Source organism: Rhyacophila brunnea, unplaced genomic scaffold (genome assembly GCF_057557595.1).
Source record: "Rhyacophila brunnea isolate RB1 unplaced genomic scaffold, BYU_Rbru_1.0 scaffold_8, whole genome shotgun sequence".
In the NCBI taxonomy this organism is placed as follows: Eukaryota; Metazoa; Arthropoda; class Insecta; order Trichoptera; family Rhyacophilidae; genus Rhyacophila; species Rhyacophila brunnea.
Window position 1 is genome coordinate 26446572 of NW_028233350.1, and position 61630 is coordinate 26508201.

Genomic DNA, 61630 nt, shown 5'->3' on the forward strand with positions numbered 1-61630 from the left:
GAGATAAAGATGATGAAATTACAGACACGTCTTCTATATTACTTAATCATACACACCACAGTAGTCATTTGAGTATGAGCTGTAAAGATTAAAAAAAAAAAAATTAAAGTGAGCAGAAGACATGCGGTAGAAGTGAAACTTCAGAGTTGATTTATTGCACATCCAACACAAATAAGCCAAAAAATCAAAGAAGCCCAATTAATGAACCTATGGGTAATTAGTGTTCTGTAAAATATGTCACCATTGCTATGGCATCAAACACGTTCGGCAGTTAACCGAAAGAACATTTGAGTACAGATCGATATGTTGGTGGTTCGAGCCCACCCGGAAACGCTCGTTGAGTTGGCTGCGACGCTTTTTCATTACACATGAGCTGATTTCACCGTACCACACTTTAAAAATAGCAATAAAAATGTAAAAACACAAACCATAGAATTAGTAAATGGCACTCTGGTTCTTAATAGTTGTGTGACAACATCTAAGATGCGTTGATGCAGTCGAGGAAATCGGAGCATTTCCTGTTGCACTTCAGTGCCGCAGTGCTGGACAATGCGCTGCATTTCTTCGTGTACCTGTCCAACAACATTATAAATTACATACCGTTTTCCAATAAGATGTACAGTAAAACCTCATTAATACGAATTCCACAGGACCGAAAATCGAAAAAAAATTCGAAATATGAAATGTATGGGGGAAAAATATTTCAATTTTCAAAATTCATTTATAATATTATATTTATAACATTTTTAATCATTTTTTTTGATTTTCATTAATTTCATTTAAGATCATAGATGTGCCCAAGAAATTTCCGATTCCGTGTGTGTTAATGGGTCATAAAATGTCAGGATTATTTATATTACCTTCTTAAAATAAGTAATTTATGATGTTTTATGAAAAATCTGTCACAATTTTCAATGACTGGCTCATGAAGTAGTGTACTTTATTACGATTTATTGAATATTTTTGTATGCTAGAACTCTGATCATTTCAAGGGACTTTTTTTGCGAAAATTTTGAATTACGGCGAATTTCAAATTATCCATGCAATTAACGAGGTATAATGAATTATGTACCTTTAGTATGCCTTTAATAAATATCATACTGTCTATATTAGAATAGCAATATTACTAATAGAGATGAATACACAGATAAAAAAAATATAACCGACAATTATTGGCAACCATAAAGATGGAATTTTAAACTATATGTGCAAAAATTAATTCTTTCAAATTGATATTGTTCATTTATACGAAAATGCTATTCTTAAAATAATCAAGATAATCCAGAATATTTCATTTTTATAAAAAGACGACATACCAGTTCAACGCAACGTAGAGATGGATCTTCCAGACGTCTGATCTGCCTCTTCACGAGCAATTCAAAGGAGACTTCAGGAACAAATAATGCAGGACGTGGACCAGTCGCATTGCGAATGGCAGTCAAAATATCCATTTTCGTGAGACCTGAAACAAACACAATAGTATACAATATTACGGATAACGAGAAAAAATATTATAACACGACTAGTAAGATATTTAACACCAGCTGGTATAGGCGGAATCAAAAATTTTAATCAACATAATGCATTGCGATCCAGATCATCGGCATTTGTGATATCCTCTTCGTCTTCCCATCCCCAAAATAGGATTGGCGTGGATGGCTAACAACCGATCCTTATAAAAATTCTATACAGTTACCTCCATATTGTTGGGGTCCATATGCTCTGTCTGGAGCGGATATGGTGGGGGGGAAAAAAGAAAAAAATATATCAGTGCTTAAACATACTTTCAACTTATCTCGGTATACGAAATAAAAGTATTTTTCTTCTACTTATATTGTGATATATACATTTAATTCAATAATTAAAATGAATTTCTTACCGACTAATGGATGTATGGAGTCTAGAGTACGGCCAAAGGTCTCATGAAAGATGTAGCATATCCTGGCACCTCCGCAAAGTTCTGTTGTTTCAATATTTCTTGCAGTACCTTCAATAGTTGAGCAATATGCGCTCGCGAATTTTGTGATGATTTGCAAAAGGGTTTGTGACTTGTCAGAGACATCTTCTCCATACGAATTGAGAAGAGATTGAAATTGTGATACCATTACATTTACTCTAACCTAAAAATGGAAAATGACGTTACTACATAATATTACAATATATCCGCAGACACAAAATAAGTTTTGGTCTCTTCCATCAATATTTTAACTCATTTAGTGCTAACACCGCGACGATCAACGTTGATGAAAGATGGAAATCTCCCACAGGAGACTACCTCAAAGGGCGGACCGAACCATCATATTTCCCAAAATACCACAGCCTACGTCCACTCTTCGCGGTGATCGCAACCCTCGGCCGAGCGGAACCCGTCTCCTTGAAATTCAAATTCGTCAAAATCCCGCCAAAACAGACGCGGTCTATCAAAAACGGCCGCTCGCGCCTCCACTAGTCAATCCGTCGGTAAAACAGGGAGCTTCCCGGCCGACGGATAAAACAGGACGCCGCGAATCTGGCAGTTGGATCTGGATGGGCGCGAAAGCTCTCTCTTGCCTGATACGTCGACCAGCCAGCATCTCTCTGACATCAACCGCCGAACCAACAGCATCAACCGCAAAATCTCTTCTCGCCTTCGCTCGCCTCGGACGCGAAGCCAAGCCAGCATTCCGGACAGCCCGCCAAAAAGACCACATCTGACATCGGCAGCACGCCAAGCCGCAAGCCCCGACCCTACCTCCCATCGGACAGCGAGCATCGCCTCGGATGCGAAGCCCCAGCAGCCAAGCCCGCGACACCACGTTGCAGCCCGCCAATTACCAACCGACCGCCAACGACGACAATAACCTGTATCTGTAACGACTACCCTGCAATTCGATGAAATAAACCAGCCTTGACCAAATACCCCGTGCGTTTCTGTCCCCCACCCCCGCTTTGACCTTGACGTTATCACGGCCTGCCATCTCCGCTTCAGAGCGCGCAGAAGGCCGGTGATAACGTGTTATGCAAATATGGTAATTAAAAGTTCAGCAGTGATTGAGTTAATATTCTGGGTATTTATAAATTATCATTCCAATGAAGAAAATCGGGAAGTAAATTAGTAAAGTAATACAGACCAATTTATCATTAAAAAATTACCCTACATCAATGCACAATATTAAATAGAAGGTTTTAATACGCCTTTTCATTAAATATATTATGTATTTACCAGTGGCAAGAGGTGGAGGTAGGCTGTTAAGATTCAACATAAATAGTGCATACTAAACTTTGTTAGTTATACTTATTTGTTTTTACATTGGTATTTACAATCCATTTAACTAAAATAGATTTTACTAAAAAATTAGATAAATGGCATGACATGACGTGTACTGAGGCGGCTTTCATGGTGCAGTGCGTTAGGCGCCTTGCCTTTCATCCGGGAGCTCCGGGTTTGATCCGGTGAGGTCACAATATATTTATTTGATTTTTCTCAAAGCCATGGTGTTTGTGATTGTTTCACTTCTATACACTACTGTTGTAGCGTTATACAGAATATAATACAAAGTATATATTTTTATTATAGTCTGTCATGTTAAACAGATCAATGTAATTATACATACATTGCAAAGTCATGATTCAGTGCCTAATCTAATTGCAATCAAGATATCAGCAATTTTTTATACAAGATAAATGCATGCCTAATAATAATCAAGTTGTTATTGATAAGTGTTACACGAAATACATAGATTTACACAATACTAGTAGATACAGATAACATGTGATAGTAAAATATGCAATAAAAATGCAACAAAAATGCAATACATACCTTGAGATCAGGTAGACAGTCACGAATATGATGCATTAATAATCTATTGAGTGTTTTGGCTAGGTATGGTGTTCCATTTCTACTAGCGATTGTAGGATATTTCCTTTGGAGAAAAGAAGCCTCGTCTTTTAGCGCATCCTAAAACAGATAATTATTTGAGACATTAACACAAGAAAAGAAATACGAATACGTCAATAAGGCAAACTATAAAATATTCCTTATAAAATGACGTACATATAAGCCATTTACATTTAAGTAATAAAATGGCCAAGCGGTAGTGTATCGGTTTAAAATGTGGTGGTAGCCCGAGTTCGAATCCCGAGTCTGGTAAAAATTTACATGTTGTTTTTATCAATGTTGATACCAGATGAAGGTCTCCCACGGGAGACCACCTTAAAGGGACTGACCCAAAAACCACAACCTGCCGCAGCCTACTTCCACTCAAAATCAAAAAAACACCACAGCCTACTTACACCCGGAAAGTCGGAAGCACCACAGCCTGCATCCATCCTTCATAGCGCTCGCAACCCTCAGCCAGGAACAGCCTACCTCCATCAAATTTTGCCAAACTTTCAAATTCGTCCGCGCACCCACCAAAACAGACGCGAAACTGTCAAAAAACGGCCGCCGTTAGAGGGAGAGCCAAGCAGAAAAACAGAGAGGTCCGACAACCCAGAGACCGACACTGGAAAACGAAGCAGCCGTTTCCTGCTTCTCGCTCCGACTGTCAACCTGGAAGGTCTACACGGCGCGAGCCCTTGCCGATAAGCATGGCTGACTCCCTGACGGGAATTCAGCCCGCGAGATATTCGTAAAAAAATATCCGCATGGTTTTTTTGCTGCATCTCACATCCAAACAAGTCGCAATGACCTACAACCAGCGATGCCGCATCTGCAGCCCACCACGACACCATAACCTGTAGCCAACCACGCCGCCAGCCAGCGAAACCGCGTCGGCAGCCCGCCAACACCGTTTATGTCTACAACCCGCCTAATCGACAGTTCTTCATAGCATCTTGAATATAATAAACACCTGTCAAGCCACAACGTGCGTTTCTATTCCACCCCGATTCTTGGCCTGTTTGTGATACGGCCTTCACCATCCTCTTGGACAGAGAAAGACCGGTGTCAATGTGCAATGAGCAAGTGGCTAACATCCATTTCTCGTATAAACAGAATCTGTTTAATACAACCTCCACACTGTGAAGACCCATATGATTTTTTTAGGATCTAACATGGTCGTTCATAGAATACCAGAGAAGTTACCAGCAAGGCGGACTATGTAGACATCCACTGAAGGTTAAAGAAAACTTAAACCGCTGATACTGAGGCAGCTAGATTACATACTAGTTGGGGGAGAAAATTTCTGGAGGTCAAGACCATGGCCCCCCCACATCGTGAAGCGGGGCCCCCAGTCCAAGATCGTTAGCGGGCCCCCCTACATATAGCTTAGGTTAACGGCAGTGTGATGCTTTACAGCAGTGTTTCCCAAATGTTGTTCCGCGAGGTGAAAATTACTATTCAGCGTATTTTTGAGTACCTACCTACATCTACTCGAAGTATTTAATATGGACAAACTATAATCAAATTTGTATTCCACAACCATATAAGTATTTTAAACTTTTAATAATCTCGAAGTAAACTTTTTTTACTATTAGAGCAAATTTTGGACGCACTATAGTACGCGGACCAAAATTATAGTACAAATACTATAATTATATGGTTGGCAATACTGCACCAGACCAGTGTGTTGCTATCATTGTGAGTGGTCCCAAAAATTATAGTATTTTGTTCAAAAATAAAATAGTAGGTACCAACTCATTATTTTAGGTTGAAAATGTATAGGTTTTTTTTCTGTCACAAAAAAGTAGGAAATGGGGAATTTCGTCCTTTACGAAATTATAGTACTTCACACCAAATTATGAAACGAAAATATCGTAATTTTGGTATTTTTGGTGTATTTTTTTTATTGTAGAAATGAAATCTTAAGGAAAAAAAACTTTATCGGATATTCAAAAATATAGTATTTTGGGAGTACTATACTATTTTTATATCGGACATAGTATGCGCACCAAAATTATAGTACAAATACTATAATTATTATACTACAGCTGGCTACACTGCCAGATAATATGTCAGAGACTTCCTGACTGACAGGGATATGATATCACTCACAATAAGTTTATTATTATAAATAATTTATTTGTGTTAATTATTTATATAATGAATCTTTTTTGTTCAGTTAATTTTCTTTGTCGGCATGTATTATCTCATATCAAAACAAACACCTGCAAGCCGACAAATGTCATAAACTCATAAACACCACCCGCAAAGTAATTGCTTTATGTCGCTTATTGCGTTTTTATTGTTTTTGCAATTTGAACTTTAAACTAACGCAATCAATGTACTTATTAATGTATTGTATTTCAGCAAAAAAGACAAGAGTGCGCATAGACAGCGATAAAGATTGTAAATCACAAGAGCCGAATATGTCAGTATGATGAAAGGAATAATTGTGCTGTGCCTAATAAAATAATTAATTTTAGCTGCATGACAGAATACAGATCAAAATTTTATAAAGTATCTTTTTGTTTTCTGTACATCTCATTTAGCTGGTCGCCACACCGGGCACCCTAAGCCCAGGCCCCCAGGCTAGAGTCCTATCACCCCCCCCCCCTTGTAGGGACCTTGGTCAAGACCCCCAAGGGTTGTAGGGTTAAGGATGAATAATAGAATCAATCTAAAGTATTTTGGTTCAATAACAGCGGTTTGCGATAAAACAATGAAACTGTAAAACTGGCTTAATTTCATGTATTTCTTATATTCCTGTAAATGAGGAGTCGAAATTTGAACGTTAAAGGAACAGACCAACAGAAGACTAAATATATATGGCTATATCGGCATGTGGTGAGGATTTCCTGGGCCGATCATATCACTAATGAGAAGGCTTTAAGATGAGCCAATACACCAAGAGAGCTTATAGTTACCATCAAACGCAAAAAAAAATCAGCACAGGTAGTCATCTTCAATTATTATACTACTATAATCCTAAACCATTAATTATATTTCTCAGGTTCATAATTTTGTACATACTCGCATGTATAATAAATAATACTACATTGCAAGAATTCTAAATAATTATTATTACCGTAATGGATTTGTTGTCTATGATATCTTGTTGAGATCGGTTTACAACTCCAATAATTCCAAGTTTGACTGGAATCACACGGCCACAGAGAATGTCAATAGCGTCAGTACCTAAAAATTTATTTATTGAAAATAGTGACAGGTAATTTAAAGCTTGTTGACATATAAATTGTTATGAATTTTATGTAATCATCATATAAGTGTAAATCTTACCAGCATCCATAAGGTCCAACTTTGTGACAACAGCCAGCGTCCTTCTGCCGTCTGGGTCAACTTCTTTTGACATTTTAATACTTTCACTGGTAGCCATATCTGTATTGGCCGAGGTCACAGCCAGAATTATTGAATTTGGATTGGAAATGTACTTTATTATGAGATTCCGGATTTGCAACTCAATGTCTTCAGGTTGGTCGCCAACTGGTACCTGTAATAAGCAACCAGTTAATGAACCAACTATTACAACTTTGTCATGAAAAAATAAAAATGCAATCCGGATAAATTAAACCAACGGCGTGGCGATGGCCAAGCGGTTATGCGTCAGGCTTATAATGTCATCGATCCTGGGTTCGAATCACGGGTATGGCAAATTTACATGTTATTTTTCGGTGTGTGTTTGGACTCAACAGGTTAAGCAAGTGGCTACCATTAATTTCTCATAAAAACAAAAATCTGTTAATACAACCTCTACCCTGTGGAGGCCGCCCATATGATTTTCTAAGGATCGAACATGATAAAAAAATAATATTGTTCATGACATTTACACAACTGAAGCAAACAGTAATTATCTAGCTTATAATTCCATTCAAACTTATATAAAAGAAAATCACACGAATCTTTCGGCAATTTATTCATTTATTTAATAGTAAGAAAAAAACATTGTGCACATAACAAAACAGAATTCAGGACGTTCACGACATGAGATTTAAATTGAAAAAAAACTGATTCTATTCAAACAAGTTAAATAAAAATACATAATTATCTGACATAGAGCAAATATTACCCTCACACTATCGCTAAGACAACTATTAGAAAAATTGTGATAATTGATTTTCAACTCAACTAGTAGAGCAGTATGATAATTGCCTTCCTGAACAAGGGGATCAACGCAAGCATTCATCAGTGCACAATAATTTGCATCCACCAAGACCAAGTCCAACATGAGCGATTTCGCATTTATAATTTGAGAAAACTGTTCAGAGTGCATACAACTCAGGAAGTGCGTAAATTCCAAATCAACACTAGCCAATGCCGAATAAAGAAGAAAGTCACTGATGTTTGCAATTCAGCTGCCAATTGACAAATTTTCTAAATATGAAATTCAAATCTGATATTTTTCAATAGAAAAGAGTTTGAAATATAAATTTCTCCCTGCAAGCCGGGAAATGAAGTTGCAATGGTAGTTTTTCTACAGTAACCATCAAATACTATGTATGATTATTACAATAATTTAAAATTTAATAAAACTGCATACTGATCTCGAGATTACATAATTTGCCGCTTTGAACAAAGATCACAAATATATATATATATATATTATATTCAGATAAATCAGAAATATTGGTTATCTGCATAACAGATTACACAGTAGACAAAGTACATTAACGTTCTGAAACCACTGATTAATTATTCTAGATGAACGAATGCAAAAAAATATGTGAAGGACATTGAAGTCAGTATTGTGTTGAATTGGTATTCATTAAATTCAAATAAGTATACCAACTGAATAAATGATTTACCTTGGTTATTCCAGGGAGATCTACCAGTGTCAAGTCGATAACCCTGGTAGAGTAAATCTTAAGGCTGATGGGATCCGGAGATATTCCTTTATTGCTTCCCGCCATCCGATCTGTTTCTCTTTCAATTTCTCGGCGGATGTCATCAAAATTACTGTAAATTTTTTCTTTGGTGTGTAGGAACTTTCCCCATTCTCCAAGATCAACGGTTCCTTTAAAGAAATTATTCAGCCATGTTAATTAGAAAATATAGTATTCGGATAATATAGCAATTAACACAAAACCATATAAAAACTCTATTCAAACATACTAGCTAATATATCAAGCCATGAAAGAGGCATTCTATAGCTATAACCTTTTTTTATAAGTAAGTATTTAGGTAAATATTCTTAGTAAATTCCATGACTATTTGAATATTACAAGATGGTTTAATAATAGGGAACATGCGATGCATTTTATTTTAAGAAATAATTTCACGATGTAAATTAGTGAATAATAGCTTACAAAACAAATTTAGGCAAAGGGTATATATTATATCATAATTGACAAGCTCCCTACTTCACTATTAGTTAATAGTAGGTAACGGGACAAAATAATTAGGTACCCAAATTAAATAAATCATGAAGGACCGAAGGACCTACACCTCATAATTGGAGCCTATTTTTACATTGGTGATCAATTCTAATTTCTGTAGAAAATTATGCAAATGGCTGTAGTAAAATTCAAAAGAGACATCATTTCTGATTGCTCGGTAGGTGAGGTGGAGATGCACATTCGTGTGGTAAAGGAACTATGTACTTTTACCAAATAATCTTCATGATCAGTCGCGGCTCCACTAGCATCATACAACTTACTCACCTCTTCATAATTATTAAAACATCACTCAACGTATGAAATCGTTATTCATAAGGATAGAAAGTTATCTCCCTTTTTGAAAATAATACCATATACAACCCATTTGAATGAACTCACTCACAATCAGTCACTCCATAGTCACCAAAAATGTGTGGAACCCAATATATTGGGCACAGTATGGAGTACAATGTTAGTGTGTGTAAGATTTACCAAATGCCATAACAATACATCTAAAACCGTAGTCTATGTACATATGGAATAAAAATATATGGGGAGCATTCGCTACGCCCAAAACTTTATTACCCGTGTTATTCCTAACATTACTCCTAACTTCAATTCGACACACTTTCACTTTATCTAGGGCCTAATACACGAGCTGATAATTAAGATTTATAAAAAAAAATCAAAAGATATTTTAATTCTCATGTAAACTCATTATAAATTGTCTGATAATGAATAAAAATCGATATATAGTTTAAATATTATGCACACACTCTTTAAAGTCGTTGTATATTTGAATAAATTAGATGAAATTAATAAAAAAAAATATAGAGCTACTATTAGGTATACTTTTTCATAAATTAATTTTATGTGTTAATAATTAAAATGAAAAACAAGTAAGTATGTTTCATTTTAAGTATTAATACATACAATGCATTTCCACCATGAATTGACAGTGAACACCATAAAAGTAATAATGTATTAACTATAAATGATCAAGCCTTGTCACCATGTATTTTCTCTATGTAATAAACATAATATGATCTTTTTCGTTTTTGATAAGCAGAAACAACAATAAATAGATCTTATTTTTAAATAAGGTACATAACTTTTGTGTACCTCCACGGGAAGCAATTTGGGAACCGCCGGGTGCCACTGCTTATGATACAATATAATAATATGGACTATTATCATAAACATTATCGATCAGAATTCAATGTTTTGTTATTTCCAGAAACACAATTATTTTAATTAACTGAATTGACTAATTAAATTTTTTTTTTAGTAAAATAGAAATACATACTTGTCATCGTTCGTTTTTGTCAGAATAATATAGCTATTATATTTATTCCCTATTGTATTATGTCAATCGACAGCCAGTACTACCAACTGAATAAAGATATCCATTATTACGATTCTCACAGACAGACAAGCCGTATTAACTTCTTAGTGTCTTTACACATCTTCATTTCTTAGAAGTGTCACAAACACTTCATACGTGTGATCCCTGATAAGTGGTGCCACTTTTTCTCTAAGTATGTATACGTCAAATCACAATGTATGTAAATAGGAAACCCACATGTGTGGCGGGCAATTGTGACTCTTCTAAAAAACGCTAACGTTTAAGGGCTTTTACTGTACACAGTTTTGCATCAACATATTTGACAAAATTGTGATAAATATTCTATAAAAATAGAATAACCAAATATTAGAACCTTTTCAAGACTGAAATCTGACATTGAAATATAATTACAAAATTGCAATACAAATGATAATAGGATATTACAAAGTCTTTGACTTCTCAAGAATTACTGTCGTGACAGAAGTCATTTATTTACCAACAGGAAGATAAGTAAGCGGCGGCGTGTACTTATTTTATGATGCATTCCAAAGGAAAGGGTTAAATATAAAACAAAACATTCCATAAAATATATATGGTTACTGAATTTAATAGCGATAAAATTATGGCCTGATGAGTGGCATGATGTACAGCAAACATGTATTGTACCTGATTTTGTGGGAAATATACCATTTATGATGCGATGGGGTAAAGATGTACCTAGAAAAAAATAGCTTTCCTTCATACTAATCTTTGATTAACCAAATTAACTGGCATTTACATGACCACTCAATAATTAAACTTTTCAAAGAATTGAATATTTACTTGGCAACACCTAATGCATGTCATTTCTTTTTTTGAATTGACGCATTTCTTAGTATTGACTGCAATAAATAGTTAATGTCTTACATAGAATAATATGTTTTTTGTTTACATCATAAATTTTGTCAAAAATGTTTGGCTAAATTAGTTACTCAATAAAATTTCCTAAATGTGTCATATTTATGGAGAATTTCATGTGACGAATCAGATAGACAATCAGCAGATTGAGCAAAATATTCAAATAAAATTAGTTGTGAATATCTCATTAGGCGCGTGCTGACTGAGTGAGCAGCCTCGGGCATTTGCATCGCGAAAATCACTACGCAAGGCAGCTCGCAAGCCGGCTCGCAACAAAATTAAGGTCATGCGAGGCAGCCGTACGCAGCACCTTTGAGCATCGATAAACCGACAACGATTAGATCGCTTGTGGCAATGGCCGGGCGAGGCGGCACGTGCGTTTGCCTCGGGCAAATCGTGTACTGACTGAGCATATTATATTTTCTATGGCGAAACTGCCTCGCGACCACGCGAGGCTGCTCGCTCAGTCAGTACGCACCTATTGACTAGTAAATGCGCCAATTTAAATTAAAAACTTTTGATAATGCAAAAATAAGAGTCAATGTTAGTTTGGGAGAGCTTTGAAGCAAATACCATTGTTCTGAATCATCTATCGCTAGTTCAAATCGTCATCGTTCACATCGTGCATTTACTGACTTATGTTTTAGGGGTACCTACACTTACAAAGATATTGTAATGCACCATAAAATAAAGTTGTATGCCTTGTTCGACTTCATTGAAAGAAAAAAAATTGGATATTTTTAAAATTATTTAACGAAATATAGTACCTACTTACTTAATCAGACTAAAATTAGTTATTTCCATCAAGTAGTTACTATATAAGTACATACCACATTAACATGAGGCTCAATAGTTTTGACATGAAACAAGATATAGTCGGAGGGGCGCCGAGCAAGAAAAAGTGATTTAATAGATATAAGTACCTACTATTGAAATTAGTAAACATAACCATTATCACATTAGCCTTGTCTAATTAGTGCGCACAAGAAATCATACTATGAATATTAAAGGTCAAAATTGTTTCACCAACAGATGAAATAGGTACACGCATGACATGGAATGGTAAAAAGTGATAATATCAAGTTCCCACACCATGTAGCCTCGTAGCGCATAATGCATAATATCTCCACTTAATAAATAAGTATCATTATGCATTTTACTATTAAACCGTACTAATACCCCGTTTACACGTGCATGGATGTACTGTGCACAGTAAGAAAATATATGGGGAATAATGTATTATCCTGCAGTTGGCAAGATTGCATACATAAATCAAACAAGATTGGAAGATTCCAAATTGTGATGATTTATTGCGCTTAAGTAAGATTATTTTCGATCTGCGCCTGCACAGTAGAGCGATTGGGGCGAATATGCCGGTAAAAAAACGAACTACTCATTTTGAGCTCCGATTTTCGATACGACCTATCAGATAATAGTATAAAATGACAACCTCGCGTCTCGCTTACTCTTGAAGAATGATATTGGAGAGACAGTCAGCACTTTTACGTGTAAACAGTTATTGTCATGACAGTTTAAAATAAGCACAATTGCCAACAGTAATTCCATGCATGTCTACAGGCGTTATAATAATGGTAAAAAATAGTTGATTGTAGGTAAATATACAGAAATCCAAAACAACAAACACTGATGTCGATGATTTCACACATTTGGTGGAGATAATATCGATTTTATGGTTGTGGTATTTTGAGACTTACCAAACCAAAACCTAACACAAAACATGATTATATTTTTTTCTGACTAGAAAAGACAATATGGGAAACTGTATACTATAATATTATATTGATGTAATTCGCAATACATTTAGATACTACTGATCATTGATTAGTCTAGATTCAGACTCTTCACATCAAATAAAATGTTATTATTAGGTATACTTAACCTGAGACTATTCAAAATTTTGTTTGACAGCTAAGTGCCATGAAAACTTTATTCTGTCATTTCAAGTGTCAATGCTTAATCAATACGTCGCTTGCATTATACTAAATAGATATTGTCATAGTAAAGCTTCTGTTTGTTGGAATTATGAAGAATACCATATCAAATAATGCTTACCATCTTCGGCGGATCTGTGTTCTTTGCTTTCTTTTGGTGCGTAAATTAGCTGGAGAACGAGAGGTCTTCTGGTGACGATGCCAGTTCCGCGAGGCAAAAACGAGCGGCCAACGAGACTTTCAATCACTGAACTCTTGCCGGAGCTCTGGAATTCAACACCAATCAATCAATTTAAATTTGACCTTAGTACTCGACGAGGATCACAACACAACAAAGAAACGAAATACTCGCCTACGCCTATTTCTACACTACAAATGGCAAACACAGATGAATTTTTTGATGATTACACTTTAATCCTTATTTCAAATTAATTAAGGGTTTTATTTCACTGTTATGCAACTCAATATCAAATAAAATTACCTGAGAACCCAGAACGACAATTTGGGGTAGTTGAATAGCATCAGCTCCAACGGTATTGAACACATCTTGTAATTTATTAATTACAGGAATTAGTGCTTCCATTATATAGTTTTAAATCTAATGCGAAATAAAAGCGTCTGCTGATATTTCCCGATATGAAAGCTGATATTTTATAAAATATTTTCAAATGATCACTTCCAACCGACAGAGAGCAGCCATGTTAGATTTACTCGAGTTTATGTTGCCATATTTAATGAGAATAGAGGAATATTATTATGCATGATGTCATAAATTTTTTGTGCGAACTGCGAAGTAGTCCACAAACTTGGCGCATGGTTGCTTTTACATAAAAAGTATTCACAGTTAGGATTTTGATTAAAATTCTAGAGGGATATTATTATTCAGCAAACGCTTCCTAATAAAACATAATCAGAAGCAGAAGCACCGATCACGTTTCAAAGGTCCTATTAATGTTCTTGTAGAGGAAAACATTTTTTTTAGAAATAAATAACGTTCTGGCCATGTTTTACTCTTGTACCTACCTACTTATTTAATCAATAGTAATGTAATATTATATTACTTTTAACTCTAATAATCATAAGGTAATGTTAAAATTTAAAATATAAATCCATATATAGGTATTTTAGCAGCACTTTCAGAATAAAATATTTAGGGATATTTTTAGGAATATTGACCGCTAGATTTTAGATGAGGGTTTCACATATTATATAGGTATAGGTATCTAGGTACCTACTTTTTTAATACGATATCATACCAAACACACAATAATTGTGTAGGTACAAAGAATATAAGTAGGTATAGTAAATAGGGATACTGTGGAATTCATTTCATCCCTACAATGTATCTACAAAGTCACCTCAACATAAAAGAATAGGTTAAAATAATATGATAATCGAAAAAAATTTAAGTTTATCTTGTTTTATACTCTTTTCCGATGCATAATGATTTTGCTTTTACTTCTAGTTACTTTCTTGTTAAGTTATTGATATAATTTTTTTTATATTATCTCTCTATTTCATTTGAATGTCGAATTAATAATATTAACATTGTCGTGTGCATGAGATCTTTTAGCGCAGTGCAATTTAAGAATGGAGCATATTTTCCGTGCTACTACGCATATGAATAATTATTTATTGTCTATGCATGTATATGACGTTTACGCCGTATATTATTATTCTGCTATTGGTAAATTGTCATTCTTTGTTGTGGCGCAATATTTAAAGTTTCACCGTAGGTTCGATAAAAATATTTTTTTCTCACGATATTGTGAGTTATTTTTTCAGAAAGCTCAACCAATATTCAGTAATGCGTCCTTGGTGCTTCGAAATTTTCTCACGGCGCTCGAAACCGGGGCGACGCGGTCTTTAGATATTTTCAACAAATGATTTTCCCATTTAAACCGAAGAATACCTACCCGTTAATATGTGCCTTTTGGAGGAGGCCTTGTAAGTGATATGCGTATGTCGATAATTGATGAATTTTCTTTTGGATCAAATTTTATGAAATACGATGAATAATTTTATTCTAATACTATCTTATCGTTTGGCTATTTATCGATACAAGATTACACGTTTTAATATTCCTGCTAGTTTTTAAACCATTCCTAGTGATTTATTTATTAAATTTTAATGTTAAATGCTGGCATAAGATCTGGATGTAATTCATTATGAATACTACTGGAATTATGTGAGTTGTTCCTGTTTGCGTAAAGCTCTTCACGTTATATTATTCAAGCTTGTACATTCGTGTTAATTTCAATAAGTACCTACCTACATAACACCATTTCTTTCCCTGTCCTCAGTTACGAATGTGTTTGGTTTCGTTTAATTTTCGAGTATCTTAACTAACTTAAAGTATATATAAGCTTAAATCATCATTAAACGACATATTCGAATATCCTGTAGCGTCCCCTTCATAAAATCACGTATCTTAATTATGACATTAAACAAAATTAAAATGCCACCAAAATTAAAATGTTGATATTAGATTCCACGTGGTACTATGATAAATTCTATCAAGCACTGTGGAAGAGAAATGTCAAAGCGAAACAGCACAGTGACGTCCCTAGACAAAATGCCGCCCCTGGACAGCGCCAAAATGCCGTCACATTTTTTGTTAAACAGTATTTTTCATCATCCGCAAACGTGTCGTTTCTGGTCACCAAGGACGTCGAAGGGTAGCGGAAGTAAACTAGACATCGCGAACACAACAAAAAAGTCAGTCCTGTTAAACCTTTCATGTTAATTAATACGTTTTGTTTCCAACCAGTGAGTTGAATTTTTAATGGAAAGATATTTTCGTTATTACTAAGTTTAAGTAGGTAGCTATTTCTATATATAGGTACCCAATGATTATCCTCGATTTGCCGCCCTTCGAGTAACTACCGCCCCCAAGCAACGCTCAATCTCCCTACCCCCACGGGACGTCACTGGAACAGCATGTACATTCTAGTTATATGCCATCCTAATAATTTGGATCGATTGGCCGCTGTTAACCAATCCTCCAAAAGTAAATGAAAAACCACGCTGCTAGTTAGCTTTGTGCATCTAGTTAGTAAGAATAAATTTGTCGACTATGATGACACGGCTGCATTACAAAGCCTCGCGTAAAGTGCGCACGTGAAAGTGAAAGGTCACCGCACGTGCTCGCATCTCTGTCGCTCAGAACACAGGTAACAGCATTCAACTGCAGCTGATTAGAGGAAATGCAGTTGCTTCACCACGAGTATCACGACTATGCCTCTGGTGATGACGTAACAGAGTAAGCAAGAGTAGCAGTTAGCAGTGTCTCTGACCCGACACCCAACGGTTGTCAGCGTTGTCGCAACACTCGCAACGATTCACCAAATCTTGTTCAGTGGGTACTCGCCCATTCTACAACAGCAACGGTTTATTATTAAGTGTTGAATAAAATAGATAGGTACTTTGTTCTTCATTTTACGCCATGTATATGTTGGTAATACATATTTGGCCATCGCACGGCATTTCAAAGCTCTCGCATCTCATTTTATAATACTTATTTTTATAATTAATTAATAACAAACTCGAAATATCTGAGGGTGCATACATTAAGTATGTGCCCCATGGCCCCAGAATGAGGGGGCTGACTGGGCTCTAGCCTGGGGGGCCGGGCTCAGGAAGGGCCCGGCGTGACGAGTCGACCAGATAAGTGAGATAAATGCAGATCACAAATTTGCTCTCATAGTAAAAAAAAGTCGCATGTGGCGCTATTTCACTTAAATGGTATTAATATTTTTAAAATATTTGGTTCTATGATGCAATTTTTAGCTGTGTGCCGATACTCGACAATTCTTGACTCTCAAAAGGACAACTAAAAATGGATGTACAAACATATAAAAATCGCTAAAAATACACCTTAATTTTACTGCATACACCATTTGGAAAACACAACTGCAGTGCGTCAACTGCCTTTACCCTTAGCGATGGGTAGGGGGGCCCGGGCCCGCTTCAGGGTGTGGGGGCCATGATGATACTACCCACCACGTAACCTTGCAATTTGGTATAGATTTTTTGAATTATCTGATGAAATCAGCCAATCAGGCGCCTGGCATTTACTAATACACAATACGCAGTGCGTATTACACACAATCTTGTCACTGTGTACAATTATTGCAAAGTTACGTGGAGGATACTCTACCCTACTAGCAGGCTGGCAATTATGGCAACAAGTTATAAAATTAACTGTTTGGTAATTAAATGTGTACTTAGTTAACAGACTCTCTTATATTATTTGTATGATTAGGTTTGATTGTTTAATAGATTTTCAGAGCTCAAATCGACATTCAGAAAAATATTTTTGGAGAAATACTAGAAATAGCATCGTGTTTTAGGTAGATAGGTACTACGAAAGTTGAAAATTTTTAAGAAGGTAGGTACTGCAAGTATTTTGTTCTTTTCTGAAAGTATTTTAGGTTTAATAATATCCACCCGTAATTATTATAATATGCTAACAACAACTATTATTACTTTTTTTACTAAATACAGAAAATAGTACCTACTACTTACTTCCTACGTTATAATAATGAGCTGTCTTTTAAAACAGTGGTCCCCAACCTTTTTATCGCCACGGACCGGTCAACGTTTGATAATTTTACCGCGGCCCGCTGAGGGGGGGACGTTGTTTATATTTTAGATTGTTTTGATTTAATTGTATGTAAACATGCCTTCAAAATAAAATACAGTTACACAAAAAAAATGAATATAAAGTGATTTAACATTTTAACTCACTAGAACACTAAATCAATGAGAACCATGAACTTGTTTCTTTGCAACGAGATGGTTCCATCTTGGTGTAATAGGAGACAATCACACCCGAAGTGTGTTGCTTATGTCCAGCTTATTCTGTTGTTTTGTTTTGGTTGCTGTCATTGCAGAAAACCCCGCTTCACACATATAGGATGTCGGCAATAGCAAATGGCAATAGGGATTTAAGTGCTGTGGTGGCAGTCTCAGGGTATTCCGCCATGACTTTAATCCAGAACACCGGCAGAGGCGTAGTTTTACGGCCGCCATCATTTGCAATCTCTCAGCTCCCGGTTAACCTCTCGTCCATGGAACGTCGCACAAACCCGAGAGAAATCTTCTTCTTCTTTTACGGTGCTACATCCCGGGGTGGGATTTGGCCTCCTCCACAACGGCTCTTCACTCACTCCGGTCTCTCGCCACACTTCTCCAGTTACCGGGTCTTCCTATATGAAGCCAGTCCACTTCTACGGCGTCAGCCCATCTCCTTCTTGGACGGCCTCTGGGTCTCTTCCGTTGGGGTAGCCACTTCGCCATGATCCTTGGCGCTCTAACTTCAGGAATTCTCTCCACATGTCCCGCCCATCGTAGTCTTTGGGACTTACAGTATCTTATGATTGTTTGCTGTTCAATCAGCTCTTCCAACTCGTGGTTCATTTTTATTCTGTAGTTCCCATTTTCCAACGTGGGTCCAAAGATTTTACGGAGTATTTTGCGCTCGAAGACAGCTGTTTTCCTCGTTTTGAGTTAAGCACCAAGTCTCACAGCCATAAGTGACCACTGGCCTTATAATTGTTTTATAAATTAGAAGTTTACTTCTTCGGCCTAGAATTTTCGACCCGAACAGTCGCTTGCAGGCATGCCAGCATTTATTCCCGGAGATAAGGCGGATTTTTATCTCCTCTGCTGTCTTATTTTGGGTATTTAGGCTGGATCCGAGATACGTGAACTTGTCCACCCCTTCATATGCATGCTGTCCTATGTCTATATTCTGCAGCGGTACCTGATCGCGTGTGCTGACCATATATTTAGTTTTTGACTGGTTTATTTGCAGCCCAGCGTTTTCTGCTTTTATTTTCATAGTGCCACCATGGTCGATCATCCTCTGTTTGGATCTGCTTGTAATTACTATGTCGTCAACATAAGCGCAAATCTGCGTTGCACTGTTATCTACCCATCCACTTATGTTGGTTTCACGAGCTATGGATTCCGAGAGAAATACACCACAGTAAATAAAATGGAAATAATTTAATGTTCCTTGGGCGGCCCGGTACCATTTGATCCACGGACCGGGGGTTGGGAACCACTGGTTTAAAATATGTATGTAACAACTTATGGTATGATTTTTTCATATATTTATTATTAGCGCATAAACACGTTAAATTTCAGCAAATTTCTAATAGCCTTGTAAAGTAGCAAATTACATTTTAAAGTGTGCTAATAATATGATACAATGTAAGAATCCTTCAGTTTTCTTTGAAATCTGTTTCATTTATTTTTCAACCAATCGAGTTTCGGTCAAAATAATTCTATTCTTTGACGAATACAATATCATAATAATATAATTCAATCACTTCTTACAATAATTAGATTTATAATACTATGTTCAAAAACTCAACAGTATAACAAATATAAACTATAATATAATTATCGACGAGACGAAATGGAAAATTAAACGAACTGGACCACTCGATAATTTTCCAAAAATATCAACATATTTATCTAATTGTATTTGTATTGTAGGTATAACGTGTACGTAGCAGCAAAGAACTAAGGGCCGAGAAGAGTGGAGGGACTATTGGAAGGCCTTCATCCAGCAGTGGATCGACCCCGGCTGATGATAGTATAAAAACAAGTATGTAATATTTATTTACCTAGATCAGACGATTAAATAAAATAACATTCTTAAAACTTGTGGCATACACACGTTGTTATAATAGCGCCGCAGGTGAAAAGCTTATAGACACGTCATAAATAATATTATTTTTACTGAGACTCACATATTTCGTATTAAACTATTAAAAATACTATTATGGGCTTCTTATGGGGGATTTTTTTTGTTTTTACTCAAAATCGATGTTATCTTACTTCTTAACCTATTAAGTCCATACCATGGGCTCAAACACACATTGAAAAAAACAACAGCACGTGAATTTAGTATCAAGTAACTATAAAATAAGAAAATTTAAGTAATTAGGTAGGTAATTGTTATTAATTATTCAGGAACCGGAACGCAATATTTATTTTTTTCACGAGATGGAGCGATAATCTCAATGATTTCACAAACCGCAGCTGTGCTCCGGTGTGCTCTGGTGCATTTCGAACCCTGAGTAGGTACCTACTTAAACACATAACTTAGAAGAGATTTAGAAACATAAGTAAATACATACATAAATCGGAAACACCTCAGTAATATACCTAGCACATTGGTTGGCATGCTATGGATGCCGGTTCGAGTCCCGCTTGGCACCATATTTTCCAAGATTTTTCTAATAGGTAGATAAGTATTTATATCACTGAGTTTTTTTTAATTACGTAGGTATGTTCCATAAGGAATATTACATTCTTAAATCGTGAATAAATTATTCGTTGAATAAAAAAAAATATATTACTATATACGTATAGGCACACTGAACACGGACAGTGTAATCACTGTCTAAAACGTTTTCTTGAGATTTTTCTAATATGTTTATTTATGTGTTTTTTACGTTATTGTATTTTCATCGTCGAATAGAACATTCATTTCTTTTATAATATATTCAGTTTTTAATAAAAAAAATGTTGCCTACTATATATTTTGATGCAATGAAAACCCACTAAAATCACAATTGCAGACCCAAAACTGGAACAAGATGTGCACAGTCTGGGAGCAGATAATACCTTAATAAACTATTATACAAAGATAAGTGTAAGCCATTTGCTCAGACTCTATACTCTATAGTCTATTCCAGTGCACCGCAACCGGTGTGCCGCGCCGAGGCGATGCTAGGTGTGCCGCGGTGCATTGCTTCAAAAAAAAAAAACACAAATAATTTTGTATATTATTGCGTACATGGCTGGTAATATATTTGAGCACTTGGATGGACTTAATAAAACAATGCAAGGTCAGAATGAAAATATATTGACGTGCTCTGATAAATAAATTAGAAGGAGTTAAGATAAGGATCTCTACAAATGTACCAAAGGACCTACCAGCCTACCCCATTGATAACAAACAATTAATTTTGGATCCATCTCAAAAATATTTAATTTCGCTGCAAAAGAAATTTCATCATTACTTTCATATAATCAATACGACTGGATTCGAAACCATTTTGCAAAAAAATCCGAAAATTCTATAGAAGTGCTTTCCCTATAAGTTCGAGAGGAATTGGTTGAATTGAGAAATGACAGGACGCTAAAACTGAACTTCGCCGATGTTCCATTGGCTATTTTATGGATTTCGGTTAATAAAGAATATCCTCGGATTTTCGACAGGGTTGTCGCAGTTCAGCTTCCATTTACTACGACATATCGAGGTTAGAAAAGTTTTTCAACTCAAGTTATAATTAAAAATAATAAGCAGTCTTGCTTGAAGGGTCTTGACTGAGAACTTTGTGTTGCTCTTTCAAATATTAATTCAAAATATATAAAACTTTTACGTTCATTGAAATAAGCTCAGTTATCACATTAATTAGTTATTATACTTATTGATAATACAAATACATGGAAATATGTATATTTAGTTCTTCATCGTGTGTTATGTTGTTTGTATATTTAATTATTTGTCAAATAAAAACATAAATTATTGTAATTTTGGTGCATGGCCCTCACAAGGGGGGGTTGATAGGGCTCTAGCCTGGGGACCCAGGCTCAGGGGGGGGAGCGTGTCAGATCAACCGGATAAGTGAGATAAGCACAAACTACAAATTTGCTTATTAAAATATTAATATTTTAAAACATGCGATTATAGGATACAATTTATTATTATTATGTCAGTAGGTACTCGACAAATAATTATTCTTAATCCGACAACTATAATTCGACAACCATAATTCAAGTGGATGAATTAATAAATACAAAAAATCGCTAAACACATAATCAATACCATTAATTTTACCTCTAACACCATTTAAAAAACGCTATTTTAGAGTATGCGGGGTCCATGTTTTGGTGTAGGTATACATTGTTTTACGTGTGGTGTGCCGCGGAATTCTGGGAAGACTTTTAGTGTGCCGTGGGTGAGAAAAGGTTGTGGAGCACTGGTCTATTCCGTAGGGGTGAAGAGGGAGAATAAAGGCCTCACAGCCGTGCCGTGCGGAATAAATTCACAACTTTATTTACTTATAACCTTTTTGTTAACAACACATATATAATTTATAGAAATAAAAAACCAGTTGTAAATTAAGCCCAATCAATGGTATTCGAAAGATAGATGTATCCATCAGTCGCAATCAAAATTGATTGCAAAATAATGAATACTGATTGGCAAATAATAGTTATTGCACGATTCACATTGTTATTATTTTATTAATATCATATCTTACAGTTTACACTTACATAATAATAAAAAATCGTTCAATATTTTGTAATAAAAAAATATTTTTTCATAATGTTTCATGCTCTGATTAAAAAAAGATGGTATCACCCAAATTATAGAAAACTCAGACATGCAATAATTAATTAGCATCGTGAAATATACATATTGTATCTGTACCTATGTACAAACGATATTCATTTTTCAATAAGATTCAAAGAACTATTATTTTTTCACATTCTACATTACCTGTTTATCTTTATTTTTTACAAAAATACATAATTTATAATATGATTTGACTTTCTTTTGTTGTTTCAGTATGTTTAATAAATTATTACCATACCAATTCGTGATGGCTTTAGGGAGACGGAGGACCGAGGCTTTCAGTGGTTTGGAGGCCACCTTATAGAAAAAATTTCCTGTGCGATAAACTGTCATTGGGGTTTCAACACATACTGCCAATAATAAAACAAATTTGATTGATTTTTAGCACTCAGTTGGTAAAAATTACGTATATTTATAAGATGTTAATAATACGATTATAATGCGAGGTAATGAGTGTAGATATTATAAGATTTTTTTTAAAGACAGCTATTATATTTTGAAAATACCTACCTAGATATATTTTATTACGCAGAACGAATTGAATACGTGAAGATGGAAAAAGAATTTAGGATAGTAAGACCCGTTTCAGACGGGACACCGGTGTCGCGCTCGATATAATATAGGAGGGCTTTGTATTCGATAAAGGTATCTTTGTATTATGTTTATGAACGCCCCAGAGCTAATGAGTCAACGCATAATTTCGCGATATAAATTAGAACATAAAACTGGCTGCGGTAATAAAAACAAGTGTATCGACGGCTTGAGAATGTAGCTGCCGACGGAAAAGTGTACCGGGCACGCGTTGACTCATTAGCTCTGGGGCGTTCATAAACATAAAACAAATGCTCTTTTATTCGAATACAAAGGCCTACTTATTATATACGAGCGCGACACCGGTGTTCCGTCTGAAACGGGCCTAAGTTAACAATTTTGGTGTCTTTCACACACTTAGATCGATAGTCTAATCTCTAATATCTCGATGCTTGGTATGTCCACGAAGTTGGGGAGGATCAAGTGCGCCGTTTTAGTAAGATGAACGTTGAAAAACACTGACATAATAATAATATACATAAAGGCTTTTCTTAAACATCTGGTTACTACCCACTTAATGTTTATATCGAAATATATTTGTTATTTTGTTTATGTAAAAATAAAATAAAACACAAATAAGAATAATTATTATTAACTTCGTTTTTGATGCAAAAAATAAATATTCCACACCCACCGAAAAATAAAGCCACTGACGAAACAAAAGTTTCTCAATAGGCGCGTCCAATATCGTAAGTATATTAATTAAATTACACGATGTACGAGTACTATGCCAAAAAATGTTATAATGATTTATAACATAAAGAAGAGATTTATTCATTACCCGTTATGGATATTACGGCATACCATTTATTACAGTAACCTTGAAACTACTCCGTAATAATCTGTGGGCCGAAAATCACTGTACTTATTCGAAAGCCACAATAAAACTATCATGCAGCTTGGCTATGATACAATGTTTATGATGACAGCGTGCATATGAAAATATTTATAAAAATATTGTAAGTTTGTTTTATAGTTTATAATTTAGCAGTGGCGTAAATATGTTTTAAGAATATATAATTATAATTCGTCACTGTACAGGCCAATTGTCGTAACCCTCAAATATCAAATTGTTCAGGAAGTGAAAAAAAACTGTGGGCATTGGATTTACTTATTATTTTATATAATATTTATTTATGATTTTATTACAAATTGAGTGAGTAATTCTGTACTTACCCTGTGGCTTAGGTTTAGAGAGGGTTCCAGCATTTGGCTGGAATATTTTTTATCAAGTGATAAATGGCTTAAAAATAGTTTTAAATTATTTTGATATGAAATATTTTTTGGGATTTATGATACATACTTGGCCAGTTCGTATAAGAGTATGCAATAAGCCGTTACCATCAAAATGTCACTTTGGTGATAAGTGAGGGTTACGGCAATAATTGGCCTGTACAGTAACGAATTATTATAAACATCTGTTACGAAATTAATATGTTAATATGAATGTAATTTCTGTTTTAGATATAAAAAAAGAGTTTACGATTTTCTTCTTATTTTTCTTCTATCCCTGATAGTACACAAAAGTAAATTACCACGGTCGATCCTAAATCAATACGTGTGGATTTTGAAATTGAATTTGTATAAATGTATCTTCTAAATTGTTTGATATATTTTTTTCTTTGTTCTAATTACGAGTTATTATTGGATTTTTGTTGGTAAGTACCTATTCATTAAATTTAAATGGGATCGATGTACATAAAGATCAAAAATAGTTGAAAGGGAAAGGGGGTACGAGAGAAAGTGTTTCTAGACTTTATACTACTTATAGGAACGTATACTACTTGCAGTCATAATATTTTGTTGCCTAGGTTTTATAACAGAAATGTCTGTTTATAGAGTGACTACTATACTGTATTGTATCCATTGCCATCTCCTGACCCCAGCCGAGCACGTCTCTGGCAACCATTACCTTGTATTCGATGTTTGAATAACAGTTTAAATCTGACAACCGAACGGGTCGGGCCGTAAAATTGCTCCATTGGTCGCTCATAAAAAATGCCGGTACATTTTCCATTTTCATAACCTAACTTTGTATCTTGTGATTCTGATTACTGGTAGAAGTGACGGTTAACTTATTCAATACGGTTGTTATATTTAGTAGTCTTCGTTAGGAATAAACCAACGTTTTAGTAATATCATGGTAATTGCTGTTCATTAGACAGTGTTTTTGGCGGTAAAGACCGCGACTTGAATTTAAATCGCTGAAAAATCTAAATAAAAACGTTATTTCGACTCGGTCATTGAATATCGTATAATATTCGCATCTGTTAGTGTAGAATGTAGATACATAAATACGTATAATGAAGTAAACTTATTTAATAATGAGTGTTTACTGAGGTTTATCAAAACAATAAAATTAACGTGGAGTTGTGAGCGTTGTGATAAATTAATAATACATTTTAGTAACTACTAATGTTAGCTGTCTTAAACTCAACCATAGAACTGTTTAAATTTTTGTCGGTAGGTACTTTGTTCTCATGGTAGATTGACTCACTACCGTCTTTATTGAAAACCTTACTAAACCTTGTGTGCATCATTATTTTCAATAAAATATGTGAAAGTAGTAAAAAAATCTTCTGGAAGTGAATTGTAATATCTACCGGTATGATCTGTCTGACGTTGGTGGTCAACTTTGAGAGCTCATCTTCGTTTTGGGCTATCCGAAACTAGGGATTGCAATACCTGTATTTCAAAACCGGGATTCCAGTATTTATCGATACCGAAATACCGGTTATAAATATCCAAAATACCGATATTTTTGATATTAAAACGTTTGCTTTTTCGAAAACGAATTTAATGTTTTTTCCTTATGACTTGCATTACGTCATATTCCCTATTAAATTGGGTAGAAGCTCTGTGCTGCCAATACGCAAGTATTTTTAGTGCATACGCTACTCTGTACTTTTTATGTAAGGATTTCATCGATCAAAATACACCATTAATCCTTTAATTTAACAATTAAAAATACAGGAGAGCTTGATTGACATTTCAGATATCTTACAATACCTACCGGCTCAGCTTGCAAAACATACAGACTTCTGTGCACTTTCAAAATTAGTATTTCTATTATTATATTTTTTAATGTCAAGAGAATATTATGTAAGCACTTAGATACGTTTGATATAAAATATTAATGTGTTTAGTTTTTTTCATATATGTTACTTATATAAATACCGATATTCAATGAGGAATACCAAAATACCGGTATTGATATTTTCCTTCGGTATTGCAATCCCCATCTGAAACAGCACCTCGCTAGCTACCTTTTATTCCAGACCAATTTTTAATGTTTTTTAACCACGCGTTTATAATAATATGTTCTGTTTTTAATAATTGCGATTAACATTGCTAAGTTATGGTAATATCACATTTAATTAAGCAGAAAGATACTTAACGAGAAATATTGATTTTTACATATCTATTATTTTAATTTGAATATACGATAGATGGGTAAATATAAATAATAATTATTATTGGTAGATAGTATTTTATTTCTGCTTAGATCTTAGATCAATATATTAAACTGAGTTATTGTATAAGCCATTATCTTTCAATACATGATCTTAAAATTCTCTGCTTGATTCCGAAGTAGTTTAACCTACATAGGCAATATAAAAAAAGCATTACATAAAAACCAGTATCGATGGAACGTGACAAACCCAATGTTAAAACTTAGATAACATAGAGTAGGTATTACTTTGCAAAAATCATGCCTAGCAAAAACTATGTAAGTAGGTACCTAATTATTTTTAAATTCAATAAGCCAACATTTAAATGCAGTCGAGTTGTCTCTACGTCATATTTTATTTATTTTATTACCTACCCAAATTAATTTCCAACGAAAATGATACTGTAATGACTAATAACGTCTAAATATATTGTTATTAACCATTTAACAAGGTTATCAAGAAATAATCTTGATTTTAGGGGATTTAATTCAAGATACTCTGTCATAATTACGGTGAATTACAAAAAACTCCGCTAAATTTCATTATGCCCTATGATTTCATATATATATATATATATATATATATATATATATATATATATATATATATATAAAAAATATATTATTATGTAGGTAGTTATAGGTATAATAATAATATATAATGATAAATTTTATTATCGATGATTAGTGAACAGCATTGTACCTATGGAGTGACAGCTATTATTTAAATCTATCATGCCCCCCACAAGGGAGGGCTGACAGTGATTTAGCCTAGGGGGCCGGGTTTAGAGGGTGGGTGGTGTGGCGGGTCGACCAGTTAAGTGAGATATGACATACACCATGAATTTGCATAGCAATAGCATACAAAGTCGCCTGCGGCACTATTTCACTTGAAAATATTAACATTCTAAAATACGTGGCTGTGAGATGCAACTTGATGTGGTATCATGATTAATATACGTGTAGAGTTTTATTTTATAATTATTTTTAGTGTATTTCCAGACTAACGAAAATAACTATTTATCTAATATGGCGAAGGGTTGCATGTTACTTGGCTACCACAAAAGGAGTGCTATCAGTGTTTCATAATATGATGCCGAGTGCTAACAGCTCAATAATTAAAGTGGATTTATTTATAAATACAAAAAAATGCTAAACATACACGGAATACCCTTAAAACATCAAAAATCGTGGTCTGAGGACCGGATTTAGGATGTGGGGACCATGAAGTCAATATTTACTCAGTATAACGTTAACAATTATTAATTAAGTTGTACAAACGTATTCATTAAGTAGCTGTTCGGTTACTCATGTTAGATGATTCTGATTTGATGTCAAAACCGAAATAGCCAACAACTCAACAACAATAAATTACTATCAATAGATCAAGACTCATTAGATCGGCTGAATGGCTGATAAATTATCAGTCGATAATCTTTCCCCATATTCACCACCCCATGGAGGCCCATTATGTTTCACTTAGGAGCGAACATGGTGTATTACATAGGTATTACTACAACAGCGATAATTATAAATTTATATAATTCATGTAGGTATAACTTAATAATAAAATTATTATACGTTTAAAAATGATGTAATCTAATTTATTATCATTTACAAAAATACCATTAATTTCATTATTTGCACATCCATTGTCGGCCGCCGTGGATCACGGGCTTAAACCCACGGCTGGTCAATATAATATTAATTCATGTTGTGTATATTGTGTGTTCGATCCAGTACAAGATTCATATGGTTTGGGCGAAGGACTCATAACTATTCCTCATAAAATATCTATTAATACAACCACCACCATCCGAAGGGCCATGATAATAATATATTATATTGTGGTCCGCTTAGGAATATAGACATTTGAGTACCTAGTTTAGTATCAAAGTGGGCCATAAGCCATTTACAAAATTTTACAGGAGACTCACAAACATGTGTGAAGTGTCCGTTTTTCATATAACATTCACATAACTTTAAACTCAAAAATCTCTATGAAAACTACCGTTTTTTGGTACTTTTGGTGATTTTTTTGAAAAGAGCATCAGTGGGTGAATGAATTTATTGGGAGATGGCGTTTGGCCCACTTTGATACTAAGCTAGTCTGTCTAACTATTATGTAAGTTATTACTTAGCAAGTTAATTCGTATAAAATTAAGTAGGTAACTTACCTTCGAAGAATAAAAATTAATTCAATGGTCTTCCTCGAAATGATTTAGGTATATTACGATTTTTTTAAAAATTCTAGAATGCATTGTAACAAGTTAACTGACTGACTAACACACAAACTATTTTGCTAAATTGTTTAGGAAATCCATTTATTAGTCAATTTTATTGTTTGTACATTTTTTACGTAAGAAACATAATTTTAAACTTAATATAGCGGAATGAAGTTCCTTAACGCTCGGAAACTTAAAAAATAGTGCTGTGATAAAAAAGTGATATGAAGGTGAAAAACCTTAATTTTATTTTTGTAATAGTGATAACTGTGATAACCTCTGCACGGGGTGCAGTCGTGCCCCCTCCTTGGGCGGATCCTCGCATCAACCCCTGTGCAGCTCGTCCGAGGGGATGGCAAATGCTCTACTGGCCCCTGGATGGAATGTGTTATAAAATATTTAAGGTAAGCTGGTCAAAATACTCGTACAATTATTTGTATAAATAAGCTTGAATATTGTAATTAAGTACCTAATTGATTTACTCCGTTTTTTTTATTAAAACTGGTTGCTAAAGCCTATACCTATATTATGACAAAGAGTTTTTACCACAGAAAAGAAAAATAAATAGAACTCTGATCCAAGGTCCTGCAAACGCTGCAAATTGAAGCAGGATTTTAGAAGTGTGCGTTAATAGGGTGGACGGACAAAAAATGACCTTCACAGCGCACACAGAGCCGCATCATTGATGTCTACTTTTTATTAGAAATATTTCATACGAAACAATATAATATTATAAATACATATTACTAATATTGGTGTTTTAACGCGTTTTTTAAATTAACATACTTTTCACACACAGTTATGAATATACTTTATAGAAATTGAAAAAAGGATATTAATTGTATTTTGTAGTAAGTATATTTCTATGTTTGTACATTGTACAGAATAATTATGAAAAATATTAAATATAATTATTAAAACCTCATCAAACTTATACGTGACATAATATATAAGATTAAGTAATAACAAGATAAGTACATAAATATTTACATACAAAGGTAATTCTAAATAGGCATAACATTAATCGCATTTATAATTATATATTAACAGAAAATATTATTATATAACATATAAATCAAATATCAAGTTTTTTGACTATTCTGTCGCATGTATAATGGAAGATCTCTCTAAATATGGCATCATCACTTCCCTTCCGAATAAATATGGGTAGGTACAAAAAGAAATTTTAAATAATTGCTTACTTGATGACAAAACGGTATCTAAATACACTACATTAACGGTGAGCAATAATTAATAACTGAAACATTTAATCACTTGATTTTATTTTTTTTATTTTATAATTAAATTGAATATTGACAGTAAATAAATGCACATTTACCTATGCATATTGCATATGCAACAATAAATCATTTGATTATTATAAATATTGTCTAATATTCCCTGTCTGAAATGCGGCCCTGTTATTCAAACAAAATACACGCATTATATGCATTACAGTGGTGCGCGTCGCACTCGTCAATAACGTTTAACATTGTTTGTGCGTGAACGTCAAATGCCATGCAGAAAATAAATTTTAATGCATGTTACGATATTGACATAAATATTCAAAATAACAATAAAAATATGCTTACTTGTGAAATGTAGTTGCACTATTTGTTTTATTTTTCATATTTGTATCATTACCACAACTTTTTACTGAGCAGATTGCTATTTTCAATTTTAAATGAACATAAAACCGACAGTAGTTGTCAGGGCAACGCACAAGTTTAGAATAACGTTTTATTAACACGCGTTTAATGTTATCCTTACCCGAGATCGGTTGCCTGCGTAGCCTTACCAGTTGGGTATTTCAGTTCCCATTATTTCTGAGTTCCCTGGTTTTTACTAATAAAAAGAGAGTCCATGGGCATATAGTTGCATTGTAACACTTGATGGAGATTTAAGACGTTTTCGGTTCGGTTGAATTTGTGAAGCACATTATACGGAATGTGATAGATTCAGCTAGATGAAATCCGGCTCGCTACAAATATTATTAAGATATTTGTGATGTGTTCATAATATTATTATGTATGCACTATAGAAAAGTCAATATGTTTAGTGTTAACAACATCACTTATACGTAGGTTCCTATATTATTTGTAAATGATATGCAAATGGCGGTCTGTTGTTGACACTGTTAGATTGATTACTTATTTGTGTACCTGCTGTCATTTTAGAATTCACACGAATATAAAAATAATAAACTTATTTTTATCAATAACTAATCAGATTCACTTTCGCATACATAAAGGGCCCATCTCATTTAATTCAACATCCTAGATATAAGCCATTTATAAGATATTAGCTATACATAGATTTAATGTTTTTTTGTTTATTAATAGGTACCTAGCTGACGATGCTATATTTAAATTAACGATATTTTTTTTATATTAGCATTTATTTCTAACACCATGACGATGGTTTTTTATCGATAGGCACCTACCTAAAGATATTTTCAAATAATAATATATTTTTTAACTTATTAAAAATGTTTAAACCGAAGAAACTAAAAGTACCTACATAATAAAATCTGTGGAAAGAGTCCAAAAATTAAATATTAGTTTAGATAATGCCTGCATTTATTACTTGGTATCGTCTAAGACTTCACCCCCGTGAAATATGGAAGGAAAGGTAGTTAAGAAATACTTACGTAATAAAGAAATTACACTATATAATAATAATAATAATATGATTGTTCGATTACTAGTTTCGCACTTCTTTACCCGCGTCTCACTTCATATTGTTGCAAGTGTATTATTTTCGAGATGAAGGACGACGAAGCGTGTAGTCCAGGGTTGGCAAACCTTTTTACGTACGTGTGCTAGAATTTCCCAAATATTATTTTTCGAGCCATTTTTCATGATGAAAAATAGTTTTTAAGAATCCTATATAATAAATGATGATGTTCTAGATACCACTGACAGAACATAGCACACGTCATATAATAGCTTTATCGCTTTTTTTAAATACGCCATACATTTCGGTCCGACAATTTCGAAACTGTCTGCCAAAATTACTACTACTAGTTCCACCACGTTTTTGTTTCTCATTTAGTGCAGCCATTTTTTGTTGGTAGAAATGAAATTGTTTGTAAATGTATAATCTAGTTTGGTTCTTTACGTACAAATTGACATCAGAATTGGTCCGATCGGATGAGGTATTTTCTCGCTACAGTGGTCTCAAGCTATTGTAAATCGATAAAAATTAGAGGTTAGCTGCGTGGCATCCCCGCCGCCTGATGACGTTAGTGCGATAATAATTTATGTGATATATTAAGCCTAAGAAACGACCTATGCAATTATATATTTACATTAAACGTAATGCTTATTCTTGAAGAGTATTTGCGTGTTATTTTTTATGCAATGCGATCTGTAATTTATTATTATGATAGGTTTTTTCTCTCTCTTTAAACGCGTGCCACGCAAAATCATCGCACGTGCCACTAGTGGCACGCTTGCCATAGGTTTGCTACTAGTGTTGAAGTCTATAAATTTTGCTAGTTTCATCAATATTGGTGTAGTACAACAGCTGTGGCGAACCTAGAGCACCGAATAATTAAATTTTGATGTCTACAATAAAAAGAGTTCTTAATAATTAAATTATAATAAGTATATGAATTATTTGTATAAACGTTGTAATATGTATTTAAATTTAAAACTATAACCGATAATTACACTACCTATTTGATTTTGTTCCATGAATTATTATGATTACTTATCATCAACGCAACATAATACCTATAGGTTCTGTTATGGGTTGGTTTTAATTAAAAGATATTATTAATTATATTTAACGTTTCTTTTATTCCCGATTTATAACACAAAATCACATACAATTATTATTTCTGGTAAACTAATATAATGTTGAATATTACAAGGTACACAAAATTACAAGGTACACAAATGCGTCCTTCTTGTGAGACGTCCAGCTGTCGAGTGGTTTGTTATTCTGGAATACTTCTAGGAAGGAAACAATAAAAACAAACAAAAGAAATGAACAAGATGCGACATGTTTCAGCCGCTCGAACCCGCTGGGTGACTAACTAACGGTACAAATTTGAATGGCACATAACACCTCCCTTCAAAAGAATAAACTTATGGTACACAATTTTTTTACCATGAGTTTGGTTAAAGAAATTATAATCATATTAATACATTGGTTTTCGAAAATAGATTTTGTTGTGAACAATAGATTGTGATGTGTGACAAATAGATTTAGAACAATTGAAGTCATATTACATACAGGTATATATATTTTTTTTTTTTTTTTTTTACATTTAGAAAGACAATAAAATTCTTAATATTAGTACATATTATAATAAAGTAAATAATAACATAATCCTTTGAATGAGATTATTTATTGTGAGGGATCTAAATTAGCTTGCTTAATTCTATTTGTGTGAACCTTAACTAACTTATTCTGAACCTTAATTGTAACATTTAACGGACTGTTAACCTTGACAATTTCGTAAGGTCCTTGGAAATTAGGAGATAATTTTTTTGATTTATTTATTTTAGAGGCGTTATTGGTTAAGTATATTTTATCACCGATTTCAAATGTTCTTAATGTTTTGTCCTTGTTATACCTTATCTGAGTTTTTTCTTTTCCTTTTATCAAATTGTTTCTAGCTATTTCATGTGATTTCGTTAATTTAAGTTTAAGATTATCGATAAATGAATCGTATGTGTACTTGAATTCAGATGTTTTTAGAGCTGTCGGCAAACTTGGTGGATTTCCAAAAACTAATTCGAATGGTGTAAATTTTGTGGCGGTATGCGGAGTAGTGTTATAACTAAACATGGAGAATGGAAGCCATTCATCCCAATCGGTTTGATTCGGAGAGATATAATGTTTTAGATAATCAGCTAAAGTAGCGTGACTTCGTTCTAGGGATCCATTACTGGTAGGCGTATATGCGCTAGTTTGTATCTGTTCGATTTTAAAAAGTTTGGCTACTTCCTTGAGAATATTTGAAGTAAAATCCTTTCCTTGATCGGTAAGTATTTTATCTGGAATTCCATATTGACAAATAAATTTTGAAGTTAGTTCCTTTGCAATGGTTACTGCTTCATGATTCGGGATTGGGTAACATTGAGAGTATTTTGTTAAATCGTCTTGGAGGGTTAATATATATTTGTTTCCACTTTCGGTTAAAGGTAGAGGACCTACTATATCTAAAGCAATACGTTCAAATGGTTTTAGACTGGTGGTAGTAATTTCTATGGGCTGTTTTAAGTTTTTTTGGGATATTTTATTTTTTTGGCATGATTCACATTGTTTAATATACATTTTAATATCCTTTTGCATATTAGTCCATCGATATTTAAGTCGTATACGGTTCAAGGTCCTGTGATATCCTGAATGTCCGCTTAAAGGAGAATCATGGTATTCCTTAAGTATTTGTGGAATTTCATTGTGATTAGGGTTAATTATTGTATTATGACAAATAGTGATATTTATATTTGAGTTATTGAAAACATATTGAATAATCTTTTTAATTTTTTCCCAATTGAGGTTATCCAAACCACAACCGAGTCGTGGAAATGAAATATTTGGTTCTTTGTTATTTTTAAGAATATTTTTTAAATTTGATAATGCCAGAAAAACGGAATTATAGTTTGGTTTTTCCCAAAAATTTTGTTTTGTGATTAAGTGGTAAATATTATTTTTACGAAATTTTGATTCGAGTACATCTCCTATTCTCGAATGTGTACTAACTAATTCATCATGATTGGTAATGATTGTACTTATTTCTAAAGCTATCCCTTTGGACATTGATTTATCATTTGAAATACAGTGCGCAATTGATTGTTTTTGATTTAGAAGGGATTCGTCGATTTCATTTAAGTTGACATTGAAACGTTCATTTTGTTTCTCGAGAAAGTCATTGTATGAATATGAAGGATTATCGGTAAAAGGATTATTTACAAGAACAGTATTTTGATTTTCGATTCGGGACAAAGCGTCAGCATTAGAGTTTAATTTACCTGGTTTATAAATGATTTCGTAATCGTATTCCTCTAATTTTAATCGCCATCTAATGAGTCTAGAACCGGGATCCTTAACATTAAAAAGCCATGTGAGAGGACGATGATCCGTGATTATTTTAAATTTTCGGCCATAGAGATAGGGTCTGAAGTGTTTACAAGACCAAACGATCCCGAGTAACTCCCGTTCAGTCGTAGAGTAATTTGTTTCAGCCCTATTTAGTGTACGAGATGCATATGCTATAGGAAGATCTCTGGATATAGGTCCTTGTGATAATACGGCCCCTATAGCAAAGTTTGAAGCATCCGTTGTAAGGTTAAACGGTTGCGTGAAGTCTGGAAATTGTAAGACTGGTTCAGTAAGTAATTTATTTTTTAATGTTTCGAAAGCATCATCTTGAACCTTAGTCCATTTGAAAATTACATCCTTTTTTAATAAACAAGTAAGATTTTGAGAAATTTTTGAAAACTCTGGAATAAATTTTCTGTAATATCCTACGAGACCAAGAAATGATTTTATATCTTTGGTATTTTTAGGCTTGGGATAGTTTGTAATTGATAAGACTTTTGAGGGGTTTGGTTTAACTCCATCTTCGGAAATGATATGTCCTAAGTACGCAACTTCGTGACGCATAAATTCGCATTTATCCGGTTGCAGTTTAAGATTGTGCTGGTTAAGGCGTTGAAAGATTTCGCGTAGTTTCAGAGAATGGGATTCTATGGAGTCAGCGTATATTACAATATCATCCAAGTAAACAAAGCATTTAATTCCTTGTAAACCAGAGAGAACATTATTCATTAGTCTCTGAAAACACGATACCGCATTTTTAAGCCCAAAAGCCATTTTAGAAAACTGATAATGTCCTTGATCAGTGGAAAAAGCAGTTTTAGCTGAATCTTTAGGAGACATGGGGATTTGGTGGAAACCGGAGGCTAAATCTAGAATTGTGAAATATTTCGAGTGACCCAACTGATCTAATATTTCGGTAATATTAGGAATCGGATAACTATCATTAACAGTTACGTCATTAAGCTTTCTATAATCGATAACGATTCTCCATTTCTTTTTACCTGATGCGTCATTTTTTTTAGGTACAATCCAAAGAGGCGAGGACCATGGTGAATTGGAGTGTTCTATTATATTTTGCGAAAGCATTTTCTCGATTTGATTTTTAACTTCTGTCTTATGTACTTCCGGATACCTGTACGATTTAGTATATATTGGTACTTGAGATGTCACAGGTATTTCATGATGCGTAGTGTTTGTATGGGTTAATAAATCACCATCTAAATGAAATATATTATTGAATTCTTGACATAATGTTAAAACTGAATTGGCTTCTTCCGTATTTAAATGGGATAATCGTAATTCATTTTGAATTCGTTTATTACGCGATGGATTATTATCTAAAGATTCTAAAGTATTTGCAAAGTAAAGAAAACTTTCGTGTTCATTAAAAGGTTCGAGGTATATGTGATTAGACAATATATTAACCGACTTTTCACTATTATTAAGAACGGTCGCATATACCTTGTTTCCAGGACGTACCTTAGTTAGAGCACGTGATAGGAATACATCTGGAAGAATTTGAACATCTGGTATTATACCTTGGTTAATTTCAGGATTTCGAACAACTAATTCTATAAGTGTTTCAGATCTAGGCTTTAAGGTATACATAGGATTATTGATTTTATTGAATATAGGAATAATTTCATCGTGTATATGTAATGTATTAGTTTCATAGTCAATTTTTGCATTATTATTGACGAAAAAGTCATGACCTAGTAATCCGTCTAAAGGAACATTAGTGACATGGTTTGGAATAATGTGAATAGTATGACGAATTTGCATATATTTTAAAGGAAATGTTAAATTAACTGTTCCGATAGTTTTTACTGGATTCGGAGAGTTATCGATACCTTTGAGCGTGACGAGTTCAGTTTCATTAACAAGTTCGTTTCCATCCAGGGAACTTATTTTTACTAATGAGATGTCGGCGCCAGTATCAATCAATAATTTTAGATTTTTTTTTCTGTATATGGAAATTCAACATACGATGTACTTGGTTCTAATGAAAATATTCTGCCTGAATGCTTTGCACGTTCCGGGAGGAGGCAGGTCTCCTGGAGTGCTGGAAGTTTAAAGTGTTTGGATAATTTTGCGAATTTTGTGAATTTTGCGGAGATTGATCGAAAGAAACATTTGGATTTGTTTGATTAGTTTGAAGCTGAGAAGGATTCAAATTATTTTTAAAACGATTATTGTATTGTCGTTTTCTGCACTCTTCGATTAAGTGTCCTGATTTTTTGCAATACCTGCACACTTTATTTACTGAAGTTTTGAACTGATTTATATTTTGATTGTTGTAATTGAAATGATGTGACTGATTATGATTATTATTTTTATAGTTTATGTGCATACCTTTGAAATCATTTAAAATCTTATCCTCGTCTATAGCCACGTTTGCTGCTTCTGTTAATGTTGTTGGCTTAGACAATCGAACTACCATAGACGTTTGAGGATGGATTCCTAGCATGAAGGTATTTAGAGCACTATCCTCGATTTGTTTAATCCGACCTTTTAACTCGTCGTCATCCTTATGTATTAGTCTGATTGCATTGATGAGGTTATTTCTGCAATTCTCTACACGCTGAATAAATTTGATAATAGGTTCTTTATAATCCTGTTTGCAATTTCTGAGTTCTAATTCTAATTGAGACGTATGTTTATTTTCACCGTAAGTAGTATTTAGAAAAGATTTGAAATTGTCATAAGATTCAAATTTATAATTCGAAATTGTATATTTGGCGTTGCCTACTACGCAGTGAATTATGTATTTTAACAGGATGGGTTTTAATTCATTCGGACATATTTCAAAAGCCGTATCACAGTCATTAAGAAATGGGTATAGATTTTTCCTTTCTCCATCGAAGGTTGAAATAAATTTCATCAGGGTATCTAAGCTTAGTGACGACATAGTATTATTGTAGTTATTGATAATTTTCATATAAATGAATGAATAATTAATTTACCGTTCTGTTGTGGAGAATAAATACCTACACTTTACACTGTCACTGTTATATACACTAAGCACTTGACACTCGGAGATTATGTCTTGATGATATTGGAGATTTGAAGATCTGATGGACGCTTGAAGAATATGAAGCTGTAGCTTGAAGATTATGAAGCTGTAGCTTGAGAATATGAAGCTGGAGCTTGAAGATTTGAAGTTGGAGCTTGTAGAATTCGAGTTTTGATTTTGAAGAATTGGAGAATTGGAGATTATTCGTCGAATTTAGGAATTTGAAGATATTTGAAGACTCTTGCTTTAATGATTTTGATGATTTAGGAGAATATACAACTTTATATTATTAAATAGATTTTTAATTTCCGTTCGTTTTTCACAACGATGTACTTTAAAAAAACAATTAGTTTATACGTAATATTATTATGTGTTTTATTTTTAGGATTCTTGCTATTTTTAAAGAATTTGAATTCACCGTTAATTTATTTCACGTTATTTTAGCTTTATCCACACTTCCTGACACCAATTTTATGTTATGGGTTGGTTTTAATTAAAAGATATTATTAATTATATTTAACGTTTCTTTTATTCCCGATTTATAACACAAAATCACATACAATTATTATTTCTGGTAAACTAATATAATGTTGAATATTACAAGGTACACAAAATTACAAGGTACACAAATGCGTCCTTCTTGTGAGACGTCCAGCTGTCGAGTGGTTTGTTATTCTGGAATACTTCTAGGAAGGAAACAATAAAAACAAACAAAAGAAATGAACAAGATGCGACATGTTTCAGCCGCTCGAACCCGCTGGGTGACTAACTAACGGTACAAATTTGAATGGCACATAACAGTTCTAATGGATTCAAGCTCTGTACTATTCCATTTCAGTCGTTTTTTGCGACCCGGGTTTCGCCTTTCGGCATCTTCAGGCGTCGTGTACACTCACCAAAGGCAAATACACACTGACAACGAACACCCTTAACTCCAACTTATATAGTAAATCAATACAATAAAGTAGGTAAAAACTCCATTACCTACCTATTTAGTCAGAAATCACAACAAAAAATACAACAAACAAATAATTATGAATAACTGAAGTAAAAAACCTAATTAGTAAAAACCCTCTCTTATTAATAACAATACACTGGACAGCATATTATTATAATACATCGTCAAACCTAATAATAGGTCAAAATTCTTTATAACAATAAGAATACTACACTCAAGAGGTGCAAATCGTCAATTCTAAGAAAAAATAAATAATCGAGTTAACTAATGAGATATTAGTCTTTAATAATACTCTTACAAGGTACCTACTTTTAAAACATTATTTTTTTAACAAAGTTTAGGTTGGAGTTAACGGTGTTCGTTGTCAGTGTGTATTTGCCTTTGGTGAGTGTACACGACGCCTGAAGATGCCGAAAGGCGAAACCCGGGTCGCAAAAAACGACTTAAATGGAATAGTACAGAGCTTGAATCCATTAGAATTTAAATTCAAATTCCATCAAGTACCTTCGGTCGAAAGTATTAATGTTATACCTATAGGTATTGCATTTTTATAAATAAGTCGAAACTTTGTTTACAAAAACACTAAAATATAGATACGTATTGCCAGTCAACAATGTAATGATTTCTTTATTACATTGGGTACATTATACTGACGATTACATAATATTATTTACTGACATAAAAATGAAACACAACCTTTGAGTTTGGTAAATATTTCGTTGGTCGATTCTCTTCTCATCGTTTATTATCATAATCTACTATTGAAGACTTACTGAATGATTATTCAATTATTATAAGTAGTTGAAAACTGTAATGAATAGAAAATCAAAAATATTACTCAGTGATGTAGAATTAATGTGTTCATGACGTTGTTTGGAAGACAGATCATTCAATATAGTGATATTGTTATACTATTTTTATTGTTACTTTTAAGTCGTATTAAAATTGAATATATTTTGTAAATTCGAAATGTAATAAATTTAATTACTCTTAATTTTTAACACATGTATGAAATATTATAATATCAACGTCAAATTGAAATCAGTTATTAGCATTAAAAACGCCTCGAAGTAAAAAATATTACGTCAGACTACTCCATACTTGGAATCAATCAATCAACAAGACATCATTATTAATATAGTTGTAGGTTGTACGCTCTAAAACTAAATAGATTTGCAAAGAATCTATTATACATAAACATAAGTAGACGTAACTATATAATAATATATCTATATACATGTAATTGTATTGAATATTTTTTCAGTAAAATGCAGGGCCTCATTAATTATTAAAGTGGCCTTTTCGTTTTTCTTATGTGCCATATCCGTCGTCGGAGGTCGGTGAATTTTTTGGTTATTATATTCCCTGTCGCTGCTCTGAACAGGGATGGAGTGCTGAGATCATCCCAGTCTCTGAGATTTTGTGAGTGTAGATAGTATCTCCGTTCCATATATTAGAAACAAAAAACACGCCAACTTACCATTTTCATTCTTCTTCTTCTTTCAAGTCCCAGGTTTAGATTGTGGCTACATAGTATTTTCCTCAGTCACGTAGAAGCCGTCCTGCCATTCTTGATTCGGCATTTCACTTCAATGGTATGGGCTCAGCTATCATGCAGAGTTCAACCAAATTATAATGGAATGTGCTTTCTCCAAGGGCACTACATTTTCGTTGTATATTCTGTCATCGACGGATACTGGGTGTGCGGTGGTATGACTTTAAGAGCAACGAAGAGATAAGAGAACGCACCAAGCAGTCTCTCATCACGCTGAGAGTGAATAAGCGACGTTGGACCTGGCTCGGCCACGTGCTGCAGATGCCAGAAGAGAACCTCCATCTGGCTTGCCTGTTCTTTAAGCCGACCGGATTCCGGCCTCCTGGAAGGCCGCTAAATACTATTTACAGAGTGTATACGGCGAAACTACGGGATGCTGTTGGACCTGGAACGAAGCAAGAAGACTGGCGAGCGACAAGGATTCTTAGAGGCAGAGCTTAGTGGTGTCCATATGCTCCAATTAAGGGGCGGATATGACCGAAGAAGAAGAAGATTCTGTCATTTAGACTATTTAGAGGAAACTTGCTTAAACTCTCATGTATTTTGTTTTTTCAGTATTCCCAATAAATACATAAAGAATTAAAGTTGCACTGGGCCCAAAAAAACGTTCGTCTATTTTTTTTAAACAATAAATCTTCTTGTATTTTTTTCGAAAACTACCTTATAATCAAACTCTAATAAATTATTTTAATTTTCGTATCGACAATAGAGGACGTGAACATGATAACTATTTACGAGTGTCATCTACCTATTTATAGGTTGTAGCAATCTAAAAATACTGGAGAAAACTATCGCAATTAATTTATTTTACAAGCCGGGGCTTTGTCAATATAGCTTTATGGTAAATACGGATCTGGTAACAGGGATGCCTAGTTGTACATCTTGCATCATGTGTATTCAATATTTTTAAGCCTGGGATACGCATATCTTTTTATTTTATTGTGATCGATAATTGTCACAGTTAATAATGAATAGTTGTTAGTAAGTTAGTAAACTAAATGTTGTAAAAAGGTACATACAACCTCTTTTGATTTATAGTCAGTATCTGATGAAGGAAATTCGAAGTTATCGAATTTTAACTGGTGAAACTTTATTTGGCAGTGGGTATTTACAAAACTAGACTAGGTACTTGAACAATTATTTTTACAAATTATTACAACGTTTTTCTTAGCTCGTATTCTTATTTGTCCGGTGGATCTTTGTCCGGTACAAATCTTGCAATCGAATTTTAACTAACTTCCCGACTAGCTAAACATTTGAAACTTTTAGAATATATCAGAACACGATGCCAATGCATTTTTTTTAATTTTAGCCATCTTTAAGTAGAATTGAATTAATTTTCAGTTAATTCTGTTTTGTATGAAAAGTTATTTTGATACCATTATTGGTTGCTAGGAGTCTGGGGTCTTAGCAACTAAATTATTAATAAAATTATATACGTGCGTTAATATGGAAATCAATATGACATATTGTCAAGTACAAATTTTATTTTTTTGATCGTTTAAGCTAGCCAAGTCAAGTTTATATCGTTCAACAGAATTTAAAAACGTCGTATATAAAAAGTTCTTTTTATCTTGTAATTATTTTTGGATTAGAACACTTGAATGACGTCATTTGAAATAAATATGCTAGCACCATGGTTGTGTAGGCAGGGATATGGTGTTGATTTGTAATTTCTTACCGTCAATTCTTGGTGGAATGACATTGTATTAATTTAAAAAAATCTATGTAGTAATTATTACACATAATTTAATAAACTTCTACATACTGTTTGCTTAATGTATTACCTAACACAAATAATGGAAATAACATGGAAGAAAATTTCACTGCGGTTGCAATATTTTATGAAACGCAGTTTGTAGAAAACAAATGAAAATAAAATTCAAAATGTAGTAAATATTTCTTTAATTTATTAAACATGAAAATATCTATTGTGTTATCTATACCAATGAGCATAATATCTGAGTTGTATATTTATTTGATTCGGAGCAAAATAAAAAATTGCACAGTCTGCAACCGGTTGGACATCCGTGTCTTACGTATGAACATCATTATTTACATCATCATTCTTAGAGTAACATAATATTGGTAACAAAGATTATTTTTTTCAATAACGTTTCTTTTCTTTTATGCTAATGTCACAAAAAACTTTAGAAATATATTTAGCATTGTTTTATTTTCTTTTCAAAGCAATAATTTAAAATTGCAAAAAAGAAGCTTTGAATTAAATGCACACCTAATACATTATTGGAGACAATAGAGATTTAGTTATATTCATCTTCCAACAATAAAAAGCATACCATTATTCAATTTAATTATAAAATATTTCAGTATACTAGTTAGCAAATAATAATGTTATTCCTACGTAGTTTGTGAGCCAATTAAAAAGAATACAATATTACAGACAGTAAAATTGTTATATATATTGATAACTTCGATTGGATTATTATCATTTGGGTACAATCTACATTATACTAGATAGATAGAAAAAAAATTTCAGTTTCATAAAGACTAATGAATAGAATTATGTTTTGCATAATATGTATATTATCTACATATTACAGTTTGATACGTAGGATTTTTTATATCCGTTTTGATTCAAGTTACTTTTTTTACAAAGATATAAGTGAGTACATCCAATACTTCTTACAGTATCATTGGATATAAACAAGTTAGTCGACTAGTTATAAAATAATTTGCGGTTTGTCGTTCGAACTACTCATTGATATTATAAATGTAATTATTATGTTATAACGAATTTATTGTTTTTATAGGGTTATCTATCATTATATTTTTTACATGCTACGAAGTTATGTAATGCATAATATTAATAATACATTTATAGCAGGGGGTAAACTTTTTCGTCAAAGGGACAATTTTGAAATCAAAAATATTTCGCGGGCCGCGCTCTTTCTTTTTTAAATATTTTCTGTTTTTAAAAAACATAAGACAAAAAAAAAATTCATTGTGTAAACTAGGGAATCCAATCCCGAGCCAAAATTCTGATCCCGGGATTTCGGGATTACAATTTGAGAATCCCGGGATTGGCATTTTTTCCATTGTTTATATAAAAATTTTATATTTACAAATAACATTGATAAAATTGGTCAAAAGTAAATCTAGTATAATTTATACTATATAAGACATTTATTGTTAATATTGCATACGTTCAATCTTGGAAAAACACAAGTTTAACGGAGTAAATAATATTGTAATATAAATAATAATGTGAATTTAATAGGAGATTGCTGTTTCTGATAGTAAAGACTTTGAATGGATTAGCGAGATTTAAAATAGTATAGCAAATAATCATGGCGTACTTATGGCAGGGCTCGAAATGGACTGGAACGCACCGGAGCGCCGTTCTGGGTCATAAAATCCTCAAAATTATCGCTCCGTTTCGTAAAAATATTAAATTGACCATCTGAGCGAGATAATGGCATAATAAAAAAAAATCTAACACACTTTTTTTTAATATAAGTGTAGGTATACAATTAGATAACTTAATTAACATAAGATATAATAAATAAGTTAATATTATCGTAAAATAATCGAGCGCTCCGGTTCGTAGAATTTTCCATTTCGAGCGCTGACTTATGGCCTTTCCGCTTCATAAATCTAATAAGTCAGTCAAATCTGAAACTGCCGTAAAACGTATGATATCATGGTGGAATAAGTTTGTTAATAGTGCGAAGCATTGTTTTTTTCCAATCTTTCAATTTTTAATAATTTATGTGAAAAAATAAAATGAATCGGCAACATACACATGGGTATAAATTAAACTTCATTCAAACTCAGTTTATTTCTAATGTAGTTATTTTTTATTAAAAGTATTTTTTCTGTTATATTTTATTTTCCATAAAAATGGATAAAAAAATCAATCCCGAAATCCCGGGATTATGTTTATCAATCCCGGGATTCATATGTATCGAAAATAGCTCGGGATCCCGGGATTGGAATCCCTAGTGTAAACTAATATTTTTAACTAAATATACATTATTATTAATTTTATTAATATACTAAAAAATATATTTAAATTTTTTCACATTGTGATTTTTACAATTGTTTGTTTGAAATTAAATCCTGAAATCTAGGCTCAAATTTTGTGGTGTGAATACGCAAAACAGATGCATGGCAGATACTGTGATATGGTTGTCTGTTAATTTTGATCTTAAGTTTAATTTATTAATGCTCATTGTAGAAAATGTTTTTCATAAAATAAATATAGGTACTTCCAAATAAAGAAGCCATTTGATGGGCATGTTTAACTATATTTGGATATACATACCTGAAGTGAAAGTCCTTTGTAGAATACAATTAAATTCTTATCACGATAAGATGCTTTTGCTTCCAAGTTCTCTTGCAAATCTAATAATTCAAACTGCATATTTACGTGAACAGCGCCGGGTTACATTAAAAGGTATCTTGAAAAATATTAAACTTCATTTGATGTTTCTTGAAATCCAAGAAGCTCTTAAGCCGGCGCTCCATTGACACGTAAGCCAGACGATTTACATTCTTCTGACTTTTTTTCGTGTGGAGCACCCCAGATCTGTGGACTTTTTAATCCGCAGACCAGGCTCGTTGGATTTCAAAAATGTTTGATATTTTACTCACTGAGTTGCCAGACGTCGTCCGTCGATCACTATGTATATTCGATATGACATTAATACGCGATTATTCGGACCGAAAAAAATCTGTAATTGTTTTAAACATTTTCATTGATTATTTTTGTTAATTTACACTTTAGAAAATGAGAGATTTATCAATTATTTTTTTATTTGTATTTATGAAATTCATAAAAAAACCTAAAACTTTTGTTGTTTTCACTACTATATTATTTTATGCACATCTACCTATAAATAACACAAAATTATAGAATTATCGGAAGACATAACGATAATCGCAACTTTTGACTTTTGACAGCTCGACTTTTTTATTCGTTCGTTGATCAGTAGCAGAGCATAGACAAATCGGACGATTTATTGTCCTCGGACTTTTGGCACGCCAATGGAGTGCTGGCATTAGAAAATTCATCTAACACGCATTGAATGATCTTAGAATATTTTTCTGATCGAAGAATACTAGAAGCCTCGGTAGATCCATTCAAAAGAGTCTGTCATGCTTCCAAATAACTTTTCCAGCATCGAATTTTTGTTGATTAAGTCAAATCTGCTACTCTGAAGCCTTCACATAATCAAAGATATCGGAAATAAACGCATTATTTCCTTGGATTTTTATATTTAACTCGTTGATAATTCCAGTAATGTCAACCAACAGCTGAAATTTACGATGATTCAAAGCATTTTTATGGTGAAATTAACTGTTTTTACCACAAAATCCATAACATTTTGCATACACAATCTACGAGCTACAGGATTTACAGTGGTGATTTTGGATTATATTTTTCAACAGAACCGGTAAAATTTGATAGCTAACAACACAACAACTATGTCAGCAGCGCGCCCGTAACTGCGCCTGCGCTGAACCCCCTCACTTCGCACATCCGCATACACAAATATCCAAGTGTCTGACCATTCATTCTTGCCAGAGGATATTTAATTTCAAATGTAATTTTTAATATTCGACAAGAAGAATAAAAAATAATACGGATTTAACATTAATCTCGCGGGACACACCAAAAAGTCATGCGGGACATACTTTGTGAACCCCTGATTTAGAGTAGGTATTATAGTTTTAACAAGAGGCACGGTGTAGGAAAACATATAACATTATCAATTACATTATTTTTAAGCATTATTTCATTGCAAAATAATTAAACAGGAAAACTAACTACCCCAGTTTAAAAGTCTTGAGATTACCTTGATACAACATTTACAGATTCACTACCAACTCCCTAAATTTGGATTAATATGTACATTATTACCTATTACGTTAATTACAGTTATGGGCTATGTAAATGTAATATATTTATTACGTTATCTGCTTAATACTTAGAGTAAGTGCAGGGATTGTGGAACACCCTTTTTATTTTTGACTCTAGTAGCCAAAATTGTATTTCTTTAATCAATTTGAAACATTTATTTAATAGATAATTTAATTGGGTACTTATATTTACATGTAGTGAAATGCTGTATAGTTAAAAATATAAACTTTGTCTTATATTGAATTAAATTTAAAAAAAATGAATAAATTCCACATTACCTGCATAGTGAAGATAATATGGAATACTATTTCAGATGTTACATAGTTCAGTAAAAAAAAATGATTAACAACAATATTCGCAAAAAAGGATTCTATTCACCACTGGGACAAACCTCATAAGTCAAATTCTGACAAATTACACCTCGTACCCATACATATTCTTCAACATCTTTTGAAAATGGTTCAGTGCATAACATGCATGCACAAAGCATCCATTGAATTTTTTTGTGCTTGAAACATTTCAATAGATTCCATGTGCAATGAAGAATCTTTGGAGCCTTCGTTAATGCCATAAAAACTATCGCAACTCGAATCAGATTCCGTTTCACTTTTAACCTTTGGAATATATTCCACATTACCTTTAACAAAGTATTCCACAATACCAAGTTGGACCCAATTTCAATCCAATAAGTATAAAATATTAAAGGCTTAAATGTATTATAAATCACGTGGTTATATTTAATCCACATGAAATAAGGATGGCTTTACAATTACACACAAATAATTTAATTACTTTTTACCGGAGAATCAGCAAATCAAACACGAGCGTGAAAAAAGTGAGACCTTCCAGAAAATCATGTAACGCCAGATTAACAAAAACATGGTTCTCGTAAACTGTTTAACCAACAATGCCGTGAGTTACCGACATTATGTTAGTTTTAACATTAAACTAGAAATGGAACTATTTATATAAACGATAAATAACCATATTCCACATTCCCTGCACTTACTCTATAGTACGCAAAATAATTCATTACATTTTCTGATATTAATCTGTATGTACATTGCCTCGTGCTATTAGGCTGTAGCAGCAGGTAAGTATTCCGATTATGGTTTAGTTGGTTTAGCATCTTATAATGTCTTACGTAACTTGAAGCCTCATTATTGGAGTTAAATAAAACTGACTGAATGGCGATTAACTAATAATAATTCTCTTCCTCATTGCTTTTAATACAAATAAATGCAACCTCATAAACCTTAACCATCTGTTTATCCGTAAAGCGAGAAATTGAGATGTCACGGAATTGAATAATAGTTTTTCATAATATGAACATAGGTAATGAACTTATTAAAATTATATAATATTCGTATTATTCAAATCAATGTTTACATACCTAAATAATATCTTTAAGCAGAGTAGCTACTTGGCTACCTATATGTTATCTCCCTTTTTGTGAAAATATGTCCTACTGAAATTTTTCAAACAATTTTCATAAAAAGGCATGGTGGTGTTTATACCGCGATTGCTATCACTATATAAATGTAAATAGGTTCAAACCGTTATGAGAAAATCACTCGGGCAGCGCCACTGACAAGGCGAATTTAGAGTATGTTTAGATTCATAATAATGACATCTTTCACGGAATGAGCATCACCAAGTGGAAGTTTCATATTTCTTAAATAGATATGGGGCAACTTAATTATAATATGAATGTATGGTAATATTGGTAAGTAGGTATGTAATTTATTCATCATGAAGTCTCTAGTGTTGAAATATTTACTGGGTTAACACGACTCCCTTTACCGTTTTTAAGCCTCATGTTAAATAAAAATAACTTATAAACAATTTTTATTAATTTTTGACTCGATAATAGATAGCAGTTGTCAAGTGAAAAAATGTGATATAAGTGTTTATTTTCAAAACTTGACTTAATTTTATTGTATTATTAAGACGGCATTTATGTAAGTACTTTACAAATGTTGTATCCGGACAAAATAACCGCCGGACTCTCTGCGACATTGAATAAAATTGATACCTACATTAACTTTTGTTGGTAGGAATTATTTAAAGATTAAATTTAGGAATTTTCATAAAAAAACAGTAAAATAAGCAGCGCTCGAAATGAAAAAAAATATGAACCGGAGCGCTCGATGTTTTACGAAAATATTTGTTATTTAATTGTTTTACGTGTATTTTATAAAAATAAGTGTGTTAGATTTTTTGTTATATAGCCAATCTAGCTCAGAAAGTCAAATTAATTTGTCCACTTGACACGAGCGATAATTTTGGGGATTTTATGAACCGAAACGGCGTCCGGTACGCTCCGGTTCATTTCGAGCCCTGAAAATAAGACAATTTTTGACTACAGATGATTTTTTTTAAATACCTATGTCTATCATAAGTTCATAAGTAGATATTATACGTATTGCATGAAGATGTCAAACCCAAAAGTTTCAGTTATAACAACAATTATTATTATTTAATATTGCATGGGTGTTAAATAAAAAAATCAACGTACTTCCTTATAACGGTTATAACTATACTAATCCAATTCGTTTAAATTGATCTATATAATATGCTATTTACAGGTTGTAATTGCACGAGAAACTGTTAAATGAACTTGAATAATATTCATGTCACATGCTTCCGGTATATGTTTCCTTTCTCCATACAGTTACTTATTCGCATAATACCGCCGAATGGGTTAAGTAAAGGCATTGAAGTCACGTAAAGCAACAAATAAATCACTAATGTAAATTATACAAGTGTGGTCATTCTTCATAGTAATTGTTTGCGTAATGCTCGCAATGGGTAGTCATCGATTAGTCAATAATAATATTACAGTAATAGTTTTTTTCATAGACGCATAGAGACCATTTTGACCTCGTGATAAAACATAAAACGCAACTTTCTTAGAAATGACAATATTATATCATAATAGTAAAATTATTTATTGTTTCCTGCAAGATATTGTCCATGATTTCCTGTTGTCTTTAGATGCCGATTATTAAAGAATAGATGACAACGTGTTATTTTTAAAATAATTCTCAGATATTGTCATCGAGGAAGTTAAAATATTTTTTAATCGCGCGAAAGAAAGGATGCCAATATTGGTAATAAACGGTTATTCAATATTGTTCTGTAATAATAATTGTTAATAATAAAACAGTATTATCAACTGTCGTTGACAAAAACAAGTACGAAAAAATGCTAGATTTTGTGAAAATAAAATTAAGTATATTTACTTATTCTACCAAGATCGAAGTCAATACATTTCTTTCCCTTCGCGTATCGAAAAAATGTCCTTACATATAAAAACCACATATTTTAACAGAAATATATTTTTAAATTGACAACAAAATCCCTATATTGTGTCAACCTAAGCACACATTAAATTATACGATACAATTTTACTATAAGACCATGCATGCTCTTATGGCTTCAACGCGTTAAATTATGTTATTTTATTTCTCATGCTACTAAAATAGGTACCGACCTACCTGCATTAAGTAGGTATGTGGTAGTCAGAAATTTAATGCGCATGAAAATAAATAAACTAAATATCTAGCGTATTTGGAGACACCAAAAAATTCTAGTAAAAACGCCACAAGCCAGATGAGTTTTTTGCAAAGGCGCCTATCGAAAAATGCTAGATCTGGCAAAAATGATAAATTGGCAACACTGTAAGCAAAGCATACTATTTACAATGGATTTTACGGTCTCACTGAAGCTATTTTTTATTAGTCATCTGATTACATAATTATGAAAATTCTTATATTCATTGTATCAATTTGCATAATATATTAATTAGCATACCTGTACTGTTATTAACTTATCTCTAATCGAACATAATGTTATGAAATTTCCCTTTTGCTATTTCAATATGATAACATCAACCATATTGAAGTGTGATGCAATAACTATCATGTTGTTTAGTAATAATATTATGAACACTATATACGTATACCAGTGGCTGTCAAACTGTCGATTGGTGGCGTTGCAATATAAACCCAGTGATACAATGATTTAACATCACTTTTATCCGCCAGTGTATATCATTGCCTTTATCGGTTTTATCTCGTTTAACTTCATTTTTTAATTTTCACTTCCAAATATTTCTGGATATAAACAATTCGTCAATTCAGCTGCTTTTACAACACACCTGGTAATTTTTGCTTTGATACCGCTGATTAAAGCCATTTAATGATTGCGGGTCGTTCACACCATGTCAAATAATATGCTTATATGCTATACATAGCCCCCTCTACCTGTCGCTCCACGTGAAGAGCAGTATATAGAATGTTACATTCTTAAATCTTGTGTTCTTGTATAAAAAATAGTTTATTAGAATACCAAATTCCAAGATTGTTTTAAAATCGCTTTGGTGTACGATAATATTCATGTTTTATATTAACAGTTTTATGATGCCTGGACTCGAACAAAGATGTAAAAGTACACTAGATTACAATACGATTTTATCTGTGAAGGTTTATTCACAGTAGATTGCAATAGTATTGTATTCAATAATTAATGTATTTATTTTTATTTTCATTGCAAATAGCTACACAAACAAAAATATTTCGTAATTAATGTTAGCAAAAGTAACTATCTAACTAATTTGTTATAATTCTGTCCAAAGTCTAAATAGTAGCGAATTCCGTGAAACAAATTGGTTTCATGGATAACATCAGAGAATTCATTTTAATTTGATCGTCGGATTATGCAACGCAATTTGATGAATATAAATTATATAACTTATATTGTTTTAAATAAGCAACTTCGATTTTATTTCAAGTGGAAATTGCAAAAAAAAACATGTCATATTTGGTTTGGAAAACTTTATTATATATATTATATTATATTATATATATATATATATATTTGGCGGTGATGATGAGGTGGAGGAGATAGAAGGTCGTTGTTGCGTGGATGTTTGGAGAAGAGTTTATTGGTCGGTACAAGAATACAATAATGCTTTAATAAAGCTAACAGGGTGAGATTATAATCGCTGTAATGATGTACTGGTGAGATCGATATGATCAAGAGATTGATTATATTAATGAACTGAGAGACTTGATTCAAGTGGAATGACGTTGACTATGTCGAGTGAAGGACTTGTCATATTAGTAGTGCGTTTCGTGACGGACTCGCTGAGTTGAGGGAGGATTCATGAACTGTCCTTCCAATTTATGCAAATGCAGAACATATTATATTACAAGATATATTGTCACAATTAACTAATCATAATCGACTCTACTGATCTAGTTATCATTGAGAAAATACTACGAATATTATCGATTTATTGTTCTGTTATGACAACAAAACATATATATTCAAGTGTGTCACTCATTTAATGCTGAGTGGTATGATTACTACATTATATAATATATAATATGACAGTTAGGAAATAATACTTCACAAAGATTCCATGGTCACTGAAAAAAATGTAGGTAATCTAATGTGAATCAGATACCTACTCGTACATTGGTCTATCTATGCCAATGGGTTCGGTACAATATTGCATTTAAATATAGTTTTACTCTCCGTATAAACACTTAATAATATTATGTATATACTAGGGACTGTAACCCCAGATAATATTGTCGATCGCTGAATAAGTATTTCCAATTTAAATTCCGGTTCCGAACTCGGAATCCAAGGATTATGAAAACATTAAGGGGCCGCTGAAGAGCTCGACGTTCAAATATAATTCAGTATAAAAAGGACCTCGGCGTCGTAACTACGTTAATTTAAATCGATCTTTTCGCAAAAATCACTAATCATCGGAGATTTTATTTCAAGAAACATTATTATTATTACTGATAATTTCTGCCGCGGAGCATTATTATTTTTTTAATGAACACCTGCGAGATGTAAAGCCGATCAGAAAACAGGGCTGTCAAAATAATATTAAGCATTCATATTTTTAAAATGTTAATTTCATCATAGTTTTTAATCAAACCTGTGCAAGTACGTGGAACTTGGGTGGATTTTGTAGCAAACATATTATTGATATATATACGGGTATATTATTATTATAACCCAATTCAAATTGAACATAGGTTGATACTCAAATACTATTATAGTATGTTTATGATTTCGAGAAAATAATACGATGGTATAATTAATCCATATCAATTATTTGAAAACATTACATTCGCACTTTGCACAAAATTACAAACACATTCGAAGTTTGCCGCACACGTACAGACCACGTGATATTTGTTTACGCAAAATCGTCGCTTTTCAAAATGGCGAATTTGATTACCAGATTTTACTGCGATGAATCAGCATGTTCCTTTTTGTCTTTTTTTATTCGTAGGTTTGTTTACTATGTACACCGAGAAATTTCCATTTATAAACTCGGAAACGATTTTTACAGAAGAGTTTTGGAATATAATGCAACCAAAACTGGAAAAAATTCTATCATGGGTGTTGACTTCCTGAATTAGCTAACCCCAGGTCCATGCCACTACGTGAACCACAGTGGATATTAAGCCATTTCCACACTGGCAACAAGTTGCTGGCAACCTCATTAAATTTTACGATACTTACGATAATTGCTTAAGAAATTTTACGATAATCATCATAATTATCGTAAAATCTAACGAGGTTGCCAGCAAATTAACTTGTTTCCAGTGTGGACCCGGCATTAGATGCACAAAACTTAAATAATATATATTATAAATAAAAATTTAAAATTATAAATATATATGATTTATGTCTTCGACAGCCATGATGAAATAAATGTGAAATATGAGTCGGATCAGTCATAGAGCAACTTTATTAACACAAACAACTTTGACACGACCTTTTTATATTAACTAGTAGACCAGATATTATGGACCACATGTTAAAAAATCATATTTTCAATTCTCAAGGCCAATTCTGTAGAACGTCCTCTTAAAGATTTGAACAATTATATTATTGTGTATTTAATTTTATATTAATCTATTGAGCAACTATCATTTTTATACTTATATTTAGTTCTTCAATATATGTTATTTCAAATGAAAATTACATAAAAGCGAATATTAATATTTATATATAAGCAATATATTTGTCAACTTTACAATGAATTAAGATGAAGATAATAAACACACCGTTTGGAATGCATATTTTTTTGTATTTACGTTAGGTTTATGAAAATATTGGGTTAATATTTACCGCACTTGAAATTTACCTTATTTTAAATACAGATTTATTTTTATTTGTTATAGATGGGGTACCCGTGTCCTACCAGTATGGAACTTTCGCCGAGTATGTCAAAGTCTGGAGCAGAGTGTAGGTGTCCCCCGCGCACGTTGAGGGCCCCCAATTCAACAGAATGCCATTCGATTTTCACGAAGGGACCTTGCCAAGCTGGAGAATTCTTCACCCCTGATACATCGAAACCGGTTTCGGGGTATGAACTAAATACTTAATAAAACTATTATTATTTTTTAAACATAAACAAGTATAAATATGTACTGGCAAATATTAATATAATCAGTATGTATAAACATTAATAATAATTATTGGGATGTTTTGGCGCCATTTATAAATCGTGTTTGTAATATCCATCCATATCCAATGTTCAATTAATAAGAAAAAATAATTATTTTAAACACAGCGACATCTAGTAAAGATACCTAGAAGGTGGGGTGTATGTCTCGTAATTCCGTCAATAGATGTATCTATAAAATCGCAACTTTTGATGTGATCGCCCTTAATAATAAAGGTTGACGTTTTACCTTGGCGAACTTTGGAATAGCTCTAATGCAATGACATTATTAATGGACAACGCACTCAGTACAGTAGCTAGCAAGTAAATTCGCGCATAGCGACATTCGCATATGTATATGTAGACGTCACGAAATTTCCATTATAATCACGCATCGGGAATTTATAGCAATATCACCTTTATTGTAATGGCGTTAGAACAGTGTTTCTAGTGTCAATGTTAATTTGAGCGAACCCGTTCGAACCGAACCATTCGGCAGACCCGACAAAAAGCATCGGGATTTTATAGCAATATCACCTTTATTGTAATGGTTTGAACAGATTATACCATTCGGCAGACCCGACAAAAAAGTGAGTGTCATTTTTTTCCAGATGCTTCGTCCATGTTAATGTCATTGCTCTAATGATACAAATATTAAATTTCATAGAATGAGTATATGCAAACGGTAGCTCAAAAGATACGAGCACTCATGCGGATACTGAAGGATATGAGGTTCGAGTACCACTTGGCCTACCGTTTTTTCTAGGCTTTTTCTTGGTAGATACGTATATTTTCTGAGATTTTTCACAATTATTTATTTTCAATAATAAAAATCTTAAATCTCGTGTGAATTTGGTACCTACCTATAGAATAAATAATAATAACTACGTATTACTTGCCAACACATATCTTAATATCACCCGCACCCTTTGGTAGTCAATATACTTGCATCCATCATCAGGGAAAAGGTACATAATTTATTTTTATAATATTAAATCGATGACCACAATTAAGTAGGTATGAGAATAATGTATTAAAAAAACTTACTTGTATATATTATTTTCAGTTCCCGACTCGGCACATGTGCGCGTCCAGTAGAGTGTCCTGATCCCACTCAGTTAGCTTGGCCACAAGATGGAAGATGCTATCGAAGGATGAGCAGAGGACCATGTATTCCTGGTCTCATTCTGGTGATGGACAAGGATGGTATTCCTAGTTGTCAGGTGAAGAATCAAATTTTTTTTTCAATTAAATTTTACACAGAACTTCCGTGTTGTCGCACATTAGACTCTATTAAATTTTTTAAACCGACGGTTTGAAGTCCAAAATGTTCATACATTTATATTAATATACAAATTATGGACTTTAATCTCTAAATAACACCAAATACCTACTGTTTATTTAGCTTTGAGTTCCAATACAGCCTAGGTCGATACTACATACTCATGTAGTAATTTGATAGTTTTCCAATTTACCGAATACGTATTAAATTAAATTAGATTAAATTAAATATAAAATTTGTAATATATTTGTGAAGAAGGTAGATATTTGAGAACAATATTTCCCTATAACTTCATCGTAGCATACTAGGCTAAGCGTCGGTCTTAGAAATTTGACTGTATGTATTCGATCTATTAAATATCGCCTTCCTCCACTTCTGGACTCCGAATCATTCGGTTCGGCAAAAATTTAAAATGTTTGTATAATTATATCATTCCAATGACTGATACTACAACCCAATGACATGATAAGGAAAATAACCCAAGAATACCTCCTCAAGAACTCATTAAGATATATGTCTCAAATTATGAAATTTTCCAAGATGGCCCTTGGGGGCCGTCGATAAATGACGTCACATGAATTTTAGTATTTTGACATCTACCTCCCTCCATCATTACACTTCGTTGCAAATTTTTTCATCACTAGCATAAATTACGTTCGTTCGTTAAAAAATATTATCGATTTTAAGATAATAATGATTTCTCAAAATATTTTATTGTCAGGTTCAGTTATCCAGTTATTATTTAGTTTTTTGACGACGTCACACGTTATACAACCCTATATCATATATGAACAACGCCTTCCCATATTTTGAGATCATTAAAAAATATGCTACATGCATATAAGATCCCAAAGATGGATTATACAATAATAACCAAACTATCTGTGCTGTAATCAAGGTATGGCTACATGAACAAAAATTTAAAGAATATTGCCAAAAATTTTATTTTGACTATGAGTAAAAGCAAAAGTAAAATCAGGACATAATTTTAGTAACTTATAAATATTTTTTAAGTTTATTATAATTAATTTCCACGGTACCTAACAAGCATTGTCAATACAATATTATTATACTGAACACATTTTTAAACTACCTAAATAAGAATTCATTTTCTTATAAGTACTTGGACTCGATCACGTACTTGACCTTCTGATTTCATTATTCAATGAAAGGTCATACTATTTGTTGTTTTACAAACATACATGAAAATGTATGCAATGTTTTGCACTCAAATACTTAACATTTCATCAGTTTAAAATGAAACGTTCAATAATCAGGTTATGCAATTGATTCATTATGAAGTTTAGTAGCGCGTTACACCTGACATTGGATGTAGGTTACTTGGAAATACCTCTTACATTGAATATTATTAAATCGATACGTTTTGTGAAAGCTGACTAAGAATATTAAAAATAATATTACTTTACTTACTTCTTCTGTCTGTTTATTTATGCCCCAATAGTGGGGCATAAATAAAGTACAAGGTCGTTCCGCTTCCCTCGATCAATCGCAAAATGTTGTACCTCCCGCCATCTGAGACCTACTCTTGCGGCATCCGGAATACATGTCCCAGCCACGTGAAGTATCTCTTTGTGATTACTTCAATCACAGAGGGCTACCGCGTCCGTTCACGAAATCTAATGTTTGTATCGCGGTCGTACCCCTATGATTTGGTGGAGACATCGATTATCAAAGGTCAATTGCTGAGAATTTTGAAGCTCAGCCAGATAGATGCACGTCTCACAACAATACATGAGCACAGGCAGTACGCACGTGTTGAACAAATGGCATTTATTCCTCACAGAATACAGCCTTCAATATAAAAATATATAGGGTTATCGCTTTCATTTTTTGTAAATATTTTCTCCAACGAACTTTATATTATAGTAGATATATAAAGCTGTGAATATATTGAAAAAAATATATCGGAGAAAGTAATTTGTCATAATATGGAACACCTACGGATACATTGCGATTTATTCTCAGGACACAGAATGAATAAAATTATTGGAAATGTGACATCATTTTTATTCAAATACTACAACATTGTTTATTGATTAATTCCACGTTATGTACATTGAATGAGTCAACATTGAAAAAATATCAACAATCAGATTATAAAGAATATCTTGAAATTGTATATTGGTAGGATGAAATAATATAATGGAAAAAAATATGTTTCAGTGTTCAGACACAGGTGAATCGGCAGCTCACATGTGGGATGGAGATGGGAGGTGTTATGAGCATTATACCAGAGGACCATGTTACTTGGGACAACTCTATTTGCCTGGAGGAAAGTGCGCTTGCTTTTCAGACTCGCCTCATTATCATTTGGATACGAAGTCATGTTATGAAATAGGTAAATTGTCAAAACATGATTTAATTATGGTACTAATTACTAGTCAATAATAATTAAGTTTGTTTATTTATTTATTTATAAACGGCGGATGCACCTATAAAAATAAATATTTTATAATCGATAAGTTATCGTAGTGAGTCACAAATTATCATTAGTCTATTACCACTTGAAATAATAATAAATTATTAATTTTAATAGTGAATTGAAAAAGATTTTTTTATCATTAGAATAATGCTATTTAACTACAAGTTTACTAAAAATACACTATTATGGATAACTTCAGAAACATACCTTCTTATTAGTGGAAATAACCTAGAAAAAAATGGGTCAGATCGCGATTCGAGCTCAAATTTTTCACTGTCCTCACTCATGACCCATGAGTCACATTCAGGTTTCAGTTTTAATGCGGTAAATATAAATAAAAGAGATTTCAAGATAAAGACATTTTTACTAATGATATAATAATATATTATATTATGATGTAATTTAATATAGTATTATGATTGATATAATGATGATATAATTGTATTATTATGATGTAATAATATATAATTTAATAATAATTTTAAGTAAACTATATATTTAATTTTATTTTTTTACTTAAAAATGTAAATTAACAAAAACCATCCCGTGATCATTTTTTTTAAATTTATTTACCAGAAATATGAAAGAATAAATATAAATTATTCTTTTTTTAAAGTTATTAATTTACCCTCCTCTACGTAAATGCATGGAATTTGTTACATAAATTAATACGGAATATAGGTTTGTCATTCATTCTCGGTATCACTTATAATTAGACGAGTATCCACAGTAAAAGAGGGAAACAACATACTCATTTGATATTTACGTATACCTAACTACATATCACAAAGTCGATAAAGTAAACAATCGTTCCTCGTGATAGGTCTATTAATATAATCCACAAATTTATTTAATTTTTGGTTTTACAGGTTCCATCGGCCCTTGCAATAAAGGGCACCGCTTCACATTATCCATGGAAGAGCCGAACCAAGCCCAATGTCGTTGCAAGCCTAATAATGCCTTATTCAAAGATGGAGTATGCTACAGGCTTTACACAAGAGGTCCATGCGGTCCCAACGAGCTCCTCGCCCCACCATCTCGCTGCGTTCCACTCCCGTGCCGAAGGTCCAGACTCTATTTTCCGGAACACAAAAGGTGCTTCCGAATTGGTACTCAAGGACCTTGTAAATCAGATCAAGTGGTTATATTTGACTTTGAAGCTAGACCGTCTATAGACGGATTAGCTTACAACGGTATATGTGGATGTGCAGGTGTATTAGCACTTGATAAAGTAGATTCATGTCTTCAGATCAAAATGGCTGACAGTAATTGCGCTGATACCCCAGGAATGGTGGTACTCGAAGGTGCCTGTCACATGCTGTATACTAAAGGACCTTGCGGAGATGGACAGTGGTTAGTGCCTAAAGGAAATAGTACTGATACTAGTGAAAAAGCAGAGTGTGGGTGTAAACCAGGTTTTACAAAATATTCGAGTGACGTTTTGAAAGGTGTTAGTGTTAAAGATGCACCTAAGAAAAAAGGTGATAAAATTAGTTGTTTACCACCGACAGTTACCTTGGCTAGATATCTAAATACTAAATATAATAAACCGAACTGACTCTTTCGTTTATAAAATGTTTTAATACTATTACATTCCATCAGCATTGCGAAGTCAGGCGTCAGATAAAGAATATGATGTTGAAAATAAATTGCATGTAAGATATAATTTAGCCAGATTTGAAAATACTTGGGTAAGAAAAAACTCGATTCTATGAAGGGATGACTTCGGAAATATTCGGAGATACTTATGTATATTACACAATATTATTATAAAGAATTTTATCAATATAATATGAAAAGTATGCCATGACTGTAAATAAAAAATAAATCTGTACATTCGAATAGACATAATAGAATATATATTATATTAAGTTGTTTATGAGTGAGCAAACTGGAAGATAACTGTTTTGATACATACTCAATGCTTTATAATCTAGGTATGTATTTTTTTCTATGTTACTATATTTTCTCATCACTAACCGAATATTATTATGTCATAGTTCAATATATTTTATTTATTTACATTTGTTATTTTTTGGTATCTGACCAACAAACCATTACATTTTAAATGAGTTTTAGACACCCGACTTAATATAAATAATTACAAGATAAAAAGAACTTTTTATATACAACGTTTTTAAATTATCTGTTGAATCATAATATAAACTTGACTTGACTAGCTTAAACGATCAAAAAAAATTGTATTTGATAGAAATTATACTGAAATGTCATTTTGACACATATTGATTTCCATAGTAACGCATGTATATATTAATAATTTAGTTGCTAGAACCCCAGAACCTAGCAACCAATAATAGAGGATTGGAATTCAGATTTCTTCCGAAATAACTTTTCATACAAAACAGAATTAACTGAAAAATAATTCAATTCAGCTTAAAAATGGCTAAAAGTATTAAAATAATGCATTGGCATCGTGTTCTGATATATTCTAAAAGTTTCAAATGTCTAGCTAGTCGGGAAGTTAGTTAAAAATCGATTGCAAGATTTGTACTGGACAAATAACCACCGGAGAAACAAGAATACAAGCTAATAAAAACGTTGTAAAATAGTGACTTATGTGTCATGTTTCATTGTTACTATTACTATTACCAATATGTTGAGAGAAAAAAATAAGAATGACTTGGATGAGTAAATATTTTTTTAGAGACAATTAGTTCTGATGTACAGAATTATATAAACATCGTAACCGCATTATTATAATAAACAGATCATGACGTATTTCCAGAAATAAAAACTTTTATAAAATAATATTTGATTGAGTGTGATTGATATGTGATTGAGATTTTTTGTCTTGAAGATTTTCGAAAAATAATACGAATAGTTAATATTATTCATATATTTTGAGATTCAGAAAATTAAAAGGAATTGTCAAAAAATTACATTCAGAAGTAGCGTTGCACAAAGGTAAAGCTGGAAACCTAAAACATATAAAATTTTGATTCTGAATGAAATTTGTTAACTAATTCAAGGATGTTTTTTTTTCTCGAGGACCATCTCGACTTTAATTTTAAACAGAAATTTTGAAATTCGTAGGCGAAAGAAGCTCTCAACATGCAATCTGAACGGATTTTTAAAGAAATCGAGAATTATAGAATCTGGAGAATCGAAAAGGTTGAGGAATCATCAGTTTTAGTTGGGAATGGGACGACTGGCTTCCGGACAATTGGACGCCGCACTGTCGTAGACACGTGTAGACGAAGTATTTTAATCAGTTTCTATCTACTACTTAGTAGTTTGAATTCATTTTACTCTTAACATAATGTATCCTTTATCGCGGATTGAGAATTACCATGCCTAAGGCTTTATATAAAATAAAAAACTCTTTTTTCGTTGGAACTTAAACATATGCACGATTAAATCATTGTTTACGTCTGCATATTTACATTCTCACCAACTATTAAATCATAATATAATCATTGAAATATAAATAATAATATTGAATATTTTTTTTTAAGTACCTATAAGTACCTAACGTCTATTTATTTTTGAATTCCGTGGCGTCCAGTTGTCCGGTGCCAAATCGTCCTAGACCCGTTTTAGTTACCAGGATTTAAAATAAATCAAGACAACAAAAAATATTCAAAATTCGTTCATTTTCAATTAAAATCTAATACTCTTAAGCCAATTACTACCTCAGTTTTTGAAATTGCTTGGTTTATAAATTCATAACATTTTGTCCGACAGTATGTATACAACTAGCTCTTATGATTCACCATATGTGCCAAATATATTACATAATAAATACTATATTGTAAATCGTATTTCTAGGATGGAGGTAATTATCGAATTTCAAACTTGGTAGGTTTAATAATATTATAATATATACATATAAA

General features: G+C 32.8%; 2 protein-coding genes across 2 annotated transcripts in view; one reads left to right on the forward strand and one right to left on the reverse strand.

Annotated features, from left to right (window-relative positions):
* Drp1 (dynamin related protein 1) overlaps positions 1-14170 on the reverse strand; it is an 18446-nt gene extending 4276 nt beyond the window's left edge. The window contains exons 1-9 of the mRNA XM_085958960.1: positions 13928-14170; positions 13568-13712; positions 8683-8891; positions 7160-7370; positions 6948-7057; positions 3800-3937; positions 1880-2120; positions 1317-1462; positions 429-572 (exon numbers count right to left, since the gene is read on the reverse strand). Coding sequence (XP_085815086.1) covers positions 429-572; positions 1317-1462; positions 1880-2120; positions 3800-3937; positions 6948-7057; positions 7160-7370; positions 8683-8891; positions 13568-13712; positions 13928-14029 — 1446 coding nt within the window. The 5' untranslated portion in view covers positions 14030-14170. The remainder of the gene's footprint in view (positions 1-428; positions 573-1316; positions 1463-1879; positions 2121-3799; positions 3938-6947; positions 7058-7159; positions 7371-8682; positions 8892-13567; positions 13713-13927) is intronic.
* Positions 14171-25372: 11202 nt separating this feature from the next.
* On the forward strand, positions 25373-59488 carry LOC147064081 (uncharacterized). The gene is made up of 6 exons (XM_085958902.1): positions 25373-25426; positions 29189-29502; positions 53789-53973; positions 55118-55274; positions 57518-57692; positions 58646-59488. The coding sequence occupies exons 2-6, from the start codon at positions 29323-29325 to the stop codon at positions 59332-59334; spliced, it is 1386 nt and encodes a 461-aa protein (XP_085815028.1). The 5' UTR covers positions 25373-25426; positions 29189-29322; the 3' UTR covers positions 59335-59488.
* Positions 59489-61630: the final 2142 nt, after the last annotated feature.

Coding starts and splice junctions, on each gene's coding strand:
- LOC147064081 (XM_085958902.1), top strand. CDS start 29,323: ATGAAGGTGAAAAACCTTAATTTTATTTTTGTAATAGTGATAACTGTG. Junction 29,503..53,788: donor TGTGTTATAAAATATTTAAG/GTAAGCTGGTCA, acceptor TATTTGTTATAG/ATGGGGTACCCGTGTCCTAC. Junction 53,974..55,117: donor ACATCGAAACCGGTTTCGGG/GTATGAACTAAA, acceptor TATTATTTTCAG/TTCCCGACTCGGCACATGTG.